Consider the following 72,089-nt stretch of genomic DNA (forward strand, 5'->3'; position numbering starts at 1 on the left):
TCTGATGGCCTTGAGATAGAAGCTTTTTTTCAGTCTCTCAGTCCCAGCTTTGATGCACCTGTACTGACCTCATCTTCTGGATGGTAGTGGGGTGAACAGGCAGTTGCTCAGGTGGTTGTTGTCCGTGATGATCTTTTTGGCCTTCCTGTGATATCGGGTGCTGTAGGTGTCTTGGAGGGCAGGTAGTTTGCCCCTGGTGATGCATTGTGCAGACCGCACCACCCTCTGGAGACCATAGCGGTTGAGGGCGGTGCAGTTGCCGTACCAAGCGGTGATACAGCCAGACAGGGTGCTCCCAATTGTGCATCTGTAAAAGTTTGTCAAGGTTTTAGGCGACAAGCCAAATTTCTTCAGCCTCATGAGGTTGAAGAAGCGCTGTTGAGCCTTCTTCACCACACTATCTGTGTGGGTGGACCATTTCAGTTTGTCTGTGATGTGATCGCCGAGGAACTTAACCTGTTAGGGCTAGGGGGCAGTATTGACACGGCCGGATAAAAAACGTACCCGATTTAATCTGGTTACTACTCCTGCCCAGTAACTAGAATATGCATATAATTATTGGCTTTGGATAGAAAACACCCTAAAGTTTCTAAAACTGTTTGAATGGTGTCTGTGAGTATAACAGAACTCAAATGGCAGGCCAAAACCTGAGAAGATTCCATGCAGGAAGTGGCCTGTCTGACAAGTTGTGTTTCATCTTGGCTCTTTTTATTGAAGACTGAGGATATTTGCTCTAACGTGACACTTCCTACGGCTCCCATAGGCTCTCAGAGCCCGGGAAAAAGCTGAACGATATCGAGGCAGCCTCTGGCTGAAACACATTATCGCTTTTGGCAAGTGGCCGATCAGAGTACTATGGGCTTAGGCGCGTGCCCGAGTCGACCGAATGCTTTATTTTCTTTCGTCTGTTTACCTAAACGCAGATTCCCGGTCGGAATATTATCGCTTTTTTATGAGAAAAATGGCATAAAATTGATTTTAACCTCTTACATCTAGACGTTCCGCTAGCGAAACACCTGCTCCAATATCCAATGATAGGCGTGGCGCGAATTACAAATTCCTCAAAAATACAAAAACTTCAATTTTTCAAACATATGACTATTTCACAGCATTTTAAAGACAAGACTCTCCTTTATCTAACCACACTGTCCGATTTCAAAAAGGCTTTACAGCGAAAGCAAAACATTAGATTATGTCAGCAGAGTACCCAGCCAGAAATAATCAGACACCCATTTTTCAAGCTAGCATGTAATGTCACAAAAACCCAGAAGACAGCTAAATGCAGCACTAACCTTTGATGATCTTCATCAGATGACACACCTAGGACATTATGTTATACAATACATGCATGTTTTGTACAATCAAGTTCATATTTATATCAAAAAACAGCTTTTTACATTAGCATGTGACGTTCAGAACTAGCATACTTCCAGAGGAATTTGCTAACAATTTACTAAATTACTCACGATAAACGTTCACAAAAAGCATAACAATTATTTTAAGAATTATAGATACAGAACTCCTCTATGCACTCGATATGTCCGATTTTAAAATAGCTTTTCGGTGAAAGTGGGTGTCTGATTATTTCTGGCTGGGTACTCTGCTGACAATCTAATGTTTTGCTTTCATTGTAAAGCCTTTTTGAAATTGGACAGTGTGGTTAGATTAACGACAGTCTTGTCTTTAAAATGGTGTAAAATAGTCATATGTTTGAAAAATTGAAGTTTTAGAATTTTTTAGGTTTTTGAATAACGCGCCACGGGATTACACTGGCTGTTGAGTAGGTGGGACGATTTGCGTCCCACCTAGCCCATAGAGGTTAAACATTTCCACCTTCACCACTACTGTCCTTTGATGTGGATAGGGAGTGCTCCCTCTGCTGTTTCCTGAAGTTCACGATCATCTCCTTTGTTTCGTTGACATTGAGTGAGAGGTTGTTTTCCTGACACCACACTCCGAGTGCCCTCACCTCCTCCCTGTAGGCTGTCTCGTCATTGTTGGTAATCAAGCCCACTACTGTTGTGTCGTATGCAGACTTGATGATTGAGTTGGAGACGTGCATGGCCACGCAGTCATGGGTGAACAGGGAGAAACATGAGGGGGCTGAGCACGCACCCTTGTGGGTGCCCAGTGTTGAGGGTCAGTGAAGTGGAGATGTTGTTTCCTACCTTCACCATCTGGGGGCCGCCTGTCAGAAAGTCCAGGGTACAATTGCACAGGGCAGGGTTGAGACACAAGGCCTCCAGCTTAACAATGAGCTTGGAGGGTACTATGGTGTTGAATGCTGAGCTGTAGTCAATGAATAGCATTCTTACATAGGTATTCCTCTTGCCCAGATGGGATAGGGCAGTGTGGAGTGCGGTTGAGATTGCATCACCTGTGGACCTGTTGGGACGGTATGCGAATTGGAGTGGGTCTAGGGTGTCCGGGAGGATGCTGCTGATGTGAGCCATGACCAGCCTTTCAAAGCACTTAGCTTTGAAAGGCTTCCGACGTGGCTTCCGACGTGAGTGCCACGAGGCGGTAATTATTTAGGCAAGTTACCTTCGCTTCCTTGGGCACAGGGACTATGGTGGTCTGCTTGAAACATGCATGTATTACAGGCTCGGTCAAGGAAAGGTTGAAAATATCAGTGAAGACACTTGCCAGTTGGTCCGCGCATGCTTTGAGTACACGTCCTTGTAATCCGTCTGGGCCAAAGGCTTTGTGAATGTTTACCTGTTTAAAGGTTTTGTTCACATCAGCTACCGAGAGCGTTATCTTCCATGGGCTACGCGGGACACAGCCAGTGAAATATCAGGGAGGCAAATTCTAAAACAACAAAATGTCATAATTCAACTTTCTTAAATTATACAACTATTTTACACCATTTTAAAGATACACTTCTCCTTGATGTAACCACATTGTCCGATTTCAAAAAGGCTTTTCAGCGAAAGCAAAACATTAGATTATGTTACGAGAGTACATAGACAAAAATAATCACACAGCCATTTTCCAAGCAAGGACATGTGTCAATTAAACCCAAAACACAGCTAAATGAAGCACTAACCTTTGACGATCTTCATCAGATGACACTCCTAGGACATTATGTTACACAATATATGTATGTTTTGTTCGATAAAGTTCATATTTATGTCCAAAAACAGCATTTTACATTGGCACGTGATGTTCAGAAAATGTATTCCCACCAAAACGTCTGGTGAATGTGTACATCAATTTACAAAAATACTCATCATAAATGTTGACAAAATATATAACAATTATTTAAAGAATTATAGATGGACTACTCCTGGATGCAACCGCTGTGTCAGATTTTAAAATAGCTTTACGGAGAAAGCACATTTTTCAATATTCTGAGTACATAGCTCAGCCATCACGGTGAGCTATTCAGACACCCGCCAAGTTCGGGGCAACCTAAACTCAGAATTAGTATTCGAAATATTCTCTTACCTTTGCTGATCTTCGTCAGAATGCACTCCCAGGACTGCTACTTCTATAAGAAATTTTGTTTTTGTTCCAAATAATCCATATTTATGTCCAAATACCTCCGTTTTGTTCGTGCGTACAGATCACTTATCCAAAGGCATAACGCGCAAGCGCGGAACCAGAGACGAAAAGTAAAAATGTTCCATTACCGTACTTAGAAGCATGTCAAACGCTGTTTAAAATCAATCTTTATGGTATTTTTAACGTAAAATTGCGATAATATTCCAACCTGACAATAGCATATTCATTCAAGAAGAAAAAGAAGGAACGGCGTGCTCTCGTGACCGAGCATATCCAATCCCTTTGTTGCCAGGCAGACCACTCAGTAACTGAGCTCCTATTATCTGCCCAGTGACAGGAAAATGCTCAAACTACATTCTGAAGGCTGTTGAAAGCCAATGGAAGCCTTAGGAAGTGCAACGTCCCCCACAGCCACTGTAGTTTCGATAGAGAATCAAAAGAAGAACTACAATTCTCACTTTCCACTTCCTTCTTGGATTTTTCTCAGGTTTTTGCCAGCCATATGAGTTATGTTATACTCACAGACACCATTCAAACAGTTTTATAAACTTCAGAGTGTTTTCTATCCACATCTACTAATAATATGCATATTCTAGTTTCTGGGCCAGAGTAGTAACCTGTTTAAATTGGGTACGTTTTTCATCCGGCCGTGAAAATACTGCCCCCTAGCCCAGACAGGTTAACACAGTCGTAAAGAGCAGCTAGTGCTCTCGTGCATGCTTCGGTGTTGCTTGCCTTGGAGTGAGCATAAAAGGCATTTAGCTCACTGGGCAGCTCGCATCTGGATTTCCTTTTCTAATACGTAATAGTTTTCAAACCCTGCCACATCCGACGAGCATCAGTGCCGGTGTAGTAGGATTAATCGGTGTAATCTTAATCCTGTATTGACGCTTTTCTTGTTTGATGGTTCGTCTGAGGGCATAGCGGAATTTGTTATAAGCGTCCAGATTAGTCTCCCACTTATTGAAAGCGGCGGCTTTGTTGTCAAGAGACTGGACATTGGCGAGTAGTATACTCGGAAGCTGTGGGCGGTGTGCACGCCTACGGAGCCTGACCAGGAGGCAACTCCGTCTGCCATCGACGTTGTTTTGGGTCGGCTTCTGGAATTAGATCCACTGTCCTGGGTAGTTCTTCGAACAAATGATCCGCTTTGGGAAAGTCGTATTCCTGGTCGTAATGTTGGTAAATTGACGTCGCTCTGAATGTAATGACACTTAAGATTTTCTTGGCTAACAAAGTAAGAAATAATACATAGAAATTACAAAATACTGCATAGTTTCCTAAGGACTCAAAGCGAGGCGCCATCTTAGATGTTTTTCAAAAGTGTTCCTGGGAAGCTAATGCTAACATACACAATCTTAATGCCATTTCTGCTGATCACACATTAGAAGGTAATTTTATATTATTGACATACAGTGCCTTCATAAGGTATTCACACACTTTGACTTTTTCCAGATTTTCTTGTATTACAGCCACAATTTTAAATGCATTACATTGAGATTTTGTGTCACTGGCCTACACACAATAACCCATAATGTCAAAGTGGAATTACATTTTTACAAATTAATTACAAATGAAAAATGTAAATGTCTTGAGTCAATACGTATTCAAGCCCTTTGTTATGGCAACCCTAAGTAAGTTCAGGAGTAAACATTAGCTTAACAAGTCACATAATCATTTGCATTGACACTCTGTGTGCATTCATAGTCTCTAACATGATTTTTGAATGGCTACCTCATCTCTGTACCCCACACATTCAATTATCTGTAAGGTCCCTCAGTCAAGCAGGGAATTTCAAACACAGATTCAGCCACAAAGGCCATGGAGGTTTTCCAATGCCTTGCAAAGATCATGGTGAAGTTATTAATTACACTTTGGATGGTGTATCAATACACCCAGTCACTGCAAAGATACAGCCATCCTTTCTAACTCAGTTGCCGGAGAGGAAGGAAACCCCTGAGGGATTTCACATTGAGGCCAATGGGGACTTAAAAGAGTTACAGAGTTTAATGGCTGTGATAGGAGAAAACTGAGGATGGATCAACAACATTGTAGTCACTCCACAATACTAACCTAAGTGACGAAGTGAATAGAAGGAAGCCTGTACAGAATACAAATATTCCAAAACATGCATCCTGTTTGCAATAAGGCACTAAAGTAAAACTGCTAAAAACATGGCAAATAAATGAACTTTGTGTCCTGAATACAAAGCGTTATGTTTGGGGAAAATACAGCACAATACATCACTAAGTTCCACTCTTCAGATTTTCAAGCATGTTGGTGGCTGCATCATGTTATGGATATGCTCATCATCTTCAAGGACTAGGGAGTGTTTTAGGATAAAAATAAATGAAACACAGCTAAGCAGAGGCAGAATCCTAGAGGAAAACCTGGTTCAGTCTGCTTTCGAACAGACACTGGGAGACAAATTCACCTTTCAGCAGGACAATAACCTAAAACACAAGGCCAAATATACACTGGAGTTGCTTACCAAGACGACATTGAATGTTCCTGAGTGGCCAGGTTACAGTTTTGACTTAAAATGGGTTAGAAAATCTATGACAAGTCTTGAAAATGGCTGTTTAGTAACAATCAACAACCAACTTGACATTGCTTTAAGAATTACAAAATAAATAATGTGCAAATATTGTCCAATCCAGGTGTGCAAAGCTGTCAGACACTTACCCAGAAAGTCTCATTGCTGCCAAAGGGGATTCAAAAATGTATTGACTCAGGGGTGTGAATACTTATTTCTGTGTTTCATTTCCAATACATTTTCAAAAACATATTTTCACTTTGTCGTTATGGGGTATCGTGTGTAGATGGGTGAGAGAAGAAACAATTTAATCCATTTTGAACTCAGGCTGTAACACAACAAAATGTAGAATAAGTCAAGGGGTACGAATACTTTCTAAAGGCACTGTATTTATGTGAATGGAAACTTTTCTTTAGGTCTTGTGATTGATGTTGTGTTTTGTAGCCATGTCAGGGAAAATCTCGTAATACCTGAAATCATTTATCTGAGAATATGAAGATGATTTGGTTTCCAGTAATCTCCTGGAGTTACTCGTACAGACGTCTTGTTGCTATTATTACTGTGTTTGTGTATCTTAAAAAGAAGACTGTTTTGTATATTTTATGTGATGTAAGAACATAAAAGGAGTAAAGAGAAACAATCGACATCATGTATCCTACTGAGGTAAAAACAAACTGGAAAGATTTGAAAAAACATTTGCAATATTTTTCACCATCAGCAATTACCTAAATACAACATGTTGATCCACATGTGTAGAATGGTAGTGATTGACAGAAGGGAATGAAAAAGGGGGAAATGTATCACTCCTCAGCTTCTGCCCCACAACCCTGGAACTTCTCAAGGTAGTCTGAAGGAGTTCAATTCATAGGGGAAAAATAAAGGTTATTTATTTTTTATTTTAACAGTTTTATAACCTTGCACTGATACATGTCAAGGATGCATTTTGAACCATCTTAATCTCTCTATCTTTACCGAACTTTGTTGAAATATTGGCTGAAATAATTAAAAACCTTTTGGATAGTAATTTTACTTATTATGACTACCATAAAGTTATCCTGTATCCAACACGTGGTTGCACTTTTCTATTTGGACTTCCACTCACCCTCATAGCATAATGAATCTCCTTGGTCTGCACTCCCAAGAGCTATCAGTCTTCCAGGTGTAATGAATTTTACATAGGGTTGGTCACCACTTGGTTCCAGTAACCAGTCTCTATAGGCATATCTCCATCCATCAGACCACTCCCAGTCATCATACAGCAAACTGATCCAGAAAGGAGTGGTGGTTGTCATCCCTCTCTTCTTCACCACCTCCTTCTGTCCATCGTTTCTGATGCTGACCAGGTCAGTTTACTCCTCTCTGCAGTAACTCTGGGCCTCATACTAGACTCTAAGAACTGCCGGGTTTAAAACAACACAATTAGGGTAAATATTGGACAGAACACACGTTGGGTTATTTTGACCCAGGTAGTTGGGTCTCTCCCGCTCAGCCCAGTCAAAACTGTTCGCTGCTCTGGCACCCCAATGGTGGAACAAGCTCCCTCACGACGCCAGGACAGCGGAGTCAATCACCACCTTCCGGAGCCACCTGAAACCCCACCTCTTTAAGGAATACCTAGGATAGGATAAAGTAATCCTTCTAACCCCCCCCCCCCCTTAAAATATTTAGATGCACTATTGTAAAGTGGTTGTTCCACTGGATATCATAAGGTGAATGCACCAATTTGTAAGTCGCTCTGGATAAGAGCGTCTGCTAAATGACTTAAATGTAAATGTAAATGTAGTTGGGTTGTTGGGGTATTAATGCTGGGTTATTGAGCTATGACCCACCGGGTCAGATCAGAAAACTGGAGGTGTTGCTTAGTGGGGGCTTGGCTTTCAAATAGATCTTTAAGGCCACTCTTAAGAGAACATTTAGGTCCGGTTCATGTTGTGTTGTGTTGTCATCACATACTCAATTTAGCACTGACACTTTTGTAGCTTTTGTGAGACTTACACAAGAGTATGAGCTCCTCATGTGTCTATGTCATCAATGATGTCAGAAGCTTTGTTTGATCACATGCTTTTTCAAACTGTGTGTTGCAAAATGCGAGATCCCACAGATTTTGCTGTGGTTCACAGTACAATACCAGATAATGACAAAACAAAAACAGATTTTGGAGGTCTCTCCAGAAATGTTCGATCGGGTTCAAGTCCGGGCTCTGGCTGGGCCACTCAAGGATATTTAGAGACTTGTCCCAAAGCCACTTCTGTGTTGTTTCGGCTGTGTACTTAGGGTTGTGGTCATGTTAGAAGGTGAACCTTCGCCCCATTCTGAGGTTCACCACTGGCGGGCTCCAATTAAGTTGTAGAAACATCTCAAGGATGATGAATGGAAACAGGATGCACCTGAGCTCAATTTCGAGTCTCACAGCAAAGAGTCTGAATACTTATGTAAATAAAGTATTGCTGTTTTTTATATTTAATACATTTGCCAAAATGTCTACACACGTGTTTTCGCTTCATCATTATGTGGTACTGTGTGTAGATTGATGATCAAAAACATTTTAGAATAAGGCTGTAACGAAACAACATTTGGAAAAATAATTTAGAATTTAAGGCACACTTAAACAGCATGGCTACTACAGCATTCTGCAGCGATAAGCCTTCCCTTCTAGTTTGTACTTAGTGGGACAATCATTTGTTTTTCAACATGACAATGACCCAACACACCTCCAGGCTGTAAGCATTCCAGGTGAAGCTGGCTGAGAGAATGCAAAGCTGTCATCAAGGCATAGCATTGCTTCTTTGAAGAATCTCAAATATAAGATATATTTTTATTTGTTTAACACTTTTTGGGTTACTACATGATTCAATATGTGTTATTTCATAGTTTTGATGTCTTCACTATTATTCTACAATGTAGAAAATAGTGTTACGTACCCCAGCTTCTGTGTTGTTGTGGGTTTGTATGTATTTGTATGTATTTCATGGCTTCCCCCAAGCAGCTGATTGGTCGGCCCCATCAATAATTGGAGCTCTGACCACGCCCTCTCGTCAAAAGATACAGCTGTCTTCAATTACAGACTCCTTCTCCAGCTGTATAAATGCCAGTGTTCCTTTGCTCAGAGGGAGAGCTAATTGGTATGTCCTGTGTTGGTTGTTGTGCAGGCAGTTTTTATGAAGTAGTTTGTAGCCGGTCCTGCTGAGGTATGTTTTTGTCACAAGGACTGTGTTTTGATTATTGAAATTGTTCACGTTACGTTTGTATTATCCTGTTTCATTTGTTCCCAGGGGGAAGGGGAAGGCACCTTGGGAGTGCTTAGGCAAGAGGCCTGTGGGCATACATATACCCGTAGTACATACTATGTCTACGCACACTAGGTAAGACCTGAGCGGACCCCACCTGTATTTTGGTTAGCGCGCCAGGTGGTGCTAAAGGTTAGGTAAGTAGTGGGAAGGCAGGTAAAGTAGGATTACCGTGTGAAGGAATAAATTCCCTGTTAACCTCTCTAGGCTAGGCGGGACGAATTCGTCCCACCTACGTAACAGCCACTGCTATCCTGTGGCGCGATTTTCAAAACCTTAAAAATCCTATTACTTCAATTTCTCAAACATATGACTATTTTACAGCCATTTAAAGATAAGACTCTCGTTAATCTAACCACACTGTCCGATTTCAAAAAGGCTTTACAACGAAAGCAAAACATTAGATTATGTCAGCAGAGTACCAAGCCAGAAATAATCAGACACCCATTTTTCAAGCCAACATATAATGTCACCAAAACCCAGAAGACAGCTAAATGCAGCACTCACCTTTGATCTTCATCAGATGACAACCCTAGGACATTATGTTATACAATACATGCATGTTTTGTTCAATCAAGTTCATATTTATATCAAAAACCAGCTTTTTACATTAGCATGTGACGTTCAGAACTAGCATACCCCCCGCAAACTTCCGGGGAATTCGCTAACATTTTACTAAATTACTCACGATAAACGTTCACAAAAAGCATAACAATTATTTTAAGAATTATAGATACAGACCTCCTCTATGCACTCGATATGTCCGATTTTAAAATAGCTTTTTGGTGAAAGCACATTTTGCAATATTCTAAGTACATAGCCCAGGCATCACGGGCTCGCTATTTAGACACCCGGCAAGTTTAGCACTCACCATAATCATATTTACTATTATAAAAGTTTCATTACCTTTTGTTGTCTTCGTCAGAATACACACCCAGGACTGCTACTTCAATAACAAATGTTGGTTTGGTCCAAAATAATCCATCGTTATATCCGAATAGCGGCGTTTTGTTCGTGCGTTCCAGACACTATCCGAAATAGTAAAGAAGTGTCACGCGCTTGGCGCAATTCGTGACAATAAAATTCTAAGTATTCCATTACCGTACTTCGAAGCATGTCAACCGCTGTTTAAAATCAATTTTTACGACATTTTTCTCGTAGAAAAGCGATAATATTCCGACAGGGAATCTCCTTTTCGGCAAACAGAGGAAAAAATCCCAAAGGCGGGGGCGGTCGGGGTCACGCGCATAAGCTAGTGTCTCTTGATCGGCCACTTGAGAAAGGCGATAATGTGTTTCAGCCTGGGGCTGGAATGACGACATTCTGTTTTTTCCCGGGCTCTGAGCGCCTATGGACGACGTGGGAAGTGTCACGTTAGAGCAGAGATCCTTAGTAAATGATAGAGATGGAAAAGAAGTTCAACAAATGGTCAGACAGGCCACTTCCTGTAAAGGAATCTCTCAGGTTTTGACCTGCCATTTGAGTTCTGTTATACTCAGACACCATTCAAACAGTTTTAGAAAATTTAGGGTGTTTTCTATCCATATGTAATAAGTATATGCATATTCTAGTTACTGGGTAGGAGTGGTAACCAGATTAAATCGGGTATGTTTTTTATCCAGCCGTGTCAATGCTGCCCCCTAGCCCTAACAGGTTAACGGTAAACTTCTCTGCCTCTGTCATCCTTACCCGCACCTACAATCACATACCTCTTTCACTCCGCTGGGAGTTGAGGGTAGCAGGGTGTCGGGTCTTTGGCTATGCCGGATTAAATGATATGACATGCTATTCTATAAAATCCTTTCTCTGTAATTAATATCACCTGATTAGCAAATCATGTAAATATAATTAACTAGAAAGTCGGGACACCACGGAAGAGTGTTTATAGAGCCGTTATCTTCTGAATAAACTCTTAAAAGCGTAGTAATATTTCACATCGATAGCCATCAATATTTATCCTCATCTTATTTTCAGTCTCATAATGACAGTTGTAAATTGTTGGTTATCTGCACGAACCCTGGCTAACAAGTTGAATCAGCAATACAAAATTGGGTTTAATTATTTATTTACCAAATACCTAAACTAATCACAGAATTACATATACACATAATGCAAATGATGTCATACAGAAAAGGCCCTGGTGGACGGAGCCGACATGGCGGCTTGTTACACAAAGAAAGGGGTGGGCTTGAATGAAAGAGCGGGAAGACTGAGGAACACCAAAACAGCTTTGCTATGCCATCGTAAATACATTATCGTATGCATTCTAAATTACCGCCCATTTGGAAAAGGAAAATGCAATAAATATTTACTCTGAGCTGCGCTTCGGTAGGTTGGTCGTAGATGCTGAAGGTGTTGGCCAACAGAGATCTTCCTGTCCTCGGAAGAATGTCTCTGGTGGTAAATTGGATACGTTGTGGTATCTTCGTCGTGTTAGACTGGATCCGTCGTCCGTCCTTTCCTAGCCCACGTCTACAGCGGCCGCTGCTAACTCAACGGCTAGGAAGTATCACTTCTGTAGTGAATAAGTTCATACCATTCGCAACCAAAGCTCACGCTGAGGTTGGCTTAGTTCTGTACTTGACGGGTTAGTCCTTTTAACGCAGAGGCTGCAGACCTCACGTACCGGAACTCTGGTTACATTGTCTTATATAGAGGGGAGAAGGGTGTGTTTCATCGTTTATAACCCCTGTCTCTTCACAGGGGCGGGCCACTGATTAAGCAGGGCACTTTCCTTATGAAAACCCAATTCTCTCATTTGGAAGCTAAAATTACATTTAATCTTCTAACAAACAGTTTGAATATCAAATATTTAACCTGTTAGGGCTAGGGGGCAGTATTGACACGGCTGGATAAAAAACGTATCCGATTTTAATCTGGTTACTACTCCTGCCCAGTAACTAGAATATGCATATAATTATTGGCTTTGGATAGAAAACACTCCAAAGTTTCTAAAACTGTTTGAATGGTGTCTGTGAGTATAACAGAACTCAAATGGCAGGTCAAAACCTGAGAAGATTCTGTACAGGAAGTACCCTCTCTGACCATTTCTTGGCCTTTGCCATCTCTATCCATTACAAAGGATCTCTGTTACGTGACACTTCCTACGGCTGCCATAGGCTCTCAGAAGGCGGCAAAAAGCTGAATCGTGGCTTTGCAGGCTCTGGCTGAAAAAAAGTAGTGCGTTTGGGTAGTGGCTGGTTACAGTACTGTGAGACTCAGGCTCGTGCCCGCGTCGACCGACTGCTTTGTTTTCTTTCCTCTGTTTACCTAAACGGAGATTCCCGGTTGGAATATTATCGCTTTTTTACGAGAAAAATGGCATAAAAATTGATTTTAAACAGCGGTTGACATGCTTCGAAGTACGGTAATGGAATATTTAGAATTTTTTTGTCTCGAATTGCGCCATGCTCGTAACCCTGATTTACCATTTCGGATAGTGTCTGGAACGCACGAACAAAACGCCGCTATTTGGATATAACGATGGATTATTTTGGACCAAACCAACATTTGTTATTGAAGTAGCAGTCCTGGGAGTGCGTTCTGACGAAGACAACAAAGGTAATCAAACTTTTGTAATAGTAAATCTGACTTTGGTCAGGGCTAAACTTGGTCGGTGTCTAAATGGCTAGCCGTGATGGCTGGGCTATCTACTGAGAATATTGCAAAATGTGCTTTCACCGAAAAGCTTTTTTAAAATCGGACACCTCGATTGCACAAAGGAGTTCTGTATCTATAATTCTTAAAATAATTGTGATGTTTTTTGTGAACGTTTATCGTGAGTAATTTAGTAAATTGTTAGTAAATTCCCCGGAAGTTTGCGGGGGGTATGCTAGTTATGAACGTCACATGCTAATGTAAAAAGCTGGTTTTTGATATAAATATGAACTTGATTGAACAAAACATGCATGTATTGTTTAACATAATGTCCTAGGTGTGTCATCTGATGAAGATCATCAAAGGTTAGCACTGCATTTAGCTGTCTTCTGGGTTTTTGTGACATTATATGCTAGCTTGAAAAATGGGTGTCTGATTATTTCTGGCTGGGTACTCTGCTGACATAATCTAATGTTTTGCTTTCGTTGTAAAGCCTTTTTGAAATCGGACAGTGTGGTTAGATTAACGAGAGTCTTGTCTTTAAAATGCTGTAAAATAGTCATATGTTTGAGAAATTGAAGTAATAGCATTTCTAAGGTATTTGAAAATCGCGCCACGGGATTCAACTGGCTGTTGCGTAGGTGGGACGAATTCGTCCCGCCTAGCCCAGAGAGGTTAAATTGCACAACAATTCCATGTGAATTTGATAACTAGAATATGTAGACTTTCCCAGGTACAGTTTGTCATCAGTCATAATGTCTCAGATGACAACCGAACTGGCATCCATACTCATTAAGTTCCAACGCATATTTCCAACTGGTTCTATTACCGAAATATGGTTCCTTTTCCCCCATTTGTTTGATGTTCCCAGACTCTCTATATTTAACAAAGGCTATTCAACAGTCCTTTAGTAGGGTCAGAGAGAGAGGGGAAGGGAGAAAGGTATTTATGGGGGGGTCATAAACCTTACCCACAGGCCAACGTCATGACAAGGGTGTTGCGTTCCCTCCTCCAAGAGGTGTGCGTAACAATAGTAAAAATAAAGAAAAACCCTTGAATGAGTAGGTGTGTCCAAACTTTTGACTGGTACTGTATATATTTGTAATAAATGCTCTGGCATTTGCAACCATTTTCTTTACTCACTCACATAACTCATCAAACTTTTCCAGTCACACAGAATGCACAGGCACGCCATCTTCCAACACACACGCGCTCCCCCCACATATACACCTGTACATACCCACAAATTGTTCCTTTCATGTCCTCTGTAGTGTTTTTATTTCTACCTTGTTGATTACAGCCTAATTTTGGGCTTTTGTGTTCCAGTTCTTTGTATTTGGGGATTTATTATTTCATGAATTGTCCTATCCTCTACCTATTTATAAATAAAAAAAGAATACAAATTATTTCACAACATTCCCTAACTTAAACAGTGTAGTGTATTTTATACTTTATTAATTGCTGTATTTAATTGTTTTAAATAAATTCATTACAATCACTTCCATTGATAGTGTTGGATGTTCCATTTTATTTAGCATAGCCTTAGAATAGTTGTCTTGGTGTCTCAGAAAAGTTATCAACATACAGCTTGTCGACTACGAGAGCTACACGAATCCTTTTAGTCTATTCTCTTTGAAGTGGGTACAGTACTTTGTCATTCTGCAAGTCTTTTGCCCAGGATTTCAACCATAATTTTATCTTTAAAGGATGCAAATTTGGCAATGACTGGATGCTCGGATCGCTGTCCTCTCTGTCCGAAACAATGTACGCGTTCAAGTTTAATTTGGTCAACAGTATCGCCTGGGACCTGCAGAACTTTAACCATGAATTCTTTCACCATACTCTCTGGATCTTCACCTTAATCCTCTTTAATTCTGGGAAGCACCAGATTTTCTCACGTTGATCTAGTCTGTATATCAAGTAGGGATTCTCTTTAAGTTAAAGTCAGCTTCGATAACATTGACAGTACTAATCAGCTTTTTAGTTTATTTGTCCATTGCTGCTCAGTTTCCTCCTGATTGTTAACAGTGACAATATCAATATTGTGCTCTTGGCAGTAGTCCCCAGCTTCTGTGCAGGTGACTGAACCTTTTATTAGTTGTAACTGTCTGAGGAGGCTGAGTGTGGCTGTGTAGCAGACACCTGAAGAGAGAATATTCTATCACCCAAACGTAAGTATGCATATGACCAACAAATGAAGCATGATAAGTTGATTTTATGGTTTGATATGTTGTGCATACGGTTACTGTATGATGTGGTTAAATACAGAAGTTTGAGTCCTAATGGGTACAGAGTAGGAGATGGGGCATCACCGTGGTGAGAGCAGGGTCAGGAGAGATGGAGGAGAGGTGATTGGATGATTTTCTGAGTGAGGACACAGAGGTGTGAGATGTAGGCGTTTACATCCAACACATTGACCGTTAATATTATCAGAAATCAAGATCAACACACTACAACATTTTGAAAGTTCCAATTCAAACTCAATGCAATTCCTTCACTTTATCATCATAAACATGATATCATAGCAATACTACGATGAGTCAATGATATCATAGCAATACTACGATGAGTCAATGATATCCCAATCTAGCTTTTGTGTTTTGGGTTACATGCCTTTAATAACCTCACAAACTGCTCCAGTGTTATGAGTATCTCAGATGAATTGGCTTAATATCTGTTTTTAATGCCGTGGGCTGTGTAGAGAATGACTGGCTCTGTTCTGGGGTCTGATCCTCCTGTCTGAAGGGGTCTAGTGGGGACCCAGGTATATTAGACAAAACAGTATGGTAACTATAGAGTTCCTTAATTTACTACACTTCACCTCACCTCTCAAATGTATTTTAATTTCACCTTTATTTATTCAGGGTAAAACACATTGAGAACACGTTCTCTTTTAAAAGTGTGCCCTGTTCACATTGTTGAAAGACAAAACACAACAAAAACATGCAAGTACTCCAACACAGGCAAACATATTACAACAACAAGCATTCAACCAGAAACAAACACATTCCCCTGAAGAGTCTCCTCCATCAATGCTTTAAATTCCTTTAAAGGCACGCAGCTAATTTTACAGAACATTCCACTTCTGCTTAGAAGATGCATTTGCATTTTAGTAATTTGGCAGAGGCTTTTATCCATGCGACTTAGAGATTCTCAGAGTGTCACGTCCTGACCATAGTAAGAGGTTATTTTCTATAGTAGAGTAGGTCAGGGCGTGACGGGGTGTTTTGTGTTTTTCTATGTTTTCTATTTCTATGTTTTTTTTGGGTTGATCGCCAATTGGAGGCAGCTGGTCCTCGTTGTCTCTGATTGGAGATCAGATTTAAGTAGTGGTTTTTCTTCCTGGGTTTTTGTGGGTAGTTTTTCCGTTTTGTTGTCTGTTGCCTGACAACTGTTTGCTGTCGTTTTGTTTCTTTGCAAAAGTGTTTAGTTTTCATTAAAGAATAATCATGAGCACTCAACACGCCACGCCTTGGTCCCCTCTATACGACGCACATTACAGAACTACCCACCACGATTGGATCAAGGGGCGTGCACAGGCAGAGATGGATACCTGGTCTAATGAGGATTGGATTGAAAGGAGAAACTGGACTTGGAGCCAGGTAATAGACAGGTATCGTAGCCTACTGGGGAAGAACGAGAGGCAGCCCCCCCAAAAAAATTGGGGGGGGGGGGCACACGGATAGTTTGGCGGGGTGAGACCTGAGCCAACTCCCTGTGCTTATTTGCGTTGAGCATGTGCCTGCCTCTTGCACTCTCCCTCCAGTGCGCCTCCATAGCCCAGTAGTCCTGTGCCTGCTCCTCGCACTCTCCCTCCAGTGCGCCTCCACAGCCCAGTACGTCATGTGCCTGCTCCTCGCACTCTCCCTCCAGTGCGCCTCCATAGCCCAGTATGGCCGGTGCCTGCTCTCAGCACCCGGTCCTCAGTGCGTTTCTCCAGTCCGGTGAAACCTGTTCCTGCTCCACGAGTAAAGCTTCCAGTGATAAGCTATGGTACGAAGCTTTTAGAGATGATCCATGGCACGAAGCCTCTAGTGATGATCCATGGCCCGGAGCCTGTAGGGATAATCCATGGCAAGAAGCCTGTAGGGATTATTCACGATCCGGAGCCTGTAGGGATAATCCATGGCAAGAATCTTGTAGGCATAATCCATGGCCCGGAGCCTGTAGAGATGATCCATGGCACGAAGCCTCCAGTGATGATCCATGACATGGAGCCTGCAGCAACGGTCCCTAGTCCGGAAGCTACAGCGACGCTCCCCAGCCCGGAGCCTCCAGCGACGCTCCCCAGCCCGGAGCCTCCAGCGATGATCGACAGTCCGGTTCTTTCGACAATGATCCACGGTCAGGTGGTAATAAAGCAGAAGGATCAGTGGGTGGAGCGGGGATCATGCTCCGAACCGGAGCTGCCGCCTCTGCTGGAGGTTACGTGGACTGCATTTGAACCGCCATAGGAGTTACCCACCCAACCCTCTCTCTTGTTTTTGTTTATGCTTTGTTTGGGTAGCATTCGGAGGAGGGGGGGGGGGGGGGTACTGTCACGTCCTGACCATAGTAAGAGGTTATTTTCTATGGTAGAGTAGGTCAGGGCGTGACGGGGGGTGTTTTGTGTTTTTCTATGTTTTCTCTCTATGTTGTTTTTTGGGGTTGATCTCCAATTGGAGGCATACATCATTACAGTTGTTGCTCAGCTAGCTAACGTATTGTAGCCACTGTAGCATAGAAATGAAATGAGTCAAAACACCTCAAAACAAGACATGGTATCAATAACAAGATACAATGAGCTGAAATGAGTCACAAGGCAGCTTCTTGCTTTGTTGCTAGCTATCTGACCATTCAGAATCATAACACCCCGTGGCCTTCTGGCTCATCGATACATGAGCATCATGTTCTTGATGTTGTCAGCCAACCCATCTATATAGAAAACATACATCTATAGACATAAACAGATTTGACAAAACACTTGTGATACAAGTTGCAACAGACATGTTTGTGATACAACATAGTTTGTCTGCACAAAAATGATTACACAACCATCTTGTGGTGCCTCGGCGATCGTTGTGGAAATATTTTTGTGCAGACAAACTATCTGTTGTGTCAACAGATTTGTGTCAAATGTCTTGTAAATCAGTTGCACAAACTGAGTGTGTATGGGGTCAGAGATTGGTACCAGAAACTATTTTGAATAAACTACCTAACCAGTAGGTACATTTATGTTGTGTGGTGTCTCTATCGAGAGTCTTACTGGTATAAGTTAATGCTAACACGCACAGTCTACATTAAACAAAAATATAAACGTAAAGTGTTGGTCCCATGAGCTGAAATAAAAAATATCTGACATTTTGCAGACGCACAAAAATCGTATTTCTCTCAAATGTTCCGCACAAATGTATTTACATCCCCCTCCTTTGCCAAGATAATACATCAACCTGACAGGTGTGCCATATCAAGAAGCTGATTAAACAGTATGATCATTACACAGGTGCACCTTTTGCTGGGGACAATAAAAGGCCACTTTTAAATTGTGCAGTTTTGTCACACAACACAAAGCCACAGATGTTTCAAGTTTTCAGGGAGCATGCAATTGGCATGCTGACTACAGGAATGTTCACCAGAGATGTTGACAGAGATTTTAATATTAATTTATCTCCCATATACTGCTTTCAACGTCGTTGTCACGTCGTGTGTGTAGGTGGCAGGGAAGTCAGGCGCAGGAGAAACAAACTTGGTGTAACTGGAGTAGTTTAATTAAGATAAAACAAACTCCAAAACCAAAGTACAATAATAAAATAAACATGGGTATAATAACCCGTCGCGTACCAATCTAACAACACGAGCATAATACAACAAACAATCTCTGACAAGGACATGAGGGGAAACAGAGGGTTAAATACTCAACATGTAATGAATGGGATTGGAACCAGCTGTGTATGAAGACAAGACAAAACCAATGGATAATGAAAAATGGATCAATGATGGCTAGAAGACCGGTGACGTTGACCGCCGAGCACCACCCGAACAAGGAGGGGCATCGACTGTGACAGAAATCGTGACAGTCGTTGTAGAGAATTTGGCAGCACGTCCAACCGGCCTCACAACCGCAGACCGTGTGTAGCCACGCCAGCCCCTCCACATGCGACTTCTCCACCTGCGGGATCGTCTTAGGGTGGGTACTGAAGAGTATTTCTGTCTGTAATAAAACCCTTTTGTGGGGAAAAAAATCATTCTGATTGGCTGGGCCTGGGTCCTTAGTGGGTGGGCCTGGCTGCCAAGTGTAGGGCCTATGCCCTCCAAGGCCCACCTATGGCTGCACCCCTTCCCAGTCATGTGAAATCCATAGATTAGGGCCTAATGAATTTATTTCAATTGACTGATTTCCTTATATGAACTGTAACTCAGTAAAATCTTAGAAATTGTTGCATATTCTTTATTTAGTATAAATGCCCTTTCCTACTAAGGGCCAGTTGATCCGTGTTTGAAAGGTTATTTGATACTGCCGTCTCGTAAAATGTCTGCATACAGTTGTAGGGATGTCCGTTTGAATTTAATAAATGTATATTTTTTGCTCCAGGAAGTAATCCAACAATGTGTACGCTGCCATCTATGTGTACTGTATTTCAAGTCTTCTCTCATTGATTGAGGCAGATGTCAGTCATCCTGACATGTGGCACTTGGGGATGGACACCCACCTGTCTCGATCAGTGTGAGAGAACTTGAAATAGACAAGATGGTGGCATACACTCATCCATCCATGTTATGTCCTGGAGTTACTCATACGGACATCTTGTTGCAACATCTACTGTGTTTATGTATGTTTAAAAGAAGACTAAAACATCTCTTTCTTATGTTTGTTTATTTTTGTCAAGATGATTTCAATCAGTAATTACCTAAAAAAACACATTTCAATCAAAATGTGAGAAATGGTTAGAGAGTGTTTAAATTAACAAGGGGGAAATGTATTACAACTCTTCTTCACAAATAAGAAAGCGCATGGACAGACAGTCCTGATCACTCCACTTGTATCCCTCCTCCATTGCCATGGCACCACAATGGTTGGACAGAGGCTGTTCAGGCTGTCTGTCTCCCTCCCAGTTACTCCACCCCACTGGCAGGCCATTGGTCCAGACCCAGAACCCAAAGAGACGGCTCTGTCTCAGACCCACCCACACATGACCAGTAAAATCAGTCCCATTGAACTTCTGCTTGATCACCTCCAGGTCTTCTGCTGTCTCAATTCTCAGCAGTCCATGGTAGTACTTCTTGCAGTATCCCAGGGCCTGTTCCCAATACATTAGTTTACTGATAATGTGGATGCGAACTGATCCTGAAAGACATAAATGTGGTATTCAAGATATTTAACTTTTTCATATTAGCTTGTTTTAGCTCCCATTTTAACTCAGATTTTAGGGGCAAGATAAGCAGGCACATAATAATTTCAGTAATAGTTCAATAACATTACAGCCCGGTGGAACCAATGTGATTGCATGACTGCTTGCATTGTGTTTGAATTGACAAGTGAAGGGAAAAGGGAGTGCAGCGTTCAGTCCACTAAATCCGCTTAACCAGGCTACTATCAATATAGAGTAACAACCTTTCATTCAAATAAGAAGCAGTTTGACTGTGTTCCTCTTTGACAACTTACCTTCAGAGCAGAGTGTACATTCTTCAGAACCTCCATTTCCCACTGTGAGTATACCTATTTGAGGCTGGTAAAGAACAGTGTGATTCTGTCCTGCTATAGGAAATTCAGACAATGTGGACCAGTCTCTGTAGGCAGATCTCCCTCCATCAGACCACTCCCAGTCATCATACAGCAGGCCGATCCAGTAAGGAGTGGTGCTGTTCATCTCTTCGTTCTTCACTTCCTCCTTCTGTCCCTCATTCCTGATGCTGACCAGGTCAGTGTAGTTCTCTCTGCAGTAACTCTGAGCCTTATACCAGGTCATGTTCTGTTCAATCAGGAAGGAATCACCAGACCCTGCACACACAGAATGGACTAACATTTTACTCTACTCAACTTAGTTTGATATAAAATAATGATATCTAGATATTGTTGAAGAATTATAATAATATTAACTAGATGTTGATGAGGAGCAACAACATCCAGGAAATCTGATGTGTTTTGCGGTATGGAATATTTTACCTTTTCTGTAACACATAAAGTATTTCTGCTCTGTACATTTCTCCCATGTTGTATTATCTTTGAGTATGGCTGAACACATTGGCTCTGTGCACGGGCTTGGAAGTGGTGACCATGCAGTGTCATTAACAATGTTTCCATTGGACCACTTCAGACTATGCTCTTTGCGATGGAGACCTATCCAGGCTTTAGTGCTGCTATGAGATGTTATTAACTGTATCAGCTGCTCAGATTCCTCCTGATTGTACAAAGTGACAAGATCAGTGTAGTTCTCCCGGCAGAAGTCTTGTGCTTCTGTCCAAGTAAATTTTTTATTTGTATTTTCATAGAGATGGAACTGTCTGAGGCGGCTGAGTGCGGCTGTGCAGCAGACACCTGAGGACAAAAACGATTTCATTAAGTGAAATGTAAACATACAAAAAAACAAATGAAAGAAGAGAAGTTAGTATGGTTAGTCATGTTGTGCATACCGTATACTGTTTTGTGGTTAGGTCAGGTAAATTCTATACCTGCACAGAGTAGGAATAGGAGAGAGGTCATCTCCATGGGAACAGCAGGGTCAGGAGAGACAGAGGAGAGGTGATGGGATGGTGTCCTGTGTGAGAATAAAGAGGTGTCATATTTAGGATTTGACAGATATCACACTTTGGCTTTGAGTTGTTAATTTAATCAGGTACTAGTACTACAGCGCCTGCATCATTACAAGCGTTGAGCTGCATGATTGATCATTTTTAAAAAGTCATTACTGTAAACAACGTCTGATATTATTTTCTGATAACACAAACTTTAATTAATTTAATATGCACATTTAGAGGTTAATAGACTAACATTTAATTTATATTATTATTAAAATAGTTCCCTTATTAGTTTCAACAAGAATGCTGTTTAAAAAAGTGTAATGTTTAATATGTCAATTTGATTAAACCACATTAAAAGTGGTCCTTAACTTGCTGTAACTTTTTATTAAAATGCATGTGATTAGTTCCTGCTCAAAAACATGGTCAAATTTGATAAACTTTTAAATGTATCAAAAGTCTGTCTCACCTGCTGTAGCTTTTGTAGAGAATAAATGTGTCTGGTATGAATCGAGTATAATGAGGTCTAACCTGTGTAGAAACAGTGCAGTGAATGTGATGTTTATATTTAAAAATATCCCATTAATGGCACTTTGTAAGGCTATTTGATACTCTGGACATGTTGGTGTGAAAGATAACTTTTCTGTAGGTGTTGTGAGAAGTATTGAGCTGTGTTTCTATCCATTTCAGGGGATATATCTCTCTGGGTTAGAGGAAACATGTATCAGGGTATCCTGAGGACTTGTTTCCTGATAGTGTAGTGTGAGTCAGGCCTGGTCTGTCTGCTCTCTAGATGGGTTGGACAACAGAGACTGAGACACAACCAGAGAGGGATATCAACAGTCTGACCGTGCTGTATCGGCTTTCTGTCCTCTCTGGTTAGCCAAACAATCAAACAAATTACCTCCAAAGATCTCACATACATCTTTTCTATGGTATACATTTCTGGTATCCTAACTTTGCACTAACTTTGTTGCACTGAACAAATAGTTGATTTATTTGGACTCAAAAACATAATTATCACAGTGGTTATTTGTACAGTATACAGTAAATGCTTATGTAACGGTTGTCGTCGGGAATGGAGGACCAAAACGCAGCAGGAATGTGGATGCTCATCTTGTATTTATTTTAAAATAAAGAGAACACCAAAATAACAAAAACGAAGAACTCACGAACAACAAAACAGTCTTGTCAGGCTCACACAGGCAAAACAAGAAACAATCTCCCACAAACACTTAACCAAACACATACCCATATATAGGACTCTCAATCAGAGGCAACTAAAAAACACCTGCCTCCAATTGAGAGTCCAACCCCAATAAACTAGACAAAGAAATACAAAAGACTAGAGACCACATAGAAATACAAACCTAGAACATAACCACAAAAACCCGGAAATAATAAATCAAACACCCTACTACATAAAACACCACCCCGAACCACATAAACAAAATACCCTCTGCCATGTCCTGACCAAACTACAATAACAAATAACCCTTATACTGGTCAGGACGTGACAGCTTAGTATAGTGCAGTATTTGGCACATTATAACGTTGTCTATTCACCATGCAGAGGTCATGAACTGTTTTGTTTTCACCATCATAGAAACACCTCCAGTCTTCCTGGAACACACATTTGAATGACTGCATCACATGCAAATATATTCCAGTAATAGCCTTCAGTTACTGTAGTGACTTCATACATTGATGATTGTGTGTTATGCAGCAGGGGAGACTATAAAGCTCTGTATCAGCTTTTTGGGGTCTAATTTAGCATTTAGGCAGAGAGATGCAATAGAAACATTAACTGAGTAAAACACTTTGCAAAAGAATAACACTCCAAAATTATAATCATAAAGGATATTTATGTGAGCTTGTTTACCTGGTACATAATGGACACCACATTGCTGAACAACATTGCATATGCAAAATTGATTAAAATAGGTGTTTGAGAAGACCTGGGTCTGTCTGAGTACAATCGTGCTTTTGAGCCATACAGTCAACCACTGATCATGTCCCATTTTAATACATTTTGGTCATATTGGAAATATTGGAATACAATATTAGGTACTCTGCCTAACATCAATCACTATAATCTTAGACAAAATATCTTCATGTGAATAGTTTTTTATCAGAGTCCAGTTCTCTGTGTGTTTCAGACCTAGGCAAAAAATAGTTATATTTTCTAACTAATTTGAAAATACACATTTTTCAGATACTCAAGGTAGTTGGATATAGTTTATATAGAGTTTCAACTAAAATGTAATTATTTTCTTTGATATTAAAATACAGGTTTCAGAAAAACAAATCATATTTGAAAGTATTTTGGAATACGACTCAGAAAACCAAATAATACTATGCAAGTTATTTAAAGAAAACATATATATACACTGCTCAAAAAAAAGGGAACACTTAAACAACACAATGTAACTCCAAGTCAATCACACTTCTGTGAAATCAAACTGTCCACTTAGGAAGGAACACTGATTGACAATAAATTTCACATGCTGTTGTGCAAATGGAATAGACAACAGGTGGAAATTATAGGCAATTAGCAAGACACCCCCAATAAAGGAGTGGTTCTGCAGGTGGGGACCACAGACCACTTCTCAGTTCCTATGCTTCCTGGCTGATTTTTTTGGTCACTTTTGAATGCTGGCGGTGCTTTCACTCTAGTGGTAGCATGAGACGGAGTCTACAACCCACACAAGTGGCTCAGGTAGTGCAGCTCATCCAGGATGGCACATCAATGCGAGTTGTGGCAAGAAGGTTTGCTGTGTCTGTCAGCGTAATGTCCAGAGCATGGAGGCGCTACCAGGAGACAGGCCAGTATATCAGGAGACGTGGAGGAGGCCGTAGGAGGGCAACAACCCAGCAGCAGGACCGCTACCTGCGCCTTTGTGCAAGGAGGAGCAGGAGAAGCACTGCCAGAGCCCTGCAAAGTGACCTCCAGCAGGCCACAAATGTGCATGTGTCTGCTCAAACGGTCTGAAACAGACTCCATGAGGGTGGTATGAGGGCCTGACGTCCACAGGTAGGGCTTGTGCTTACAGCCCAACACCGTGCAGGACGTTTGGCATTTGCCAGAGAACACCAAGAGTGGTAAATTCGTCACTGGCGCCCTGTGCTCTTCACAGATGAAAGCAGGTTCACACTGAGCACGTGACAGACGTGACAAGAGTCTGGAGATGCCGTGGAGAACGTTCTGCTGCCTGCAACATCCTTCAGCATGACCGGTTTGGCGTTGGGTCAGTCATGGTGTGGGGTGGCATTTCTTTGGGGGGCCGCACAACCCTCCATGTGCTCGCCAGAGGTAGCCTGACTGCCATTAGGTACCGAGATGAGATCCTCAGACCCCTTGTGAGACCATATGCTGGTGCGGTTGGCCCTGGGTTCCTCCTAATGCAAGACAATGCTAGACCTCATGTGGCTGGAGTGTGTCAGCAGTTCCTGCAAGAGGAAGGCATTGATGCTATGGACTGGCCCGCCTGTTCCCCAGACATGAATCCAATTGAGCACATCTGGGACATCATGTCTCGCTCCATCCACCAACGTCACGTTGCACCACAGACTGTCCAAGAGTTGGCGGATGCTTTAGTCCAGGTCTGGGAGGAGATCCCTCAGGAGACCATCCGCCACCTCATCAGGAGCATGCCCAGGCGTTGTAGGGAGGTCATACAGGCACGTGGAGGCCACACACACTACTGAGCCTCATTTTGACTTGTTAAGGACATTACATCAAAGTTGGATCAGCCTGTAGTGTGGTTTTCCACTTTAATTTTGAGTGGGACTCCAAATCCAGACCTCCATGGGTTGATAAATTGGATTTCCATTGATTCTTTTTGTGTGATTTTGTTGTCAGCACATTCAACTATGTAAAGAAAAAAAGTATATATTATTATTTTATTCATTCAGATCTAGGATGTGTTGTTTAAGTGTTCCCTTTATTTTTTTGAGCAGTATATATATATATATATTTGATAGCTGCCAATTTTTTTTAATGAAGAGTCAAAACTACAGTATTTAGTTTAATTCGTCTAAATATATTATCATAAGCATATGGTTTGGAGGGCTCTAAGACATCAATCTTAATATAGCCTATAGCTAGTATGAAATACATGAGGGACATGGAATCAACTCAACATTAGAGCAGGTAGGTGTTATGTATGCTCTGGTCTTTTGAATGCACATGTTCGCAAATGTTCACAAATTCACAAGAAAAGACAAGCAAAAGTTTTATCGTCACTGATTTAGTGTTGCATTACTGTTTATAGGAATATATGTGAATGTGGATAATGTTCGAGTGCAACTTTTCAAGGCTAGCTGTAATGGCTGTCTTCTGAAATGAACCAAGGCGCAGCAGGTATGTGAATACTCATTTTTTAATTACCCAACAAAAGGAGTAAAGCATCCACAGGAAACAATGTGACAGCAGCAACAGTTTGCAGGCTAACAAACGCAGTGCAAAACAACCACCCACAACCCCAAAGAAAAACACACACACCTATATAGGACTTCCAATCAAAGGCAACTCAACACACCTGCCTTCAATTGGAAGTCCCAATCAACAATACAAACATACCCAACACAAACATGCCACGTCCTGACCAAAACTAAAACACTAGCTCCATCTGCTGGTCAGGACGTGACAGTACCCCCCCCCCTCAAGGTGCAGACCCCGGAATGCACCTACCAACAGAAAAACACCAACAAAAAACCCATAAACAATAACCCTTAAACAATAAGGGAGGGAAGGGAGGGTGGCTGCCGTCACCGACGACACTGTGCTACACCCTCCCTCCCCAACCCACCTATCCTGGAGGTGGCTCAGGTGCAAGCCGTGGACCTCGCTCCACCTTCGGCGTTGCCCACTTTGATGGCGCCGATAGCTGAGCCGGGCAGACGGGCCACTCGGGCTGACCCTGGCAGACGGACCACTCGGGCTGGGCCGGGGGACAGGAGGGCCCCTCGGGCTGGGCCGGGGGGCAGGAGGGCCCCTCGGGCTGGGCCGGGGGGGGCAGGAGGGCCCCTCGGGCTGGGCCGGGGGGGGCAGGAGGCAGGAGGGCCCCTCGGGCTGGGCCGGGGGGCAGGAGGGCCCCTCGAGCTGGGCCGGGGGGGGCAGGAGGGCCCCTCGGGCTGGGCCGGGGGGGGCAGGAGGGCCCCTCGGGCTGGGCCGGGGGGGGCAGGAGGGCCCCTCGGGCTGGGCCGGGGGGGGCAGGAGGGCCCCTCGGGCTGGGCCGGGGGGGGCAGGAGGGCCCCTCGGGCTGGGCCAGGGGGCACTCCGGCAGTTCAGCGCAGTCTGGCCACTCCGGCAGTTCAGCGCAGTCTGGCCACTCCGGCAGTTCAGCGCAGTCTGACCTCTCTGGCGACTGTTGACTGGCGGGCAGCTCTGGCGACTGTTGACTGGCGGGCAGCTCTGGCGACTGTTGACTGGCGGGCAGCTCTGGCGACTGTTGACTGGCGGGCAGCTCTGGCGACTGTTGACTGGCGGGCAGCTCTGGCGACTGTTGACTGGCGGGCAGCTCTGGTGACTGTTGACTGGCGAGGCTGGGTTGACACACTAGACTCCTGATGCGTGGGGCTGGTATAGGACGTGCCAGCCCGGAGACACGCACCTCCATGCTAGTGCGTCTGGCGGGAAACACCGGACCGAAAGGCGCGCTGGCGGTCTTGATTGTAGGGTTGGCATCACCCCTTCCGGCTCGATGCTCCCCTTGCCCTGGCACCTGCGGGGCGCTGGTACTGGGCGTACTGGGCTGTGCGTCCGTATCGGCGAGATGGTGCGTACCACAGCGTAACATGGCGCCCTCCACCTCAATTGCACCTCCCTGTAGTCACGGGTAGCTGGCTTACGGCTCTTCCCTGGCCTGGCCAAGCTACCCGTGTGCCCCCCCAAAAAAAATTATTGGGGGTGCCTCTCGGGTTTCCTAGCCAACCGTGTTCCAGCGTAACGTTCCCGATGGTTCCTCTGTCCAGCTGCCTCCACTCTCCTGAGTGCCTCCACCTGTTCCCATGGGAGGCGATCCCTTCCGGCCAGGATCTCTTCCCAGGTGTAGGCTCCCTTGCCGTCCAGGACGTCCTCCCATGTCCATTCCTCCCTTTTTCTCTCCTGTCGCTGCTCCTTCCTCTTCCGCTGCTTGGTCCTTGTTTGGTGGGTGGTTCTGTAACGGCTGTCTTCTGAAATGAACCAAGGCGCAGCAGGTATGTGAATACTCATTTTTTAATTACCCAACAAAAGGAGTAAAGCATTCACAGGAAACAATAAATGTGACAGCAGCAACAGTTTGCAGGCTAACAAACGCCGTGCAAAACAACCACCCACAACCCCAAAGAAAAACACACCTATATAGGACTTCCAATCAAAGGCAACTCAACACACCTGCCTTCAATTGGAAGTCCCAATCAACAATACAAACATACCCAACACAAACATGCCACGTCCTGACCAAAACTAAAACACTAGCTCCATCTGCTGGTCAGGACGTGACACTAGCTCAACTACCGTTAGCTTTGTTGCGAGAGAGGGTTTCTTTCAGGTGCAGATATCGTGAGTTTTTTTTATTATTTTCTCACTGGTTTTCTGCACTGTCTTTTTTCTTTTATCAGGCAAATATACATGTATGGAGTCCAGACGGCAGCATTAACTTTAGCCTTGTATTTGTATCCATTCCATGCAGTCATTAAAGAGAGACAACTGGCAGAATTGTGTCCAAAGCCTTATCTTCCACCTACACCTCACCAGAACACAACACAGAAAGGTACCGGTACAGAACCGGTTACAGTTACATACACAGCAAGTGTATTAAATTGAGAGTTAAGGTCACCTTGTCCACTTATTAATGAGTCCAAGTGTTTGACATGGGGGAGGGGACCAGTTCACCTCTAAGACTGAACACATGACGTTATTGTAGCGATGGACAGCCTAATATGCAATGGCTGCAAACATGGGTGCTACCAGCCAAGACCAGCCGTGTGTGTGATTGTGTTACCTACCATTGTGTGTGTTTGTGATGGTAAATAAAAATATATTAGCATTGGTACAGGCTACAGGGCAGGAGATTCCATCCGTTTATCTACAACAGAGTGGACACAGAGTGGCCTCGACACAGAGGCCTAGGGATTCACCATACGATACACTTTGTTGTTCATTTGGAGCTTTATTGTCCCCAGGAGAGTTTGTTCTTCCAAAGTCGGCACATTCATGAAGATGCCTTATTCTAGATATGTAAATATTGTATATTGTGTATGTGGTATTAGTTGGCACACTCTTGGTCCTCAGAGACAGTTGAGGATACATGGTGCGAAAAGCAGCAGAGGTAAATATAGAGTTGTTGTATTGGGGGTTAGGGTTAATTTTCATTTGTGAATTCATTCCCCACTAAGATAATGTTGAGCTTAATATACAGTAACTACTTCACAACCTAATGAATATTTGCTTGCCTTGAATAGCTGTCATGTTGAAAACGTTTTCTCCTGTTTTGTGCCAACTGAACATAACCCTGATGTGGAGCAGAGGCCTTTTGACCAGACTTCCAGTTGTGTCATGGCCCTGGCAGTAGCCAGACACAGAGATGCTGGGTGCATCCCAAATAACATCCTTGTCCTTATTTAGGGCACTACTTTTCAAAAGTAGTGCACTATATAGGGAATAGGGTGCCATTTGGGATGTAGCCTCTGTGTGTTGATGAAGGGCTATTGGTCTTCAAATGAAACAAACATTACTGTATCCAGGCATGTAAATGATTAGCCATGAATAGCTGCAAAGAGAACCAGGGAATATATATTTAAATAGGAATACACTGAGTCAAGGCTGTAGACTGATAACACTGACACACCATCTTTGCATATGTCCTTCTATCTTACTAAGGCTTGATGTTTGTTTAAACAGTGAAGCTATCCTAGCACTGTACATTAAATAAGGTTGTGTACTGTGCTGTATGTGTTTTCCAATGGGAGATCAAGATGTCTTACCAAATGTCTTCCTCTTCTAGCTTCTCTGAATATCTCTAGAGAGAGAGAGAGAGAGAGAGATAAAATGTCTGCACACATGACTGTAAGTCGATTTGGATAAAAGCGTCTGCTAAATGGCATTTATTATTATGTTGTTACATTATATTTGAGAGAGAGGGAGAGAGACAGAGATCAGTTGTTTCAGGTCAGGTGAGATGAGGTGTGTGTAGGTGTGCAGAGGTCTTAATTAAAGAGACCCCTTTTCATCCAAACCAAGTGACAAACTTGACTTTCAAATAGGATCTTTGTTTACTTTCACAGGCAGCTGTCTATCTGTTCACTGTCTGTAGCACCCACAGAGACCGACTTTGAGGAAATGTAGAATGGGATGGGTACTAAATGGCACCCTATCCACTATATAATGCACTACTTTTGACCAAGGCCCATAGGGAATGTGGTGCCATTTGGAACGTACCCATGGGTGGGCAGAGCACTGTACATTTAATGTTGCATATAATCTACAATCATGAACGTTGTAACACTTGAGCCATGTTGTAGTTGACACAAACATGTAGTAAATAGACAAAGGCATTTTGTCGTCAACACACTTGAAAGAGAGTTTAGAATATGCTAAAATTAGCATAATATTTTATATAGCTTCTCAACCATTCCATCACAATCCCAGTGTGAATTTGGCAGCTGGTATCTTAACTCTGGGATAGGGGTCCCACTAGCGGGACAACTTCCGGTGAAACTGGAAGGCGCGTAATTCAAATGAATAATCATAAATATTATGGATATTAAACATTTAGAAACATACAAGTGTCTTTGTTACGAATCCCTTTGGCCCTGCAGTCTAGGGGGGATGGCAACGAGACCGTAACATAAATCATGCAAATTATAATAGTGATAAGAAACAGTGAGAACCAATAACCACAGACAACTACAATCTACCGTCAAACACTAAAGGTTTATTGTTTAAACACACGGTAAAGGGGGGGGGGGGGGGGGGGGGTGAGAAAAGGGGCTGAGCGGGACCCAAGCAAAGAAACAATAATCCAAAACCACCCCTAAGCTAGACTAGCCTATTTCAACAACAGCTAGCTAACTAACCAAAAATACAGTGGGTGGTCCGCCCAGTTCTAACTAGGGTACTTAGACACAGTATTCCTACGGGTAATGTATGCCCATGGGCGACTTGTCTTGGTACCCCCTTTTCCCACCAAACAAACAAACAGTCAAACAACAAAACAATACTCACAGGATTACCGGACAAATGTGACATGTAGTTGCAAAAACAAAAGAGATCAATACAGAGATAGAGAGAGACACAGGGAGATAGAGATTGGACACAAGAGCGAATGAGCACAAAGATTGATCACAGAGTGAGAATGAGCTAGCGAGATAATGAGCTGGGGAGAAAACAACTGACTGGGTTTTTAAACCAAGGGAAAGGGACTGTGATTGGTTGAGGGAAAAGGAACAGGTGTCTTCTGATTGGGGACTGATTGGGGACTGATTGATGACTGATTGGGGAGTGATGATTGTCAGCTGTGAGGGGAGAAGGAAAGAAAAGAAACACACAGGATACACACTTGTATCCGTAACAGTCTTATATCGGTTAAAAGCTTCAATTCTTGTTAATCTAACTGCACTGTCTGATTTTGCTAAGTCAAACGACACCGCTGGTCCTGCTCACACTGCCCTACCCTGTGCTTTGACCTCTTTCTCCCCTCTCTCTCCAGATGAAATCTCGCGTCTTGTGACGGCCGGCCGCCCAACAACCTGCCCACTTGACCCTATCCCCTCCTCTCTTCTCCAGACCATTTCCGGAGACCTTCTCCCCTACCTCACCTCGCTCATCAACTCATCCTTGACCGCTGGCTACGTCCCTTCCGTCTTCAAGAGAGCGAGAGTTGCACCCCTTCTGAAAAAACCTACACTCGATCCCGCCGATGTCAACAACTACAGACCAGTATCCCTTCTTTCTTTTCTCTCCAAAACTCTTGAACGTGCCGTCCTTGGCCAGCTCTCCTGCTATCTCTCTCAGAATGACCTTCTTGATCCTAATCAGTCAGGTTTCAAGACTGGGCATTCAACTGAGACTGCTCTTCTCTGTGTCACGGAGGCTCTCCGCACTGCTAAAGCTAACTCTCTCTCCTCTGCTCTCATCCTTCTAGACCTATCTGCTGCCTTTGATACTGTGAACCATCAGATCCTCCTCTCCACCCTCTCCGAGTTGGGCATCTCCGGCGCGGCCCACGCTTGGATTGCGTCCTACCTGACAGGTCGCTCCTACCAGGTGGCGTGGCGAGAATCTGTCTCCGCACCATGCGCTCTCACCACTGGTGTCCCCCAGGGCTCTGTTCTAGGCCCTCTCCTTTTCTCGCTATACACCAAGTCACTTGGCTCTGTCATATCCTCACATGGTCTCTCCTATCATTGCTATGCAGACGACACACAATTAATCTTCTCCTTTCCCCCTTCTGATAACCAGGCGGCGAATCGCATCTCTGCATGTCTGTCAGACATATCAGTGTGGATGACGGATCACCACCTCAAGCTGAACCTCGGCAAGACGGAGCTGCTCTTCCTCCCGGGGAAGGACTGCCCGTTCCATGATCTCGCCATCACGGTTGAGAACTCCCTTGTGTCCTCCTCCCAGAGTGCTAAGAACCTTGGCGTGATCCTGGACAACACCCTGTCGTTCTCCACTAACATCAAGGCGGTGACCCGATCCTGTAGGTTCATGCTCTACAACATTCGCAGAGTACGACCCTGCCTCACACAGGAAGCGGCGCAGGTCCTAATCCAGGCACTTGTCATCTCCCGTCTAGATTACTGCAACTCGCTGTTGGCTGGGCTCCCTGCCTGTGCCATTGAACCCCTACAACTCATCCAGAACGCCGCAGCCCGTCTGGTGTTCAACCTTCCCAAGTTCTCTCACGTCACCCCGCTCCTCCGCTCTCTCCACTGGCTTCCAGTTGAAGCTCGCATCCGCTACAAGACCATGGTGATTGCCTACGGAGCTGTGAAGGGAACGGCACCTCCATACCTTCAGGCTCTGATCAGGCCCTACACCCAAACAAGGGCACTGCGTTCATCCACCTCTGGCCTGCTGGCCCCCCTACCTCTGAGGAAGCACAGTTCCCGCTCAGCCCAGTCAAAACTGTTCGCTGCTCTGGCACCCCAATGGTGGAACAAGCTCCCTCATGACGCCAGGACAGAGGAGTCAATCACCACCTTCCGGAGACACCTGAAACCCCACCTCTTTAATGAATACCTAGGATAGGATAAAGTAATCCTTCTAACCCCCCCCCCCCCCTTAAAAGATTTAGATGCACTATTGTAAAGTGGTTGTTCCACTGGATATCATAAGGTGAATGCACCAATTTGTAAGTCGCTCTGGATAAGAGCGTCTGCAAAATGACTTAAATGTAATGTAATTTACAATAGGCTTTACAGCGAAAGCATGCCATACTGTTTGAGGACGGCGCCTCACATTGTTTGATTGTTTGAGGACGGCGCCTCACATCAAATTATTTTTCCACCGGCACAGGTTTCATAAATTCACAAATAGTGATTAAATATTCACTTACTTTTTGAAAATCTTCCCAGCTACAACATATAGTGTTGTTTTGTTAGATAAAATCCTTCTTTATATCACAAAAAGTCTGTTTAGTTGATGCCATCGATTTGAGTAATCCATTCGTTCAACATGCAGAGAAAGGAATCCAAAAAGCTACCGCTAAACTTTTTTAAAACAAGTCTTAATACGTTTCTATATAATCCTCAGATCCCCTAAAATGTAATTAAACTATAATATTTCATACGGAAAGAAGGATGTTCAACAGGAAAATTATATTAACAGGTGTGTGTCCTCTTCGTCGCGTCCGCACAGACTGATTTCCATATATGTATCCCAGTACTAAAACTCATAATTCTTCCTCGTTTGGGAAGAAACACACCTGAAACCTTGAACAAAGACTATTTACATCCAGTGGAAGCCATAGGAATTGCACACTGGGAGCTAAATTACATTTTTTCCCTATCTAATGGAAGAGCATGGGCTCGCTCAACAACCAAATAATCTGGTTGGTTTTTCTTTGGATTTTCTGCTACAGTATCTATTGTGTTATAGTCTCCTACATTATTTTAACATTTCTACAAACTTCAGTGTTTCTTTCTTGTATCCCTCCTCCATTGCAATTGCACCACAATGGTTGGACAGAGGCTGTTCAGGCTGTCTGTCTCCCTCCCAGTTACTCCACCCCACTGGCAGCCCAATGGACGAGACCCAGAACCCAAAGAGACGGCTCTGTCTCATACCCAGCCACACAGCACCAGTTAAATCACTCCCATATAACTTCTGCATCTCTATCTTCAGGTCTTCTTCTGTCTCAATTCGCAGCAGTCCATGGTAGTTCTTCTTGCATTAGTCCTGAGCCTGTTCCCAAGACTTTCTTTCACTGATGACATGGATACAAACTGATCCTGAAATACATGAATAACAGGAACCACATAGGTGAATTTGAGATTATTGAATCGTTTTTTTTGTTACTCGTTTTGACCCCCAAAATACTAAATGACACATTTTATGAGAAAGACAAGCAGCAGGCACATAAATATTTCATTCAAACGTTCCCTATATCATTCTACAGTAACAACATTTCAAACAAATAAGAAGCAGTTTGAACGTTTTAAAACATTATCTATGCTCTTATTTGACAACTTGCCTTCAGAGCAGAGTGTGTCGTAAGAACCTCCATTACCCACAGTCATCACACTTTTCATGAACAGAATTGTGGTATGTTCATTTTTATTAGAACATTGAGTTATAGAAGGCCAGTTTCTGTAGGCAGATCTCCCACGCAAAGTCATCATACGGCAGGCCGATCCAGAAAGGAGTGGTGCTGTTCTTCCCTTTGTTCTTCATCTCCTCCTCCATTCCCTTGTCCTGATGCCGACCAGGTCAGTGATGGGTTGGTGTCCTGTGTGAGAATATGGAGGTGTCAGATATCATTGCCAACTTTCACTGTATTGTGAGTACCTTCATTGTAACAAGAGTTGCACTGTTTGGTTGATCAGAAATGGTCAGGACTGCAAATAAGGTAGCCACTTGTTCTGCATGCAAGCATGTCCATGTCTCACAGACAGTCAAACCAAACCCTCTTCCATGTCATAACGCAGGTTAACATTAGCATAAACCAGATTTTCAGAGATGAATACAACTTTTCTGCATTTATTTTCTAAATTGTCTAAAAGGAAAAAAAAAAAAAAATGGTGTTGCTTATGAGTATGTTTTTGTTTTAGGATTTAGAATTAAAATGTCCAATGTTTGGTATAAAAATATGATAAAACCACATTTAAACACATACGCCGAGCCTTCATGAAGCACTTATTAAAGATAATATTAGAACTTTCAGACTGAAGGAGTATAGTGGGAACTGCGGCATATATGTACACATACTGTACACTTGTAATAGCATTCTAAAGCTAAGCTCTGTCGAACTAGGTACTTATTAAAAATACAAAACGCTGACAGATGAATGATTAAGTGAGTGTATGCTCACTGTACACGGCCAAAACATTGGGCCTGAGTTGGGCAAAACAGTACGAGTCCTCCGAGCCAAACAACAAATCGCCATTATATCCATCTAAACAGTACTGTACTGTGAAGCAGACACACAACCTGCTTATTGTTGACACTCAGTGAATGCCATGTACATGTAAGATAAATAACAAAAATAGTGCTGCTTGGAAGCACTAGATGACGAGCGATTTGGACATTTTGATGTGAATGATAACTTTTCTCTAGGAATTAGTGATCAGCCGAAGGATAATATAACAGATGACATGTACTGAGATCAAATAAACTCAATATTTCCCTTACAATATCCAGTAGATAAAGTACATTACTTATGTCAGACCCTGATCTGTTTCACTTGTCTTGTGCTTGTCTCCACTCTCCATGCATTCAGTTGTAGGGGGTCCATTTGAATTTAGAAAAAGCTCCGTTATTAAAATAAATGTATACTTTTTGCTCCATGAAGTAATCCAACAGTGTGTACGCTGCCATCTATGTCTACTGTATTTCAAGTCTTCTCTCATTGATTGAGGCAGGTGTCTGTCATCCTGACACGCAGCACTTGGGGATGGACACCCACCTGTCTCGATCAATGAGAGAGAACTTGAAATAGACAAGATGGTAGAATCCACTCATCCCTGGTATGTCCTGGAGTTACTCATACGGACATCTTGTTGCAACATCTACTGTCTTTTTATGTGTTTTAAAGAAGACTAAAAAAACTCTTATATTTTGTTTATTTTTTAAAGTAAGAACAGAAATTGGGAGAAGGGATATATTACTTTACTGTTATTTTTATTTCCTTAGTCACCGTTAACATGCATGATACTATTAATTAAATATAATTGTATTTAGACTATATGGAGTATTAATTACAGTAACCCATAGTTACAATAGTGATGACTGTGTGTAAATCTAGGATAAACGAGTTAGCTTAATGGCAAAAGTATTATGACAAGAGAATATAATATTTTAAAAACATGACATAATGATCTATATTTTATTGTTTAACATTTTTTATATATCTGAAATATCACACAATTTTATTCAAAGATTTTTGAGAACACGTTATATCAATGACAAGTTATATCGCACATTGCATTGCATGCTGAAAGCTTAAACATAAAAACATCTTTGTCAAGATGATTTCAATCAGTAATTACCTAAAAAGAACACATTTCAATCAAAATGTGAGAAATGGTAAAGACAGTTAATTAAATTAACAAGGGGGAAATGTATTACAACTCTTCTTCACAAATAAAAAAGCGCATGGACAGACAATCCTGATCACTCCACTTGTATCCCTCCTCCATTGCCATGGCACCACAATGGTTGGACAGAGGCTGTTCAGGCTGTCTGTCTCCCTCCCAGTTACTCCACCCCACTGGCAGCCCATTGGACCAGACCCAGAACCCAAAGAGACGGCTCTGTCTCAGACCCACCCACACAGGACCAGTAAAATCAGACCCGTTGAATTTATGCTTCACCACCTTCTGGTCTTCTGCTGTCTCAATTCGCAGCAGTCCATGGTAGTTCTTCTTGCAGAAGCCCAGGGCCTGTTCCCAAGACATTCTTTTACTGATAATGTGGATGCGAACTGATCCTGAAAGACATAAATGTGGTATTCAAGATATTTAACTTTTTCATATTAGCTTGTTTTAGCACCCATTTTAACTCTCAGATTTTAGGGGCACGATAAGCAGGCACATAATAATTTCAGTAATAGTTATATATCATTATAGCCTGGTCGAACCAGCATGATCGCATGTTAGCTTGCATTGTGTTTGACTTGACAAGTGAAGGGAATAGAAAGGCAGTGCCGAGTTCAGTCCCCTTGACCAGGCTATTATCAATACAGAGTAACAATCTTTCATACAAATAAGAAGCAGTTTGACTATGTTCCTCTTTGGCAACTTACCTTCAGAGCAGAGTGTATAATCTTCATGACCTACATTTCCCACTGTGATTATACCTAGTTCAGTCGGGTAAAGAGCAGTGTGATTCTCTCCTGCTTTAGGATAGTAGGAATATGTAACGTTGGACCAGTTTCTGTAGGAAGATCTCCCTCCATCAGACCACTCCCAGTCATCATACAGCAGGCCGATCCAGTAAGGAATGGTGCTGTTCATCCCTTCGTTCTTCACTTCCTCCTTCTGTCCCTCATTCCTGATGCTGACCAGGTCAGTGTAGTTCTCTCTGCAGTAACTCTGAGCCTTATACCAGGTCATGGTCTGTTCAATCAGGAAGGAATCACCAGACCCTGCACACACAGAATGGACTAACATTTTACTCTACTCAACTTAGTTTGATATAAAATAATGATATCTAGATATTGTTGAAGAATTATAATAATATTAACTAGATGTTGATGAGGAGCAACAACATCCAGGAAATCTGATGTGTTTTGTAGTATGGAATATTTTACCTTTTCTGTAACACATAAAGTATTTCTGCTCTGTACAATTCTCCCATTTTGTATTATCTTTGAGTATGGCTGAACACATTGGCTCTGTGCACGGGCTTGGAAGTGGTGACCATGCAGTGTCATTAACAATGTTTCCATTGGACCACTTCAGACTGTGCTCTTTGCGATGGAGACCTATCCAGGCTTTACAGCTGCTATGAGATGTCATTAACTGTATCAGCTGCTCAGATTCCTCCTGATTGTACAAAGTGACAAGATCAGTGTAGTTCTCCCGGCAGAAGTGTTGTGCTTCTGTCCAAGATAATTGTTTATTTGTATTTTCATAGAGATGGAACTGTCTGAGGCGGCTGAGTGCGGCTGTGCAGCAGACACCTGAGGACAAAAACTATTTCATTAAGTGAAATGTAAACATGCATACAAAAAAAAACAAATGAAAGAAGAGAAATTAGTGTGGTTTGTCATGTTGTGCATACCGTATACTGTTTTGTGGTTAGGTCAGGTAAATTCTATACCTGCACAGAGTAGGAATAGGAGAGAGGTCATCTCCATGGGAACAGCAGGGTCAGGAGAGACAGAGGAGATGTGATGGGATGGTGTCCTGTGTGAGAATAAAGAGGTGTCATATTTAGGATTTGACAGATATCACACTTTGGCTTTGAGTTGTTAATTTAATCAGGTACTAGTACTACAGCGCCTGCATCATTACAAGTGTTGAGCTGCATGATTGATCATTTAAAAAAGGTCAGTACTGTAAACAACGTCTGATATTCTTTTCTGATAACACAAACTTTAATTTATTTATTATGCACATTTAGAGGTTAATAGACTAACATTTAATTTATATTATTATTAAAATAGTTTCCTTATTAGTTTCAACAAGAATGCTGTTTTAAAAAAATGATGTTTAATAAGACAATTTGATGAATCCACATTAAAAGTGGTTCTTAGCTTACTGAAACTTTTATTAAAATACATGTGATTAGTTACTACTCAAAAACATGGTCAAATTTGATAAACTTTTAAATGTATCAAAAGTCTGTCTTACCTGCTGTAGCTTTTGTAGAGAATAAATGGGTCTGGTATGAATGGAATATGATGAGGTCTGACCTGTGTAGAAACAGTCCATCCTAAGCTATGCTCTGCCTAACTATATGTATATATTCAAAACACAAGGCCGACCAGTGCAGTAAAACACATAATTAAGTTATTACACTACAATAAAATGTCCTGGGTGGCACGCAAACAGCACATGGCCTTTATAAAGTACTGTCAATGAGATTCACAATTGTGTCTTAAGACTTGAACACATGAACCCCTCTTCACCAGCACCCCTCGCCCCAACCCATCTCTAAAACAGTAATAGACCTAATACAGTGAATCTGATGTTTATATTTATAAAGATCCCATTAATGGCACTTTGTAAGGCTATTTGATACTCTGGACATGTGTGAAATATAACTTTTCTGTAGATGTTGTGAGAAGTATTGAGCTGTGTTTGTATCCATATCAGGGGATATCTCTCTCTGGGTTGGACGAAACATGTATCAGGGTATCCTGAGGACTTATTTCCCGATAGTGTGAGTCAGGCCTGGTCTGTCTGCTCTCTAGATGGGTTGGACAACTGAGACTGAGACACAACCAGAGAGGGATATCAACAGTGTGACAGGGCTGCAACGGCTTTCTGTCCTCTCTGGTTAGCCAAACAAACAAACAAGTTACCTCCAAAGTTTTCACATACTGTCACGACTTCCGCCGAAGTCGGTCCCTCTCCTTGTTCGGGCGGTGTTCGGCGGTCGATGTTACCGACCTTCTAGCCATTACTGATCCATTTTTCATTTTCCATTGGTTTTGTCTTGTCTTCCTTCACACCCGGTTCCAAACCCATAAATTACATGTTGTGTATTTAACCCTCTGTTTACCCTCATGTCCTTGTCAGAGATTGTTTATTGTAAGTGTTTATGTACGTCTGTACTGGTGTGCGTCGGGTTATGTTACCCATTGATTTTGATTATTATGTTTTCCGGTGTTTTTTTTGTAATAAACTGCGCCGTTGGAAACACAGTTATTTCTCTCCTGCATCTGACTTCTCTGCCGCAAGTTAAACACCGCTTACACATACATTTTTTCTATGGTATACATTTCTGGTACCCTAACTTTGCACTAACTTTGTTGCACTTAACAAAGAGTTGATTTATTAGAACTAAAAAACATTAAAATTATCACAGTGATGCCTATTGGTTATTTGTTATTATTTGTACAGTATACAGTAAATGCTTAGTATAGTGCAGTATTTGGCACAGTATAACGTTGTCTATTCACCATGCAGAGGTCATGAACAGTTTTGTTTTCACCATCATAGAAACACCTCCAGTCTTCCTGGAACACACATTTGAATGACTGCATCACATGCAAATATATTCCAGTAATAGCCTTCAGTTACTGTAGTGACTTCATACATTGATGATTGTGTGTTATGCAGCAGGGGAGACTATAAAGCTCTGTATCAGCTTTTTGGGGTCTAATTTAGCATTTAGGCAGAGAGATGCAATAGAAACATTAACTGAGTAAAACACTTTGCAAAAGAATAACACTCCAAAATTAAAATCATAAAGGATATTTATGTGAGCTTGTTTACCTGGTACATAATGGACACCACATTTCTGAACAACATTGCATATGCAAAATTGATTAAAATAGGTGTTTGAGAAGACCTGGGTCTGTCTGAGTACAATCATGCTTTTGAGCCATACAGTCAAACACTGACCATGTCCCATTTTAACACATTTTGGTCATATTGGAAATATTGGAATACAATATTAGGTACTCTGCCTAACATCAATCACTATAATCTTAGAGAAAATATCTTGATGTGAATAGTTTTTTATCAGAGTCCAGTTCTCTGTGTGTTTCAGACCTAGGCAAAAAATAGTTGTATTTTGTAATTTATTTGAAAATACACATTTTCCAAATACTCAAGGTAGTTGAATATAGTTTATATAGAGGTTCAACTAAAATGTAATTATTTTCTTTGAATATAAATACAGGTCTCAGAAAAACAAATAATATTTGAAAGTATTTTGAAAAAATATATATATTATTTTATTTTATGAAGAATCAAAACTTGAAATAGTCGAAATATAGAATCATAAGCACACGGTATGGAGGGCTCTCAGATATGAATCTTAATATAGCCTATAGCTAGTATGAAATACATGAGGGACATGGAATCAACTCAACATTAGAGCAGACCACTTTTGCAGCTTCAAAATGACAAAAACGTATATTTACATAACAAGTGAGACATAATACAGTAACACTTGACATCAAGTCATGTACATCAAGTACTATACATGTTTGGTAACTTTGTGATTATTACAAGAGCAAAATTGTTGTTACATACACAGCAAGTATATTAAAAGGAGAGTTAAGGTCACCTTGTCCCCTTATTAATGAGTCCAAGTGTTTGACATGGGGGAGGGGACCAGTAACTTTTTGATCCAACTTTATCAATGTAGAAGCAACAGTCATTTTTCATACTTTGATCTGGTTTCCTTCAAGTATCATCCAATTTCATGAAAAACATGATTTTGACTCTTCATGACCTTAACACTTAAGAATTTGCTGTTGTAATAATCACAAATTACAACTCACATATAGGACTTTATGTATAAATTACAGTATATTCGACTACCTCAAGTATTTTAAAAGTTGGTATTTTCAAATAAACTACAAACTACAACATTTTCTGCCCAGGTCTAGTGTTTAGGGGGGGATTAGTATAGCCCCAGTTGCTCTGAGACTGAACACATGACATTATTGTAGAGATGGACAGCATAATGGGCCATGAAGGCAACCATGGGTGCTACCAGCCAAGCCCAGGTGTGTGTGTGTGTGCGTGTGAATGTGTGTGTGTGTGTGTTTGTATGTGGCCTTTGTGTGTGTGTGTGTGTGTGTGTGTGTGTGTGTGTGTGTGTGTGTGTGTGTGTGTGTGTGTGTGTGTGTGTGTGTGTGTGTGTGTGTGTGTGTGTGTGTGTGTGTGTGTGTGTGTGTGATGGTGAATTAAAGTATGTTAGCATGGGTACAGGCTACAGGGCAGGAGATCCCATCTGTTTATCTACAACAGAGTGGAGTTTTTTTAAATTGTGAATCTCGATACAGAGGCCTAGAGATTCACCATACAACAGAATATGATACACTTTGTTGTTTATTTGGAGTTTTATTGTCCCCAGGAGAGCTTGTTCTTCCAAGGTCGGCACATTCATGAAGATGCCTTATTGTAGATATGTAAATATTGTATATTGTGTATGTGGTATTAGTTGGCACTCTCTTGGTCCTCAGAGACAGTTGAGGATACATGGTGCGAAAAGCAGCAGAGGTTAATATAGAGTTGTTGTATTGTGCGTACATTCATTCCCCGCTAAGATAATGTTGAGCTCAATATACAGTAACTACTTCACAACCTAATGAATATTTGCTTGCCTTGAATAGCTGTCATGTTGAAAACGTTTTCTCCTGTTTTGTGCCAACTGAACATAACCCTGATGTGGAGCAGAGGCCTTTTGACCAGACTTCCAGTTGTGTCATGGCCCTGGCAGTAGCCAGACACAGAGATGCTGGGTGCATCCCAAATAACATCCTTGTCCTTATTTAGGGCACATCTTTGCATATGTCCTTCTATCTTACTAAGGCTTGATGTTTGTTTAAACAGTGAAGCTATCCTAGCACTGTACATTAAATAAGGTTGTGTACTGTGCTGTATGTGTTTTCCAATGGGAGATCAAGATGTCTTACCAAATGTCTTCCTCTTCTAGCTTCTCTGAATATCTCTAGAGAGAGAGAGAGAGAGAGATAAAATGTCTGCACACATGACTGTAAGTCGATTTGGATAAAAGCGTCTGCTAAATGGCATTTATTATTATGTTGTTACATATTATTATATTTGAGAGAGAGGGAGAGAGACAGAGATCAGTTGTTTCAGGTCAGGTGAGATGAGGTGTGTGTAGGTGTGCAGAGGTCCTAATTAAAGAGACCCCTTTTCATCCAAACCAAGTGACAAACTTGACTTTCAAATAGGATCTTTGTTTACTTTCACAGGCAGCTGTCTATCTGTTCACTGTCTGTAGCACCCACAGAGACCGACTTTGAGGAAATGTAGAATGGGATGGGTACTAAATGGCACCCTATCCACTATAAAATGCACTACTGATGACCAGGGACCATAGGGAATGTAGTGCCATTTGGGTGGGCAGAGCGCTGTACATTTAATGTTGCATATAATCTCCAATCATGAACGTTGTAACACTTGAGCCATGTTGTAGTTGACACAACCATGTAGTAAATAGACATTTACATTTACATTTACGTCATTTAGCAGACGCTCTTATCCAGAGCGACTTACAAATTGGTGCATTCACCTTATGATATCCAGTGGAACAACCACTTTACAATAGTACATCTATATCCTTTTTTTTTGGGGGGGGGGGGGGGGGGTTAGAAGGATTACTATATCCTATCCCAGGTATTCCTTAAAGAGGTGGGGTTTCAGGTGTCTATGGAAGGTGGTGATTGACTCCGCTGTCCTGGCGTCGTGAGGGAGCTTGTTCCACCATTGGGGTGCCAGGGCAGCGAACAGTTTTGACTGGGCTGAGCGGGAACTGTGCTTCCGCAGAGGTAGGGGGGCCAGCAGGCCAGAGGTGGATGAACGCAGTGCCCTTGTTTGGGTGTAGGGCGTAGACAACGGGTGTAGACAACGGCATTTTGTCTTCAACACACTTGAAAGTAATTTAGCAGACGCTCTTATCCAGAGCGACTTCCAGTAGTGAATGCATACATTTCATACATTTAATTTCATTTCATGCCTTTTTTTTTGTACTGCCCCCCGTGGGAATCGAAACCACAACCCTGGCGTTGCACACACCATGCTCTACCAACTGTGATTTGGCAGCTGGTATCTTACCTCTGGGATAGGGGTCCCGCTAGCGGGACAACTTCCGGTGAAACTGGAGGGTGCGCAATTCAAATAAATAATCATAAAAATTATGGATATTAAACATTTAGGAACATACAAGTGTTTAGTATCGGTTATAGAGGGACAGTTTCGGTAGGCAGATCTCCCACCATCAGCCCACACAAAGTCATCATACAGCAGGCCGATCCAGAAAGGAGTGGTGCTGTTCTTCCCTTTGTTCTTCATCTCCTCCTCCATTCCCTTGTCCTGATGCCGACCAGGTCAGTGATGGGTTGGTGTCCTGTGTGAGAATATGGAGGTGTCGGATTTCATTGCCAACTTTCACTGTATTGTGAGTACCTTCATTGTAACAAGAGTTGCACTGTTTGGTAAAAACCACATTTAAACACATACGCCGAGCCTTCATGAAGCACTTAAAGTTTTCAGACTGAAGGAGTATAGTGGGAACTCAGGCATATATGTACACATACTGTACACTTGTAATAGCATTCTAAAGCTAAGCTCTGTCGAACTAGGTACTTATTAAAAATACAAAACGCTGACAGATGAATGATTAAGTGAGTGCATGCTCACTGTACACGGCCAAAACATTGGGCCTGAGTTGGGCAAAACAGTACGAGTTCTCCGTGCCCAACAACAAATAGCCATTGTATCCATCTAAACAGTACTGTACTGTGAAGCAGACACACAACCTGCTTATTGTTCACACTCAGTGAATGACATGTACATGTAAGATAAATGACAAAAATAGTGCTGCTTGGAAGCACTAGATGACGAGCGATTTGGACATTTTGATGTGAATGATACATTTTCTCTAGGTATTAGTGATCAGCCGGAGGATAATATCTGTAAGAGTTACAACAGATGACATGTACTGAGATAAAATAAACTCACTATTTCCCTTACAATATCCAGTAGATAAAGTACATTACTTATGTCACACCCTGATCTGTTTCACTTGTCTTGTGCTTGTCTCCACTCTCCACCAGGTGCCTCCTAAAAAACAGAAAGGTGCCGGAGGAGATGGCTGCTATTTTACTGGCTCATAACCAATCGTGCTATTGTGTGTGTTTTCTTGCGTTATTTGTAACTTATTTTGTACATAATATTTCTGCCACCTTCTCTTATGACCGAAAAGAGCTTCTGGATATTAGGACAGCGATTACTCACTTCGTACAGGACAAAGATTTTTTTTTAAACTTCTCTAGGGCCAGTGGGACGATTTCGTCCCACCTACGTAACAGCCAGTGGAATCCCGTGGCGCGTTATTCAAATACCTTAGAAATGCTATTAATTCAATTTCTCAAACATATGACTATTTTACACCATTTTAAAGACAAGACTCTCGTTAATCTAACCACACTGTCCGATTTCAAAAAGGCTTTACAATGAAAGCAAAACATTAGATTATGTCAGCAGAGTACCCTGCCAGAAATAATCAGACACCCATTTTTCAAGCTAGCATATAATGTCACATAAACCCAAACCACAGCTAAATGCAGCACTAACCTTTGATGATCTTCATCAGATGACAACCCTAGGACATTATGTTATACAATACATGCATGTTTTGTTCAATCAAGTTCATATTTATATCAAAAACCAGCTTTTTACATTAGCATGTGACTAGCATGTGACTAGCATTCCCACCGAACACTGCCAGTGAATTTACTAAATTACTCACGATAAACGTTCACAAAAAACATAACCATTATTTTAAGAATTATAGATACAGAACTCCTCTATGCACTCGATATGTCCGATTTTAAAATAGCTTTTCGGTGAAAGCACATTTTGCAATATTCTCAGTAGATAGCCCGGCATCACAGGGCTAGCTATTTAGACACCCAGCAAGTTTAGCACTCACCAAAGTCAGATTTACTATAAGAAAAATGTTATTACCTTTGCTGTTCTTCGTCAGAATGCACTCCCAGGACTTCTACTTCAATAACAAATGTTGGTTTGGTCCCAAATAATCCATTGTTATATCCAAATAGCGGCGTTTTGTTCGTGCGTTCAAGACACTATCTGAAAGGGTAAATAAGGGTGACGAGCATGGCGCATTTCGTGACAAAAAAATTCTAAATATTCCATTACCGTACTTCGAAGCATGTCAACCGCTGTTTAAAATCAATTTTTATGCCATTTTCTCGTAAAAAAGCGATAATATTCCGACCGGGAAATCGTTTTTTTATTACAAAGAGAGTGAAAGTAAAAGCATGCTATCCCCTCATGCACGAGCCTCAGTCTAATGGCCCTCTGATAGAGCACTTGCCAAACGCGCTAATGTGTTTCAGCCTGGGGATGGAATTACATCGTTCAGCTTTTTCCTGCCTTCTGAGAGCCCATGGGAGCCGTAGGAAGTGTCACGTCATCCCAGAGATCCCCTGTATTTGTTAGAGATGATCAAGGAGGGCAAGAAATTGACAGACAGGCCACTTCCTGTAAGGAATCTTCTCAGGTTTTGGCCTGCCAAATGAGTTCTGTTATACTCACAGACACCATTCAAACAGTTTTAGAAACTTTGGAGTGTTTTCTATCCAAAGCCAATAATTATATGCATATTCTAGTTACTGGGCAGGAGTAGTAACCAGATTAAATCGGGTACGCTTTTTATCCAGCCGTGAAAATACTGCCCCCTAGCCATAACAGGTTAACGAGTCGGACGCAAAGGGTTTACTTCAGACTCCCGACAAGGCCCAAATCCCTTTCATTCGAAATGAAGAAGACATGGAGATATCGGGGACGTAGGTCGGGGTGCCTTGTAAGGATCCGATGGCGAGTGGGTAATCTGCCTCCACCATCAGTTCTATTAAAACTGTAATATCGTATGTTTCACCGAGTCATGGCTGAATGACGACATGGATAATATACAGCTGGCGGGGTTTTCGCTGCATCGGCAAGACAAGGTGTGCGGTTTGTGTATATTTGTAAACAACAGCTGGTACACAAAATCTAATATTAACCTCTTACATCTAGACGTTCCGCTAGCGGAACACCTGCTCCAATATCCAATGATAGGCGTGGCGCGAATTACAAATTCCTCAAAAATACAAAAACTTACATTTTTCAAACATATGACTATTTCACAGCATTTTAAAGACAAGACTCTCCTTTATCTAGCCACACTGTCCGATTTCAAAAAGGCTTTACAGCGAAAGCAAAACATTAGATTATGTCAGCAGAGTACCAAGACAGAAATAATCAGACACCCATTTTTCAAGCTAGCATATAATGTCACAAAAACCCAGAAGACAGCTAAATGCAGCACTAACCTTTGATGATCCTCATCAGATGACACACCTAGGACATTATGTTATACAATACATGCATGTTTTGTTCAATCAAGTTCATATTTATATCAAAAAACAGCTTTTTACATTAGCATGTGACGTTCAGAACTAGCATACCCCCCGCAAACTTCTGGCGAATTTGCTAACAATTTACTAAATTACTCACGATAAACGTTCACAAAAAGCATAACAATTATTTTAAGAATTATAGATACAGAACTCCTCTATGCACTCGATATGTCCGATTTTAAAATAGCTTTTTGGTGAAAGCACATTTTGCAATGTTCTCAGTACATAGCCCAGGCATCACGGGCTAGCTATTTAGACACCCGGCAAGTTTAGCACTCACCAATATCAGATTTACTATTATAAAAGTTTGATTACCTTTTGTTGTCTTCGTCAGAATGCACTCCCAGGACTGCTACTTCAATAACAAATGTTGGTTTGGTCCAAAATAATCCATCGTTATATCCGAATAGCGGCGTTTTGTTCGTGCGTCCCAGACACTATCCGAATGAATAAGAAGGGTCGCGCGCATGGCGCAATTCGTGACGAAAAAAATCTAAATATTCCATTACCGTACTTCGAAGCATGTCAACCGCTGTTTAAAATCCATTTTTATGCCATTTTTCTCGTAAAAAAGCGATAATATTTCGACCGGGAATGTCCATTTAGCTAAACAGAGGAAAGAAAACAAAGCTTTCGGTCGATGCGGGCACGAGCCTGAGTCTCACAGTACTGTAACCAGCCACTACCCAAACGCGCTACTTTGTTTCAGCCAGAGCCTGCAAAGCCACGATTCAGCGTTTTGCCGCCTTCTGAGAACCTATGGCAGCCGTAGGAAGTGTCACGGGACAGCTAAGATCCTCACTCTTCAATAAACAGAGACAAGAAGAACGACACCTTGTCAGACAGGCCACTTCCTGCATGAAATCTTTTCAGGTTTTTGCCTGCCATATGAGTTCTGTTATACTCAGACACCATTCAAACAGTTTTAGAAACTTTAGGGTGTTTTCTATCCAAAGCCAATAATTATATGCATATTCTAGTTACTGGGCAGGAGTAGTAACCTGATTAAATCGGGTACGTTTTTTATCCAGCCGTGAAAATACTGCCCCCTAGCCATAACAGGTTAACCTCTTGGGGCTAGGTGGGACGCTAGCGTGCCACCCGTGGTGCACTCCATCAACAGCAGGTGCATTTCAAGAGCGGCAAATTTGAATCCAAATAAATGTCAAAATTCAAATTTTTCAAAAATACAACTATGTTACACCATTTGAAAGATAAACATCTCCTTAATCTAACCACGTTTTACGATTTCAAAAAGGTTTTACGGCGAAAGCATAAATTTAGAGTATGTTAGGACAGTACATTTACAAGAGTTGTGTGTAATGTTTTGTCAAGTCAAAGACAGGGTCACCAAAACCATAAAACCAGCTAAAATGATACACTAACCTTTTACAATCTCCATCAGATGACACTCCTAGGACATTATGTTAGACAATGCATGCATTTTTAGTTCTATCAAGTTGATATTTATATCCAAAAACAGCGTTTTACTATGGCATTGATGTTGAGGAAATCGTTTCCCTCCAATAACCGGCAGTCAAGTCAGCGTCACAAATTAAATAATTAAAATTAGAAAACATTGGTAAAATATTATATTGTCATTTAAAGAATTATAGATTTACATCTTTTGAACGCAATCAACTTGCCAGATTTAAAAATAACCTTACTGGGAAATCACACTTTGCAATAATCTGAGCACTGTGCCCAGAAAAATACGCGTTGCGATACAGACTAGACGTCATGTTGGGGAGATCTAAAATCGAAAATACTATGTAAATAATCCATTACCTTTGATTCTCTTCATCAGATGTCACTTCCAGGTATCACAGGTCCATAACGAATGTAGTTTTGTTCAAAAAAGCTCATCATTTATGTCCAAAAATCTCCGTCTCGTTAGCACATGATGTAAGCCAGCCGGACTTCTCGTCATGAACGAGGGGAAAAAATATATTTCCGTTCGTTCAAACATGTCAAACGTTGTATAGCATAAATCATTAGGGCCTTTTTTAACCAGAACATGAATAATATTCAAGGTGGACGAATGCATAGTCTTTTATAACGTATTGGAACGAGGGTACCCAACATGAAGTAGCGCGCCAGGTGTCTAATGGGACATCACCGTTCCATGGCTCTTGTTCGGTCAGATCTCCCTCCAGAAGACTCAAAACACTTTGTAAAGGCTGGTGACATCTAGTGGAAGCAATAGGAAGTGCCAAAATATTCCTAAACCCCTGTGTTTTTCAATGGGATAGGTTTAAAGTCAATACAACACATCAGGTATCCACTTCCTGTCAGAAAATGTCTCAGGGTTTTGCCTGCCAAATGAGTTCTGTTATACTCACAGACACCATTCAAACAGTTTTGGAAACTTTAGAGTGTTTTCTATCCATATATAATAAGTATATGCATATTCTAGTTACTGGGTAGGATTAGTAACCAGATTAAATCGGGTACATTTTTTTTATCCAGACGTGCAAATGCTGCCCCCTAGACCCAACAGGTTAAGAATGTCTCGAGATTTAGCTCTCCTGAGGTAGAGTATCTCATGATAAGTTGAAGACCACACTATTTACCAAGAGAAATTTCATCTATATTTTTCGTAGCTGTCTATTTACCACCAAAAACCGATGCTGCACTAAGACCGCACTCAATAAGCTGTATACGGCCATAAGCAAACAGGAAAACGCTTATCCAGAGGTGGCGCTACTAGTGGCCGGGGATTTTAATGCAGGGAAACTTAAATCAGTTTTACCTCATTTCTACCAGCAAGTTAAATGTGCAACCGGAGGCAAAGAAACTCCATACCACCTTTACTCCACACATAGAGACGTGTACAAACCTCTCCCTCTCCCTCCATTTTGTAAGTCTGACCATAATTATATCCTCCTGATTCCTGCTTACAAGCAAAAACTAAAGCTGGAAGCACCAGTGACTCGCTCAATATAGAAGTGGTCAGATGACTCAGATGCTAAGCTACATGACTGTTTTGCTAGCACAGACTGAAATACGCTCCGGGATTCTTCCGATGGCATTGAGGAGTACACCACATCAGTCACTGTCTTCATCAATAAGTGCATCAATGACGTTGTCCCAACAGTGACCGTACGTACATACCCCAACCAGAAGCCATGGATTACAGGCAACATCCGCACTGAGCTAAAGGGTAGACCTTCCGCTTTCAAGGAGCGGGGGGCTCTAACCCGGAAGCTTATAAGAAATCCCGTTATGCTCTCCGACGAACCATCAAACAGGCAAAGTGTCAATACAGGACTAAGATTGAATCGTACTACACCGGCTCCGACGTTCGTCGGGATTGAAAACTATTACAGACTGCAAGGGGAAGCACAGCCGAGAGCTGCCCAGTGACACGGGCCTACCAGATGAGCTAAATTACTTCTATGCTCGCTTCGAGGCAAGCAACACTGAAGAATGCATTAGAGCATCAGCTATTCCGGACGACTGTATGATCACACTCTCCGTAGCTGATGTGAGTAAGACCTTTAAACAGGTAAACAGTCACAAGACCGCAGGGCCAGGTGGATTACCAGGACGTGTATTCTGAGCATGTCTTCACTGAAATGTTCAACCTGTCCCTGACAGAGTCTGTAATACCAACATGTTTCAAGCAGACCACCATAGTCCCTGTGCCCAAAAACACTAAGGTAACCTGCCAAAATGACTACCTATCTGTAGCACTCAAGTCTGTAGCCATGAAGTGCTTTGAAAGGCTGGTCATGGCTCACATCAACCTTATACCCACTTCAATTTGCATACCGCTCAAACAGATCCACAGATGATGCAATCTCTTTGCACTCCACATTGTCCTTTCCCACCTGGACAAAAGGAACACCTACATATAATGCTATTCATTGATTACAGCTCAGGTTCAACACCATAGTGCCCTCAAAGCTCCTCACTAAGCTAATGACACTAGGACTAAACACCTCCCTCTGCAACTGGATCCTGGACTTCCTGACGGGCCTCCAACACCATCATTAAGTTTGCAGATGAAACAACAGTGGTAGCCCTGATCACCGACAATGATGACACATCCTATAGGGAGGAGGTCAGAGACCTGGCCGTGTGGTGCCAGAATAACAACCTCTCCCTCAACGTGATTAAGACAAAGGAGATGATTGTGGACTACAGGAAAAGAGGACCGAGCACGCCCCCATTCTCATCAACAGGGCTGCAGTGTAGCAGGTTAAGAGCTTCAAGTTCCATGGTGTCCACATCACCAACAAACGATCATGGTCCAAACACACCAAGACAGTTGTGAAGAGGGCACAACAATACCTATTCCCCCTGAAAATATTTGGCATGGGTCCTCAGATCCTCAACCAATTATACAGCTGCACCATCGAGAGCATCCTGTTTGCATCACCTCCTGGTATGGCAACTGCTCGGCCTCCGACCGCAAGGCACTACAGAGGGTAGTGCGTATGGCCCAGTACATCACTGGGGCCAAGCTTCCTGCCATCCAGGACCTCTATACCAGGTGGTGTCAGAGGAAGGCCCTAAAAATTGTCAAAGACTCCAGCCACCCTAGTCATAGACTATTCTCTTTGCTACCGTACGGCAAGCAGTACCAGAGCGCCAAGTCTAGGTCCAAGAGGCTTCTAAACAGCTTCTACCCCCAAGCCATAAGACTCCTGAACAGCTAACCAAATGGCTACCCTGACTATTTGCATTGTCCCCCCTCCTCACCCACTCTTTTACTCTGCTGTTACTCTGTTTATTATATATGCTTGCTCACTTTACCTATACATACTTGTACATATTACCACAACAACCTCGACTAACCTGTACCCCCTTCACATTGACTCTGTACCGTAGCCCCTGTATATAGTCTCATTATTGTTATTTTGTTGTTGCTCCTTAATTATTTGTTATTTTCAAATTGTTCAATGTTAATGTTTTACTTATCTATTCTTTACTTAACACTTATTTTTCTTAAAACTGCGTTGTTGGTTAAGGGCTTGTAAGTAAGCATTTCACTGTAAGGTCCACACCTGTTCTATTTGGCGCATGTGACAAATATCATTTTATTTTAATTCATTCGATTTTCCCCATTATCCCCTGTGTATTTATACCTGCGTTTTCTGTTTGTCTTTAGCCAGTTCGTCTAGTTTTGTCAGGTCTTACCAAAGTGTTTCTCGTATCTCCTGCTGTCAAGTTTTGTTTTCTAGTCTTCCCGGTTTGACCTTTCTGCCTGTCCTGACCCTGATCCCGCCTGCCGTTCTGTCCCTGATTGACTCTACCTTGGATTACGAACCTCTGCCTTTTGCCTGCCCCTGTATATTCAATAAATCACTGGGACTTGAACCATCTGCCTCACGTGTCTGCATCTGGGTTTCATCTTATATCATGATAGTATGAACTGGCCATGGCTGACCCAGCAGACTCAGACCAGCTCTGCAACACTGTCTCTTCACTAGGAGCCACCATTGGACACGAGGACTTACTACGTATCCACACATTGGCAGAACACCATGACCATGAAGACATCCTTGTCTTTTCCCGTTCGGCATGTTCTCCAAGTCCGGCAAGTCCTCTAGCGCCTCCTGGAGAACCAGTTGTTTGTCAAGGCTGAGAAGTGTGAATATCATTGCTCCCCTATCTCCTTTCTGGGATACGTCATCGCTGCTGGAAACATTAAAATGGATCTGGACAAGGTGAGAGCGGTGGTGGAGTAGCCCCAACCCACATCCAGAGTGCAGCTGCAACATTTCCTGGGGTTTGTTAATTTCTACCGCCGCTTCATCCAGGGCTACAGCACCCTGACTCCCCCCCTCTCTGCACTCACCTCACCCAAGGTTCTGTTCACGTGGTCCCCAGCTGCTGACCGGGCATTTTTGGATCTCAAACATCGGTTCACTACAGCCCCCATCTTAATGCATCCATTCCCATCCCGTCAGTTTATGCTGGAGGTCAACGCCTCAGACGTTGGAGTGGGGGCTGTCCTGTCCCAGCGTTCTGCCCAGAACCAAAAGCTGCATCCCTGTGCTTTCCTTTCCCATCGTCTTAATCCCACGGACAGGAACTATGACGTTGGTACTGGGAACTTTTTGCGGTTAAGATGGCGCTGGAGGAATGGAGACACTGCTAACCAATTGTTTGTCCCAGATTCTGGGGGTGGCATGTAGCCTAGTGGTTAGAGCATTAACCAAATGGTTGCTGGATCAAATCCCCGAGCTGACAAGTTAAAAATCTGTTGTTCTGCTCCTGAACAAGGCAGTTAACCCACCGTTCCCCGCTAGGCTGTCATTGTATATAAGAATTTGTTCTTAACTGACTTGCTTAGTTAAATATAGGTTATATTTATAAAAAATAAAGTTCTGCCTAGTCCCCGGTCCTGGAATGGGCTCGTTCTTCTAACCTGCCATCCCGGCTACTGCCAGACCCAGGCCTTCCTCCGACAATGTGTTTCTCCTGCTCTCAAGTTTTCCCGGTTTTTACCTTTTTGCCTGTGCTGACCCTGAGCCTGCCTAAAGTTCTGTTCCTGATTGAAACTTCCTTGGATTACAGTACGATCTTTGTCCCCATATGCAGTTGCAAACTGTAGTCTGGCTTTTTTATGGTGGTTTTGGAGCAGTGGCAACTTCCTTGCTAAGTGACCTTTCAGGTTATGTCGATATAGGACTCGACTCGTTTTACTGTGGATATAGATACTTTTGTACCTGTTTCCTCCAGCATCTTCACAAGGTCCTTTGCAGTTGTTCTGGGATTGATTTGCACTTTTCGCACCAGAGTACGGTCATCTCTAGGAGACAGAATGCGTCTCCTTCCTGAGTGGTATGGCGGCTGCGTGGTCCCATGGTATTTATACTTACGTACTATTTGTGTCTGTACAGATGAATGTGGTACCTTCAGGCATTTGGAAATTGCTCCCAAGGATGAACCAGACTTGTGGAGGTCTACAATTTTTTTCTGAGGTATTGGCTGATTTCTTTTGATTTTCCCATGATGTCAAGCAAAGAGGCACTGAGTTTGAAGGTAGGCCTTGAAATACATCCATGGGTACACCTCCAGTTGATTCAAATTATGTCAATTAGCCTATCAGAAGCTTCTAAAGCCATGACATAATTTTCTGGAATTTTCCAAGCTGTTTAAAGGCATGGTCATTGTAGTGTATGTAAACTTCTGACCAACTGGAATTGTGATACAGTGAATTATAAGTGAAATAATCTGTCTGTAAACAATTGTTGGAAAAATTACTTGTGTCATGCACAAAGTAGATGTCCTAACCGACTTGCCAAAAGTATAGTTTGTTAACAAGAAGTTTGTGGAGTGGTTGAAAAATGAGTTTCAATGACTCCAACCTAAGTGTATGTAAACTTCCGACTTCAACTGTGTGTGTGAAATTTGTTTTGATTTAGAGTGGACCATTATCATGCACCTGTCTTGATACAGGGGCAGCGGGGAAAAATTAATGCCGTCTATGCACTTATATAGCGAATCAAGGACGCTTTTCCTGTGGTTGATTTTCATGCCAGCTAGCTAGGTGATACTCCTGTTGTAAAGATAAACAATGTGCTTAATATTAGGAAAGTTGAGAAATAAATATAGTCAGCCTAGCCTATAGAAAGCTGATGGGATCCTCCTCTTTTTAGTAGAGGCCATCACTCTATTTTCTCAAGCAATTTCATAGCCTATAGAAATGTTGCGCAACATGAGCTCATGGGCTCTAATGAAGTGTTTGATTAGATTTTATAAAACAATTGCATTGATGTCAGAGTGATTAGAGGGACAATAGAGTGCTGAGTACCAGGCAGTTAGCACGTTTGGTAGGCTACTAATGACCATCAGCAGCATCAGAGCTTGGAGTAGCCCAATTACTGTGACTAAAAGGTAACGTGTGTAACGTCTGCTTCCAACTCACACTCTCAAACGCATAGATCCCCTGAACGCAGCTCACTTTCCAGCCCACTTTCCAGCTCACACTCTCAAACACATTGATCCCCTGAACGCAGCTCACTCTCCAGATCCCAATCACCTGAATTCTGATCACTTGTTCACACACCTGTATGTCATTTACACACACTATTTAGTTCAGTTCTTTTCACCCCATCATTGTGAGGTATTGTTTGTTTTCTTATACGTTCTATTCAGGGCTCTGTTTATTAGTCCTCCCGTGTATCGTAGTTTTTGGCCATCCTCACTAACCACGCCTTTTTGCCTAACCCCTGCCTGTACTTTTTCCTATCAGATTTCCTGTCATCAACCTCTTGCCTGATCTCCCGAACTACGTTATTAGCCTTTTCCCTGCCTGTACTGTTACCTTTTTGGAATGCCTGTTTATGACATTCTACCTTCCCCTTGACCCAGCTACCTGCCTCCTCCTGTGGTCCTTTGCTAATAAACACCTGCTGCGCTCTGCGCTTGAAACCAGCACTCTGTCTCCCATCGTATTCATCACAACGTGGAATTTGACTGCCTTCATGACTCGTGACTGCCGGTGTGGCAGTAATACGGTCACCACAGCAGCCCTACACCAGGACACAGATGAAAGTATCTTAGCCATAAATGAATAGGGTAAACTTTGAATTATATTTGCTGACACCCTACAGTCAAATTGTGCCACCAGTAGAGTAGCTGTCTAGCTATATAAACCACGCCTCTCTGCAAACATGCCTTCTCCGATGCTGGTTACAATGCGGTACTTATTTAAAGAGAAGAGAATATGATGTTACCATTAGTGTATTAAAATAAGGTGATGTCACCTTGTCCCCCTAATAATGAATCAAAGTGTTTGACATGGTGAAGGAGACCAGTAACTCTATGATTAACCTTGATCAATGTAGAAGCAACAGTCATTTTCAAGTATCATCCAATTTCATGAAAAACATGATTTTGAATGTTCATGACCTTCAACACTAGAGAATTTGCTGTTGTAATAATGTATAGGACTTGATTTATAAACTATATTGAACAACCTTGAACATTTGAAAACGTGGTCTTTTCAAATAAACTACAAACTACAAAATTGTTCTGCCCAGGTCTAATGTTTAGGGGGGATTAGTATAGCCCCAGTTGCTCTGAGACTGAACTCATGACATTATTGTAGCGATGGACAGCCTAATGGGCCATGAAGACCAACATGGGTGCTACCAGGTGTGTGTGTGTGTGCATGTGTGTGTGTGTGATGGTGAATTAAAGTATATCTGCATGGGTACAGGCTACAGGGCAGGAGATCCCATCTGTCTTACCAAATGTCTTCCTCTAGCTTCTCTGAGTAAGATGAAAGAAAAGAGAGAGAGGGAGACGAGATGAAGAGTGAGAAGAAGAGGGAGAGAGAGTGCGAGACAGACATACAGAGAGCGAAAGAGAGAGGTATAAAATGTCTGCACACATGACTGTAAGTCACTTTGGATAAAAGCGTCTGCTGAATGGCATTTATTATTATATTATTACATCAGTATTATATTTTGGAGAGAGGGAGACAGAGAGAGAGACAGAGAGAGAGACACACAAAGAGACAGAGATCAGGTGAGATGAATCGGTGTGCAGAGGTCCTATTCAACTAGAGAGAGGCCTATTCATCCAAACCAAGTGACAAATTTCACTTTCAAATAGGATCTTTGTTTACTTTCACAAGCAACTGTCTATCGCTTCACCGTCTGTAGCACCCACAGAGACAGAAGGGGGCTGTGGCATAGAACAGGAGGTAAAGGGGAGGAAGACTTTGAGGAAATGAAGCTAAATCCCCTATATAGTGCACTACTTTTGACCAGGGCCCATAGGGAATGTGGTGCCATTTGGGACGTACCCATGGGTTGGCAGAGCACTGTACATTTAATGTTGCATATAATCGACAATCATGAACGTTGTAACACTTGAGCCATGTTGTAGTTGACACAACCATGTAGTAAATAGACAATGGCATTTTGGCGTCAACACACTTGAAAGAGTTTAGAATATGCTAAAATTAGCATCATATTTTATATAGCTTGTCAACCATTCCATCACAATCCCTGTGTGAATTTGGCAGCTTGTATCTTAAGGAAAGATGTGTGTTTGTTTTTAAGATGGGCCTGCGGTGCATTGACAGGCAGAGAAGTGCTAGACGGTGCTTTCTGAGTGGCTAAAGTGGCAAGCCAGAGGGTGTGTGTGTGAGTGAGTGTATGTGCGTCTGTGCAAGTGTGCAATGTGTATATATGTGTGTGTGTTTGTGTGTATATGCCTTTATGTGCGTTTGTGTGAGTCTGCCTCTGCGTGTGCGTGTATGCACGTACGTTTGTGTGTGTGTGAAGGCAGAACTCCCAGGAAGGCACAGGGCAGGCTGACCCTGAGAGTGATGATGCAAGAACTCAGCAAGCTGAGAGGGATAATGTGGCCTGCCAGGCAGATCCTTTCATTATGGGGTGATGCCACTAGAGGAAAGTACAAAGACTTAAACTGTCGGTCGCCAAGCCATGTTGTCTCAGTTCTGTTCTGCTCTCTGGGACTGCAGGCCTGAACCCCTTCAGAGAGTTTTGGGGAACAGGGTGTGGCTGTGCGTATCTTATATTTGTGTCTGTCTGTGTGTGTGTGTGTGTGTGTGTGTGTGTGTGTGTGTGTGTGTGTGTGTGTGTGTGTGTGTGTCTTCACGCCTGAGTATGTGTGTCTGTGCATCTGTGCGTTTGAGTGTGTCCATGCGTGTGTGTCTGTGATCCTCCTGATCTAGCTTCAGAGATCACAGTCAGGAAATTGAGTCCAGTATAAATTATTGGATGAGGCCTGGCCCTAGGGGCACATCAAACCTGCCCTGAGTGGTCTGGGTCTCAATGTCAAATACAGGTCTACAGTCCGAATCCTCCCTCTTCCAACAGCTCACTGCTTCCCCGTTTCTGCATGGATCCAGGGTTTTAAGTCTCAGATTGATGTGGTGTGTGTGTGCACATGTGTGTTTGCACTTAAGTGCGAACATGCATATGCGATATGTGTGTGTGTGTGCATACGCCCGTGCTGTGTGTGTGCACTTGCAAAGGTGTGTGTGTGTGAGCCTGCCGTCTGTGGCGGTGCGTGGACAGTGAAGCAGGAGAGACTGTTTGTCTCTGGAGGGGGGAGTTACATTTACATTTAAGTCATTTAGCAGACGCTCTTATCCAGAGCGACTTACAAAATGGTGCATTCACCTTATGATATCCAGTGGAACAACCACTTTACAATAGTGCATCTAAATATTTTAAGGGGGGGGGGGGGGGGGGGGTTAGAAGGATTACTTTATCCTATGTATTCCTTAAAGAGGTGGGGTTTCAGGTGTCTCCGGAAGGTGGTGATTGACTCCGCTGTCCTGGCGTCGTGAGGGAGCTTGTTCCACCATTGGGGTGCCAGAGCAGCGAACAGTTTTGACTGGGCTGAGCGGGAACTGTGCTTCCTCAGAGGTAGGGGGGCCAGCAGGCCAGTGGTGGATGAACGCAGTGCCCTTGTTTGGGTGTAGGGCCTGATCAGAGCCTGAAGGTATGGAGGTGCCGTTCCCTTCACAGCTCCGTAGGCAATCACCATGGTCTTGTAGCGGATGCGAGCTTCAACTGGAAGCCAGTGGAGAGAGCGGAGGAGCGGGGTGACGTGAGAGAACTTGGGAAGGTTGAACACCAGACGGGCTGCGGCGTTCTGGATGAGTTGTAGGGGTTTAATGGCACAGGCAGGGAGCCCAGCCAACAGCGAGTTGCAGTAATCCAGACGGGAGATGACAAGTGCCTGGATTAGGACCTGCGCCGCTTCCTGTGTGAGGCAGGGTCGTACTCTGCGAATGTTGTGGAGCATGAACCTACAGGATCACAGTGATCAATAGGACACATCATTATCAGGGGAGGGGGCAACATCCTGTACATTGGATTGGAGTGGTCTGGGGGAGCTGTTTGAGTGTCACTACTCAATGGCCACAGTGTTTGAGAGTAGGCCAGTATGTGTGTTTGTCTTTCTCTCTGCGTGTGTGTGTGTGTGTGTTACGCACGCCTCTAGAAAGAGGGAACGCAACACCCTACTACAACTTAACTCTCCGTGGTGTGAAAGAAATATGGACTGTAGGTGTGAGTAAGGATGACAAATAGGCAGAGAATACCGTTAACAGGGAATTTATTCCTTCACACGGTAAGTTTGGGGAAAAGGGGCTGGACGGAACCAAAGCAAAGAAAGCAAATATCAAAACCCCCTCTCCTACCTTACCTGCCTACCCACTACTTACCTAACTAGCACCACCTGGTGCACTAACCAAAATACAGGGGATGGTCCGCCCAGGTCTTTCCTAGTGTGCATAGACAGTAAACTACTACGGGTATATGTATGCCCGCGGGCCTCTTGCCTAAGTACTCCCTAGGTGCCTTCCCCTTCCCCCCTGGGAACAAATGAAACAGAGTAACACAAATGTACAAACTACAACAAAACCTGAGAAAACACTAACCCAGGACATTAAAGAAAACTCTGAGCACTAAACACAGAACATAACAATAAGCTTACTCAGCAACAACTAACTAAGTACATACCCAATTCTCTTTCTGAGAAACAACCAACATATATAACCCTCTGCCATCAACCTCCTCTCTCAGCAAAAATCTCTGTGTCTCTCTCTTTCTGAGCAACAGAACTGGGGCTTATATAGCTTCAGAAGAAGTTAGTAATTGGAGACAGCTGCGTCCTGACGAGGGGGCGGGGTCAGCTCTCCAATCATCAATGTTGATTAAACAATCAGCTGCTCGTAGAGAATTTCAGGAATCCATTTCCTGAAATACATACATGATAATACACAAACCACAACACAGAAACTGGGGAACGTAACTGTGTGTGTGTGTGTGTGTGTGTGTGTGTGCACCCAGGGTTAAGCCAGAGCCCCACACTAATGAATGACAATGGATTAGAAGTAGAAAGGGAAGGTGGGTTGCCAGGTTGAGAGGCAAAGGGCTTTCGACAAACGGCCACTTGAGAAAGGCTACAGTTCAGAGCCATCACAGATACACAGATACAGGCTGTGGGTTAGCTAGAGCAGGACCCTATTCCCTACGCAGTGCACTACTTTTGGTCAAAAGGGAATAGGGTGCCATTTGGGGCACATGCGTTATCTCTGGCGTAATGATAAACACAGTACGTGTTGGGGACCTGGGAGTCCTGGGCTGGGATAATAAAAGACCACAGGGAGTTGATCACAGACAGCTAGCAGCCAGCAGGGTAATCCCTAAGCATGGAGTGGACTGACTGACTCCTGGGGATTGGTACTGGAAGAACTATGCCCAAATTCTTCAAGGAGGACTGGAAGACTTTGAACTGCTTTTGAAATGGATAATAGTTTAAGAATCCTCAAGTGTGAGTGAGCCTTTGAGAGTCGAAGTCTGTCTCTGTCTGTCTGTCTGTGAAGGCATATGTGCATGTGCACACCTGTCAACGTGGTAATGTATCATAATACATCAAGTAGCCGTTTCCCTTCTAGTGAAGTTGAATCCCGGTAGGGGACTGATTGCTGCTCCTCAGGGCAGGCCGGCAACTGTCAGTGTGTTAGGAGGGGAGGTGAAGGGGTGCAGCTACAGAATAAGGTCACCATCCGTATTCAGTGGGACTGTAAAGTATAGTCTTTATAACTTTCACACCATTAAAGTACGGTGTCATCAGGAGAAGGAGAAAATATTATCTGAGAGCTCCACCAGAGCAGAGAGCGAGAGAGAGAGAGGGGGATAGATAAAGAGAGACAGACAAAGAAAGAGAAAGAGGGGGAGCGAGAGACAGACAAAGAAATTAAAAGGGCTGATAGAAAGGTGACAGCAGCACGGATCTTTGAACTCAACTCTAAAGCCTTTTGAAAAACACTCTTTATCTATCTGAACGTCGTCACACCGATACAGCAGAGCAGCCCGTGACCAATCCCAGCCTTCGCAATTTGCATTGGTAATGAGGAAGTTTATCAAGTGCGAATTGGAACTTTAGTCAGAGAGCTGAGTGGATGATTTTTTCCTCTGTCACATGACGCATTGTGAATACTAAGTGTTAAGTTATGTCTCCTCCCTTGGTCTTTGTGAAGGGATTTCATGTAGATTGACTCATGGTTTTTCATGGCTGTTTGGCAGATGTCTCTTTCTCTATACATTCACGTAATAATGGCTCTTACATGGACCACCTGAGTTTCTGTTCAATGATTCATCTGTACAGTTGATTTGAAAGGTGGTCATTTAAAACATTTGCAAAACCAAGTGCAGCCCTCTATCTGTTTATCTGAATGTTAACAGTGGTTGGTTTCCTATTCTTCTTCTATCTCCCCCTGTGGAGGCCAGAGAATGCTTCTGACTAGCCCCGTTATTATTATTGTTCTCACCACTTACTGTGTGAGTGGAGCGTTCAAGTGCCCTCTCCCCTGTTAGACCTGTAAGTACCAGGGCCGTCCCTGTAGCTCAGTTGGTAGAGCATGGTGTTTGCAACGCCAGGGTTGTGGGTTCAATTCCCACATTCCCGCAGCACAGAAAAAAATGTATGAAATGTATGCGTTCACTACTGTAAGTCGCTCTGGATAAGAGCGTCTGCTAAATGACTAAAATGTAAATGGAAAATGTACCTTGTTTAACTGACCTAAGTTGTCAGGCAGCGAGCGTTGCTATGGCAACATGATGTGCTTTTATCTTGGTAGAGGGGTGGTGGGGAGAGTGGCTAGGCTGAAAAATAGATGTTTGTTGGTTTGTGTTTGTGTGCGCATATGCGTTTTTTGACGACAGATGATTGACTCAAGAGGGTCATCAGCAATTCATTTCGTTTTTCAAAATCAGCTTCTTCCTCCTCCCGATTAAGCGCTCTAGCCTTTTGTTGTTTTTAAATAGCCTATTATTATTTTAAAGCAAAAAAAACTACATTTACAGTCCAGTCCAGTGCCTCTGTAAGTTTGCCGTTAAATCAACAGGACAGGCTAATGTGGAAATCAATGTAATCTACTGCCACAAGCATATTACGCATTCAGACATCCATTTTACATTTTGTAGGAAAATTGCTACGTTGAGTGCACTAGGACGAAATCACCTCTGATAAACTAACTCATTCACTTTTTGGGATCACAGCCAAAACAATGTTGCCTGAAACTGCTCGTTGTGTAGCAAAGCTTGACCTACAATATGGCTGTTGATTTTGATAGTATTACATACATGTCAGAAGAGGCATAAGATGGAAGGATTCTGCCGTCCTTGGGGCATATGCTTAGCGTTTTTTAATGATCACTCCAATTGAGTGGTTTAGGTCGTTCCGAGGTGTTCATTGGTTAAAAGTTGGGTGATCCAACTCTGGATCAACTCCGTATAAATGATCTCATCAGAGCTCCTGGAAAGTTCTCTCTCTCTCTCTCTCTCTCTCTCTCTCTGTCTCTCTCTCTCTCTCTGTCTCTCTCTCGCTCTCTGTCTGTCTCTCGCTCTCTCTCTGTCTCTCGCTCTCTCTCTCTCTCTCTCTGTCTCTCTCTCGCTCTCTCTCTGTCTCTCGCTCTCTCTCTGTCTCTCTCTCTCTCTCTCTCGTTGCTGTTAGCAAGCTCCCAGGTGTCAGCAGTATGTTCCATCGTGCAATACTCAGAGTGACAAATTGAAATGGCCCCCGTCCAAACGCAGCCTGCTCCTCACCTCTCTCCCCCTTGATCTCCTCCCTCCCCTCTGTCTGACATTTAAGTTGACTTATCTTACTTCAGGTGGAGGACTCTAACATTATTAAACAAAGTTTGATTTCCCCTATAATTGTTTTTGGTAGGAAAAGGATCTGAATCGTCTCCTGAATCTCTGTGTATGGAGCCTCAGTGGAATCAATACTGTTGAAATCGTTGGTGTAACTCATCAGTGTCCTTATGGAGAGATAGAGAGAGCTCAGGACTAAGAGGGCAGTTTGGTCTGGTCTGCATTGAATGCAATGTATTGACTTACGCATCATGGACCGTGATGTACGTCATTTCGCAAAAGCATCACTTTCTGTTGCTTATCAGCTGATGCCAGAGTGTTTGGTCTGATATTGTCTTCTCAACACATTACTGAACCTAGAGGTGTTCTCTTCTTGAATAGGGGAGAGAGAACCGCATGACTCACAGTTGATGAGTGGCAACAGTGAAATAGAGTGGACTGACTGGTTAGAGACGTGTGCCATGGTGCATTGAAGCAAGCACCTCTCTCTCACACACTCTCTCAATTAAATTCAAATGAGCTTTATTGGCATGGGAGCCATATGTTTACATTGCCAAAGCAAGTGAAATAAACAACAAACAAAAGTGAGAAGAAACTCATTTAACAACATAAACAAAAAACAAATAGAAATGACCAGAACACATTGGACTCAACAAAGGTTTCAAAAAGATAAAGACGTTATATTATCAGTTATGTACTGTGTTTTAGCAATGTGCAAATAGTTGTAGTAGAAATAGTAAGATAAATAAACAGATAAGTATTGGTGGTATTTACAGTGTTGTTTGTTCTCCACTGGTTGCCCTTTTCTAATGGCAACGGGCAACACATCATGCTGCTGTGATGGCACATTGCGGTATTTCACCTAACAGATATGGGAGTTTATCAGTGTTTGATTTGTTTTCAAATTATTATTTTGCGTCTGCGTGATCTGTGTCTCTAATGTGGTCATACATTTGGCAGGAGGTTAGGAAGTGCAGCTCAGCTTCCGCCTCATTTTGTGGAAAGTGGGCAGATATTCTGTCTTCTCTTGAGAGCCAGGTCTGCCTATGGTGACCTCTCTCAATAGCAAGACTATGCTCACTGAGTCTGTACATAGTCAAGGAATTCTGCCACGGTGTACTCTCTGTTTAGGACCAAATAGCTTCCCAATTGCCTGTAGCATTCCACCCTGCATCCCACTGCTGGCTTGCCTCTGAAATTAAGCAGGGTCGGTCCCTAGATGGGAAACCAGATGCTGCTGGAAGTGGTTCTGAAGGGCCAGTAGAAGGAACTCTTTCCTTTGGTAAAAAGAAAATGCCCTGTGTGAGGTGCCGTCGTTTTGGATGGGACAAAAAACGGGTGTCCTGACTCTCTGTGGTCACAAAAGATTCCATGGCACTTATCGTAGGGATGTTAGCCCCGGTGTCCTGGTGATATTCCCAATTTGTCCCTCGTACCATCATGGCCACCTAATCATCCCCAGCTTCCAATTTGCTCATTCACTAATCCTCCTCTCCCCTTTGACTATTTCCCAGGTCATTGCTCTAATTGAGATTGTGTTCTCAGTCAGCTTGCCTAGGTCTAATTTTGTTGTTGTCCTGGGGCTCTGTAGGGTCTGTTTGTGTTTCTGAACAGAGACCCAGAACCAGCTGGCCGAGGGGAAACTTCTGTAGGTTCATCTCTCTGTAGGTGAGGGCTTTGTGGTGGTATGTGTGGACATTGCGTCCTTTTCTCTGTGGTTGTAGAATTGAGCAGCTCTTTTCTGGATTTTGATAGCTAGCGAGTGTAGTCCCAGTTCTGCACTGCATGCATTGTTTGGGGTTTTGTATTATACACAAAGTATATTTTTGCTGAATTTTGCATGCAGAATCTCAATTAGGTGTCTTTCTCTCTCTCCTTCTCCTCACACTCTCTCTTCTCCCACTTTATGTCCTCCTACTCTCTCTCCTCCCTCAAGCTCTCCAACAACCCCCCCCCCCCTCCGCCTCCCATCTCTCCCTCTCTGCAGCGTCATCTTTTCACGTCTCAAACCACACTCCAGTCCTGGCCCAGGGGAATCCTCTCACAGCAATCAGTCACTGGTGTGGACAGACGGACCACAGGTCTGCTCTAGTGCCCTCACCTGGCACCAACCAGCCATTGCACCTGCTCGTCATTCAAACCTGAAACCCAGCAGGACAGAGAATAGAAAATAATGAACAATTAACAAGGTTGATGGAAGAAGTTTGGTTTGAACTTTAGAGTAATGGAGGTTCCACACTTATTTCTCATTAGAAACCTTACAAAAATATTAGTACATCAATTCTCTGTAAATTGTCTGCGTCTATCTATTGATTTGAAAGGAAAAACCTTGGCTTAACTCTCTACCCTGATTTTTCTTTTTCTTTTTTTCTTTTGCCTTTATGTTTTGTAACAGCTCAGCTTCCTCCCATTTACAGCTAAGAAAACACAGAAAATGGTTCCTTCAGCAGTATCAGGAATCAAGGTAAGACCCAAGTGCAGACTGTGTGAAGTAACAACGTATATTGTAGCCACAGGGGCAGGCAAACGACAGGTCAAGGCAGGCAGGGGTCGAGAACCCAGAGCAGGTAAAGGATCAGGACAGGCAAAGGTCAAAAACCAGTAGGACGAGGAAAAAGAGAGACTAGGGAAAACCGGGAGCTGAACCAAACCACTGGTAGGCTTGAACAAACTGGCCACAGACAGACAGAAAACACCGGTATAAATACACAGGGGATAATGGAAAGATGGGCGACACCTGGAGGGGGGTGGAGACAAGCACAAGGACAGGTGAAACAGATCAGGGCGTGACAAGCAGGATAGTGGGAAAATGTAGATGGTAGCTAGCAAGGTTTTTGTCCATTTTCCAATTTGTAATTTTGTCTCTCTCGCTATCAAATTAGCAATTAAAACACCAAACAATAGTGGAGGCTGGCTCCAGCCGCGTCTACTGGGCTCACAGACTGTCCCCAGCCCTACCTCTCCATGCTTTCTAAATGTCAGAGTCTGAGACGTTCTGTAAAAACAAAAAACAAAAAACACCCCATTACCAGTGACATTTCATCACGTGTGTCTATGAGCATAAGACATTCTGAGTGAGGAGAGAGGCAAATGCAGAACACGTATCTATCTGTCTGAGATTAACGGAGTTATGAGTTATTGTCTCTCCGCTGTCAGATGTTGTACATTTTACATTTTTTTTACATTTTAGTCATTTAGCAGACGCTCTTATCCAGAGCGACTTACATTTCGTTTTCATTTCATACATTTTTTTTTTTCGTACTGGCCCCCCGTGGGAATCAAAACCACAACCCTGGCGTTGCAAACACTATGCTCTACCAACTGAGCTACAGGGAAGGCCCATAGTACTTGTGGGCCTGTTCTCTACTACCAGACATGGGTTCAAATAGTATTCACCATCTAGCAAATGCTTTATCTGTGTTTGGTTGATCTTGCCTGGGGTAATGGGACCGGTAATCTAGTCTAAAAAGTGCAAAATAGTCAAAAAAATGATTTCACTATAATATATATATCTCTCTCTCTCTCTCTCTCTCTCTCTCTCTCTCTCTCTCTCTCTCTCTCTCTCTCTCTCTCTCTCTCTCTCTCTCTCTCTCTCTCTCTCTCTCTCTCTCTCTCTCTCTCTCTCCTTACGCTCGGCCTGGTTTGCTAACCCTCACCCTTTCTTACAACGCCACCATTTGTTACAGTGATTCATGAATACCAAGGCAGGTTGCTCATGAGACGTACAGCCCTGCGTTGTAAAGGATAAATCTCTCCTTTCACAGTCGCCAAGTTATCCATTTTCATTTGAAGAATTTATACCCGGCGTCGCACCATTGGACTGGAGGTTTCAAATCTAAAAGATGATTCATAAGTGCCTCAGAAATGCCTGGTTTTCTATGTGTTTGTGTTTTATGTGTTTATTACCTCTGCTTGGCATGATTATCTATGGGTCTGAGGTCCTTCAGTGGTGAGTAAATCTCAGAGGTCGACGGTGATGGAAGGAGAATCATGCTGTCGTTTGAGTAGACCTGAGGATGGAAGACCCGTATGAACATTCCCACAGGTGGCCAGTACAACAACAACAAAAAAATGCATGAAATGAAATGTATGTATTCACTATTGTAAGTCGCTCTGGATAAGAGCGTCTGCTAAATGACTAAAATGTAAATGTAAACATTCACTCTGCTGCTTAGACCTGACGGAGCATTCTAAACCACACAGTGTAAATCAGTTGGGCTGTGTCCAAAATGGCACTCTATACGGTAGAGCATATGGGCCCTGGTCAAAAGTAACGGACCATGTAGGGAATAGGGTGCGATTTCGGGCACCATTCCTGTGTGGAGAGATACAGGGAGTGTCCAGGCTTCTTCAGTTCCTGCACAGCACTACTAACACACCTGATTCAACTAATCAACTGCCTCATCAGGACCTTGATTAGCTGGATCAGGTGTGTTAGTACTGGGCTGGGACAATGGCCTGTGCACTCTCCAGGAGGATGGCTGGTAACTACCTGTGTGAGCCAGTCCTCTCTTTATTTCACCTGCTAATAGAGAGTAGTGGGCTGGTAAACTACTGCAGCTCTGTATGTCGGGGGGTTTTACTGTAATGAGTGAGGACCGCTCTGACTAGACTGGACTGGGCATAGCTGTGGTATATCCTGTCACTGTATTCTGCACTACATTTATGGGCTATGACATGCTTTAATACACTGTATGTATAGGCTTGTTATTGTTTGTGGCGACACATTCTAGAGCAAGAGTACTTTTGAAAAGGACCATGTGTTGTATCCTGTTTGCGTATCATGGTTCTGATGAGCAGCCCTACACCTGTGATATATCAAGGGCTTCCCTTATGCAGGATGTTTGCTCCCCCCCCTCCCCCCCCGGGACACTCCATTTTCTTCTCATTGATTATCCCATTAGTGATCATGATACAAGTCCAATCATAAACAGATATACAGTGTGGGATGAATGAGATTCGTTTGACTCATTTACCCTCTGTACACGTGGCCTAGTGTGTTTTATAACCTGCATAACGGATCTTATTGCTGCAGTGGGAATGATTTATTTTCTCTCAATGAACTGAACTGAACAGCTAAATGCAAAATCTTGATAAGGTGAAAGACATTCAGTACAAAGAGATGACTAATCTGTCTGTGGTTTGTCTCTGATCAGTCCCTATTAGAGATGTGGTTTGTCTCTGATCGGTCCCTATTAGAAACGTGGTTTGTTTCTGATCAGTCCCTATTATAGATGTGATTTGTCTCTGATCACTCCCTATTAGAGATGTGGTTTGTCTCTGATCACTCCCTATTATAGATGTGGTTTGTGTCTGATCAGTCCCTATTAAAGATATGGTTTGTCTCTGATCAGTCCCTATTAAAGATATGGTTTGTCTCTGATCAGTCCCTATTATAGATGTGGTTTGTCTCTGATCAGTCCCTATTATAGATGTGGTTTGTGTCTGATCACTCCCAATTAGAGATGTGGTTTGTCTCTGATCAGACCCTATTAGAGATGTGGTTTGTCTCTGATCAGTCCGTATTGGAGATGTGGTTTGTCTCTGATCAGTCCCTATTAGAGATGTGGTTTGTCTCTGAACAGACCCTATTAGAGATGTGGTTTGTCTCTGATCAGTCCCTATTAGAGATGTGGTTTGTCTCCGATCAGTCCCTATTAGAGATGTGGTTTGTCTCTGAACAGACCCTATTAGAGATGTGGTTTGTCTCTGATCAGTCCCTATTAGAGATGTGGTTTGTCTCTGATCAGACCCTATTAGAGATGTGGTTTGTCTCTGATCAGACCCTATTAGAGATGTGGTTTGTCTCTGAACAGACCCTATTAGAGATGTGGTTTGTCTCTGATCAGTCCCTATTAGAGATGTGGTTTGTCTCTGATCAGTCCCTATTAGAGATGTGGTTTGTCTCTGATCAGTCCTTATTAAAGATATGGTTTGTCTCTGATCAGTCCCTATTATAGATGTGGTTTGTGTCTGATCACTCCCAATTAGAGATGTGGTTTGTCTCTGATCAGTCCCTATTAGAGATGTGGTTTGTCTCTGATCAGACCCTATTAGAGATGTGGTTTGTCTCTGATCAGTCCCTATTAGAGATGTGGTTTGTCTCTGATCAGTCCCTATTAGAGATGTGGTTTGCCTCTGATCAGTCCCTATTATAGATGTGGTTTGTCTCTGAACAGACCCTATTAGAGATGTGGTTTGTCTCTCATCAGACCCTATTATAGATGTGGTTTGTCTCTGATCAGTCCCTATTAGAGATGTGGTTTGTCTCTGATCAGTCCCTATTATAGATGTGGTTTGTCTCTGAACAGACCCTATTAGAGATGTGGTTTGTCTCTGATCAGTCCCTATTAGAGATGTAGTTTGTCTCTGATCAGACCCTATTATAGATGTGGTTTGTCTCTGATCAGTCCCTATTATAGATGTGGTTTGTCTCTGAACAGACCCTATTATAGATGTGGTTTGTCTCTGAACAGTCCCTATTAGAGATGTGGTTTGTCTCTGAACAGACCCTATTATAGATGTGGTTTGTCTCTGAACAGACCCTATTAGAGATGTGGTTTGTCTCTGATCAGTCCCTATTAGAGATGTGGTTTGTCTCTGATCAGTCCCTATTAGAGATGTGGTTTGTCTCTGAACAGACCCTATCAGAGATGTGGTTTGTCTCTGATCAGTCCCTATTAGAGATGTGGTTTTTCTCTGATCCGTCCTTCTTAGAGATGTGGTTTGTCTCTGATCCGTCCCTCTTAGAGATGTGGTTTGTCTCTGATCAGTCCGTATTGGAGATGTGGTTTGTCTCTGAACAGACCCTATTAGAGATGTGGTTTGTCTCTGAACAGACCCTATTAGAGATGTGGTTTGTCTCTGATCAGTCCCTATTAGAGATGTGGTTTGTCTCTGAACAGACCCTATCAGAGATGTGGTTTGTCTCTGATCAGTCCCTATTAGAGATGTGGTTTTTCTCTGATCCGTCCTTCTTAGAGATGTGGTTTGTCTCTGATCCGTCCCTCTTAGAGATGTGGTTTGTCTCTGATCAGTCCGTATTGGAGATGTGGTTTGTCTCTGATCAGTCCCTATTAGAGATGTGGTTTGTCTCTGAACAGACCCTATTAGAGATGTGGTTTGTCTCTGATCAGTCCCTATTAGAGATGTGGTTTGTCTCCGATCAGTCCCTATTAGAGATGTGGTTTGTCTCTGAACAGACCCTATTAGAGATGTGGTTTGTCTCTGATCAGTCCCTATTAGAGATGTGGTTTGTCTCTGATCAGACCCTATTAGAGATGTGGTTTGTCTCTGATCAGTCCCTATTAGAGATGTGGTTTGTCTCTGATCAGTCCCTATTAGAGATGTGGTTTGCCTCTGATCAGTCCCTATTATAGATGTGGTTTGTCTCTGAACAGACCCTATTAGAGATGTGGTTTGTCTCTCATCAGACCCTATTATAGATGTGGTTTGTCTCTGATCAGTCCCTATTAGAGATGTGGTTTGTCTCTGAACAGACCCTATTAGAGATGTGGTTTGTCTCTGATCAGTCCCTATTAGAGATGTGGTTTGTCTCTGATCAGTCCCTATCAGAGGTCAACTGCAGCCTGTAAAGTGGAAGAAAGGGGAAATGACAGAATAATGTAGATTGCCAACGCTGCAAGAAAATCTAGTTTAATAGTTATTTATTAAGTGGTTCCACAGCCTTTTTTTGTTTGCTCATTTAAAAATGTTCAGCTGGCCCAAACTTACCTCCAACTTGAGAAAACATTCAGTAAGTGACTCCCCCCCACACAGTGCTTTTAACATACAATGTTTTTAACAAACATATTTGACACATGATGGCATTGTGCATGTTCATTTATACTATAATTATTACTCAACATCTTACCTGAGATTTTAACCGATCTTCCTGCTACAACATCTAGTCTGCGAACCAAGAGGTTGAATAATTATTGTATGAACATGCACAATGTAATACTGTATGTCAATGTGTGCCAAATGTTTTAATAATGTTTTAATTTGTTGGTGTACCTAACATACGTTTTTTTCAAGTTGGAGCTAAGTTTGGGACAACTAAAAACGTTATTACGGTCACGTAACACTTTGACCGAAAAGTTAAGTAAACAAAAAAAGGCTGTGGATCCAGTTACTGGATAATAGTTAGTTCAATCAGCTTGATTTATTATCATTTTTTACAGTGAATTAAGGCAGCATGGTGGTGGTGGTTTTGCAATCAGTGGTACCCTGTAATTTATCTGGAACAGTCGAGTTCCCCTCTGTGTATCTGTGTGACCTCTGGACGTGTGGTGGAATTTCTAAAGTTCACCGTTCAAGGTCTTTGTGAATTCCCCCTTCTTCTCTGTTAGATCCCCAAGGTTGCCAAGAAACTCTGATCTTAGGTCAGTTTAGCATTTACCCACCTAATGGTTAAGCCTGGGATTAGAGGAGGCTAAGCTGATCCTAGATCTGCGCTGAGGAGCAGTTTAACTCAAAGTGACAACTGTTATCTCCAGCCTGTTCAAATGGAATGGCATATCCTCTCCCCTTCTTATCTCTACAGCTGTGTTAGGGCCTGTTCCTTTTGTTATGGAAATCAGATAGGGAAAACCATTAACATGGTATTAATTGTAGTATCAGACGGATATTCCATTCCATTTCCAGACGTCTTACACTCCTGAGTGGCTATAACAAGATTGACTCTTTTACTTGAATTACTGCAATTGCCGGGTATTAGGGCAATTGACTTGCTTGAGGGCCCCCCACCCCACCCCCCAATTAAACTAATAGGTTTGTAGGATTTTCTCTTCAGATTAGCATATGGTGTTTGATCAATTTGGACTCAAGATCCTTCTCTGTCGTTGTGTGATCCGTATCTATCTCTCAGGGGAGATGGTGTTACAATGGATTACGCTAACAGACGCATATCATACGTGAACAGGACCCTCTTGGCGACAATATCCATTGTTTGATGTGCTAATGAAAAAAAACGTGTGTGTGTGTGTGTGTGTGTGTGTGTGTGTGTGTGTGTGTGTGTGTGTGTGTGTGTGTGTGTGTGTGTGTGTGTGTGTGTGTGTGTGTGTGTGTGTGTGTGTGTGTGTGTGCTTGTGTTAAATAATATTATCGCCTCCATAAACGATCTCCTGTGTATCAGGTGCTGTTGATTTCCATCTCAGACAAAAATATATGTTTTAAAAAAAAATCTCTGATAGATAGAGCTGCTGCTGTTTCAGACTGTCAGCACCTCGGACAGCTCCTCTACTGGGTATTCACCGACAGACACATTGGCAGGTATAACCTGTCTTTCTGTGCCGTTTGTCTGTGTATACCTTTCTGAAATACACAACGCTCATATGGCCTTTCGGTGGATGTGTATTGTCGACAACGTTTTAGATCTGTTGAGATTTGAAGACTGAAAATACTCTCTCGAAATCATGCAAGGACTGATATTGAATAAATGATGCTTTAATTGAATAGTTTATAAGTGCCTGGAGTGAGCTTGGATAACACCAGACCTTGTAATGAGTGTTTGTTGTGGTGAGAGAGCTGTGTGTGTGTGTGTGTGTGT

At 42.6% G+C, this 72,089-nt stretch overlaps 2 protein-coding genes across 2 annotated transcripts; both read right to left on the bottom strand.

Moving 5' to 3' along the window:
* Window positions 1-19,598: 19,598 nt before the first annotated feature.
* On the bottom strand, window positions 19,599-34,059 carry LOC106576129 (secretory phospholipase A2 receptor). Its single transcript, XM_045699733.2, has 6 exons — window positions 33,192-34,059; window positions 29,614-29,648; window positions 21,577-21,662; window positions 21,071-21,442; window positions 20,570-20,905; window positions 19,599-20,251 (listed from the first exon to the last, which is right to left on the bottom strand). The coding sequence occupies exons 3-6, from the start codon at window positions 21,611-21,613 to the stop codon at window positions 19,887-19,889; spliced, it is 1,110 nt and encodes a 369-aa protein (XP_045555689.2). The 5' UTR covers window positions 21,614-21,662; window positions 29,614-29,648; window positions 33,192-34,059; the 3' UTR covers window positions 19,599-19,886.
* Window positions 34,060-36,147: 2,088 nt separating this feature from the next.
* Window positions 36,148-38,740, bottom strand: LOC106576131 (secretory phospholipase A2 receptor). The gene is made up of 5 exons (XM_014153034.3): window positions 38,650-38,740; window positions 38,117-38,202; window positions 37,605-37,976; window positions 37,098-37,439; window positions 36,148-36,782 (listed from the first exon to the last, which is right to left on the bottom strand). The coding sequence occupies exons 2-5, from the start codon at window positions 38,151-38,153 to the stop codon at window positions 36,418-36,420; spliced, it is 1,116 nt and encodes a 371-aa protein (XP_014008509.1). The 5' UTR covers window positions 38,154-38,202; window positions 38,650-38,740; the 3' UTR covers window positions 36,148-36,417.
* Window positions 38,741-72,089: the final 33,349 nt, after the last annotated feature.

This window comes from Salmo salar, chromosome 17 (assembly GCF_965601325.2).
Source record: "Salmo salar chromosome 17, fSalSal1, whole genome shotgun sequence".
NCBI lineage: Eukaryota > Metazoa > Chordata > Actinopteri > Salmoniformes > Salmonidae > Salmo > Salmo salar.

Coding starts and splice junctions, on each gene's coding strand:
- LOC106576129 (XM_045699733.2), bottom strand. CDS start 21,613: ATGGAGATGACCTCTCTCCTATTCCTACTCTGTGCAG. Junction 21,443..21,576: donor CCTATTCCTACTCTGTGCAG/GTATAGAATTTA, acceptor TTTTGTCCTCAG/GTGTCTGCTGCACAGCCGCA. Junction 20,906..21,070: donor CTTTATGTGTTACAGAAAAG/GTAAAATATTCC, acceptor CTGTGTGTGCAG/GGTCTGGTGATTCCTTCCTG.
- LOC106576131 (XM_014153034.3), bottom strand. CDS start 38,153: ATGGAGATGACCTCTCTCCTATTCCTACTCTGTGCAG. Junction 37,977..38,116: donor CCTATTCCTACTCTGTGCAG/GTATAGAATTTA, acceptor TTTTGTCCTCAG/GTGTCTGCTGCACAGCCGCA. Junction 37,440..37,604: donor CTTTATGTGTTACAGAAAAG/GTAAAATATTCC, acceptor CTGTGTGTGCAG/GGTCTGGTGATTCCTTCCTG.